General features: G+C 37.8%; 1 pseudogene across 1 annotated transcript; it reads right to left on the reverse strand.

Annotated features, from left to right (window-relative positions):
- Positions 1–26,805: 26,805 nt before the first annotated feature.
- Positions 26,806–27,414, reverse strand: LOC311187544 (high mobility group protein B1-like; annotated as a pseudogene). The gene has a single exon. The product of its transcript is annotated as a high mobility group protein B1-like (transcript).
- Positions 27,415–72,089: the final 44,675 nt, after the last annotated feature.

Raw genomic sequence — 72,089 nt, forward strand, 5'->3', positions numbered from 1 at the left:
ATTTAAAACAAAATAGTCCAAGCAAACCCAGAAATAGATGTCCCAAATGCTTTAAAGGATTCCATTGGGTCAATGAATATTACTCCAAATATGATGCTGAAAGAAACCTGATTTCAGGGAATGAGCAGGGGGGGCAACAGCTCCCACACCCTGTCAAAATAAGAGTGGATCATACAAGGTTAGAATCCCAACTTGGAAACCACAGAGACCCAGGTCCTTCCCTGCAAGTGCATCTCAGAATTAAAAGCTTCTATTCCAGGCAGAGCAGGGCTGGACTTGCAAATTTCACAAGATTTAATTTTAGATGAAGCAGGACAGGTAAAAATCATCCCCACTGACACATTTGGACCTTTGCCCAAGGGCTATGCTGGTTTGATTTGAGGAAGATCCAGTTTTTCAGCTCAAGGAATTCAAGTGCTACTTGGAACCACTGACTCATGTTTTACTGGACAGATCAAGTTAATAATAACCCGTTCTGGATATCACGTTATTCCCTCTGGAACCTGCCATTCTCAATTAGTGTTAATTCCTTTTTTCTCTCCTGGGCATTATGATCATGTGTGAGGTTCTGGTTTTTTTTGTAGCTCTAATGCCTATTGGGCAACAAAAAATTTTTCTAGTAGACCCTTTATGACTTTAAACATTGATAACCACCACATTACTAGGTTAATTGATTCCAGAGCTGATATCACCCCTATAGCCTCCAAAGATTGGCTACCTAAATTGGCAAACTTGTTCCTCTTGCTTTTCAGTTTCAGGATTAGGTGGAACTCAAATTCCTTGCCAGAGCAAAAAACCTTTAAAATGTGTTGGCACTGAGGGACAAAAGGCTGTAATATCACCCTTTGTCCTATATCTCCCAGTTACTCTATGGGGGAGAGATCTTCTAACCCAATGAAATTTTTTTAAAGATTTATTTATTTATTTATTTATTTATTTATTTATTTATTTATGTATTTATGCAAGAACTGGGGTACAGGCCAGATGTGCAGGAGGGTGACAGGATTCGCCAGAGACAGAGCAGGGAACAGAACAGGCAGACTGACGAAATACACTGCTGAGGGGAGCAGCAGGTGAAACAGGAGAGGTCTGCCTCGCCATGTGGGACCCTTGTCAGCAGGCTGGCGGGGATCGAACCTGTGCTGCAGAGGCTGGGGACAGCTTCACAGCGTGGTGCTGAACAGCCTGCACCACCAGGGGAGGCTCACAATGGAATTTTTACATAGGAACCTACCCTCCAAATTTATCTTGAAGGACACTGCTTTGCTCCCACTACTCTGGCTATGGTGGACTCCAGGGCCACCGATCTGGGTGGAACAATGGCCTTTAAAAGGGGAGAAATTACATCAGGCAAAATTACTATTGCAGGAACAATTAGAAGCTGGCCATACAGGGCCTTCCAACAGCCCATGGAACACTCCCATCTTTTGTATACCTAAAAATTCAGGTAAATGGAGGTTATTGCATGATCTCATACAAGTTAATGCTAATATCATCTCAATAGGGGCTCTACAGACAGGTCTCCCTAACCCAGTCCTTATTCCACAAGGTCATCATCTCTTTATTATAGACTTGAAAGATTTTTCTTTTACTATCCCATTACATGAGGAAGATAAAGAAAATTTTGCTTTTCTTTACCTAGCATTAATGCAGGGGCTCCTCTAAAATGCTGTCAGTAGAAGGTCTTGCCTCAGGGAATGATAAACAGTCCTAGCATTTATCAAACTTATGTAGATCAGGCCTTAAAACCCACCCAAGAGGCATTCCCTAATGCCCTTATTTATCATTACATGGATGATATTCTTTTGGCCCATCCTAATGCCAATACCTTGTCTATATTATACAGCCATTCATTGGATAATACTTCCTGGGCTGGTCTACAAATAGCACCTGATAAAGTTCCAAGGACTGAACCCTGGGGACATCTTGGTTACACTATTACACAAAGGAGTAGTTGCACAGAGAGTTTCTCTTAATATTCCTGAAAAGTTAACACTTAATTTACAAAAATTACTGGGCAATATAAACTAGCTTCGTTCCTCCATGGGAATCCCTACCTGTCGGTTAAAACACTTATTCAATATGCTTAAAGGAGATCCCAATCCTTACCACAGCAGAATGACATTTTATCCCAGCAGCAATCAGGCCCTAGGCCATTGGTCTTATATTGCCTTCCCTTGCAAGGAGCAACTTGGCTGGGGCCTGTAGAACTATTAACATGGGGGAAGAATATGCTTCTGTTTTGTTTCCAGCAGGTCCTCTTTGGGGACCAGAAAAAGCAGTATGCCCCTATAATGAGCTCACATCAGAACTCATTATTCCAGAACTCAAGCAGTTACCATTCAGCTGCCAGCCAAGAGGCCACATATATGAGTCAAAAAGAGAAGAGAATCCCCTCCCATCAACGATGAAGTCCTTCCAACCAACCTGGGGCGAATTAAAGAAAAAACAAAACAAAACAAAACAAAACGAAACAACCAACCATGGGCAAAAGTACTTTAAAATGATGGGATCACCTGAAACCCCAGAAAAAATATGTTTTTAGCAATGCCATCCAATGTCACCATAAACTCCAAATGGCATAAGTTTTAAAAATCCTGTGCCACCTGTTCCAAAGAACTCTTTATTCTGATTTTCCTACTACTCTCCCAATATCAGCCTTTACCTGCCTCTAAAAGGGGAGAAATTACATCAGGCAAAATTACTATTGCCTCTCCACCAGATTTCTACCCAGAGTTCTAGCTTAAATAACAAGAAAGGGGGAGATGTGAATTCCTTAGCCCCCTTTGTTCTGGGGATTTTGCTTGGTGCCCAAAGTTGCTGCTGATCAAGATAAAATGTAGAGGCAGGCAGGGCGCCAGCTCACCGGGACAAGTTTTGGTATGAGGATATCTGCTGAAAACAGCAGGCAGACATTATGGCCAGATTAGCATAATCAGCTAGACCACCTTAACAGGAAGTTAAGTGTAAACAAGGGCTAGAGAAAGGATGTTTTGACCAGCAGCCCCTATTCACTCTCTTCTAGCTTGTGCCAGACTATAATGCACTCCCAATCCACATCCCCACCATGCACATTCCTCCACATATTTCTCCACATATTCGCCAACCTTCCTTGAATTTGATACAAATAAATGTGAGGATGGCCAGGGGGAAGGCATTACATCTCCAGAGATGTAAGACCCTCTACCTGTGTGTGTCTCTCTCTCTCACTACTTGGGCTTTGAGATATCTTCACTCTTTCCCCTGCCACTCCAAATGCTGTCTCTGTATGAATTAACAAGATTGTTGAACTTGTTTGCATCTAAATGTTCATAGTGGGCCTCCCCATTGGCACAGTGGTTGAGTGCTGGGTTGCGAAGCTGCCCACAGCCTCTGCAGCACTGGTTCTGTTATAGGACAGGAAGAGGGGCAGCCCAAACCCCGCAAACCTGCCTATTTTAAATGGGTTCTGCCATCCGCCGCATCAACACAAAACATGAGAGTTTTTAATGGGAAGGAACTTTAATACATCTAAGAAACAAAACAGGTAAGGCAAAGAGTCTAGTTTCTAAATAAAGCACCCAAAGTTACCCATCCCCTCGTGGGTAAAACTCCATCCATATGGGATCGGCCCAGAACAAGGCCCCAAAGCCTGCCACAAGTCTAAAGCATCTTCCAGTGGGGACCCACAGAAAAGGGTCAGAAACAACCAGACAAGCCCGGAAGGAAAAGAGCAAAATCAACATCAAGATAAAAGCTGCCATTGTCACCTCCCCACGGGTCTCACCCACATCTGTGTCACCCAGTCCATGACCAAAAGACAAGCGCAGTTTCTTCACGTGTCTCTAGGCTCCATGTGCCTCCTCCAGGTCTCCTGGCTCCATCCTGCTTCCTTCCTCAGTCTCTTCTCCAGCTTCTTCTCTTCCTGCTCAGTTCCACCTTCCCTTGGGTGGGGCAGGGAACCTCCCCCTTTCCTGGGGACCACCCTGTTACAGTTCCAAGATCCCTGGCCTGGCGAGGGTCCCACATGGTGTGCAGAGACTGCTCCTGCCGCCAGCTGCTCCCCTTGTTATAGGGCAACCCCGATATTGAACCGGTTCCTGGCTGTGGGTCTTCACCCGCACACTTAAAAGGGACTTATTAATACTCCACTACAGGCATACACAAAAGGTTAATAAAAGGTTTATTTACAAGGGAAAAGGAAATAAGGAAAATGTACAACTCAGGGAGAAAATAGGGAAATAAAGTAAGTCTTCAACGCGTCCTACCCGATCCACTGACCTGGAAACCCAAAAAGCACTCTCAGAGCTGGCCAGAACCTGCGAGCTGGCAGAGAGCCAAAATGGGGGAACCCCTCCAACACCCACGTGTCTGGTTTTATACCAACCTGGCTGCTTAACCCCATCCTCAGGTCCCAGCCACCTTCCCTTTGGTGGTGATGGGATTTGGAGTTCCCAGTGTCTTTGGCTTTGGCCTGGGGTGGGGGTGGAGTCCACAAAGCCTGTATGGAATTAGCTTTAAGACATCCTTTTCCCTCTAACACCCTCAGCAGTGTATTTCGTCAGTCTGCCTATTCTGCTCTCCGCTCTGGCTCTGGTGAATTCTCTCACTCTCCCACGCTTCTGACTGTACCCCAATGCTTGTATAAATAAATAAATAAATCTTAAAAAAAAAGACTCTTATAATAAAAAAAATTAAAAAATAAATGTTCATAGTAATCTACAATTGTTCTACTGATTTCTACAGAGACTGTTGTAATTTCTCCTCTTTTGTTTATGATCCTATTTATTTGTGTTTTCCCCCATTTTTAATTCATGAGCCTGACTAGATAATTTTGTTTGATTTTTTGAAGAACCAACTTTTGTTTTGTTTTTGTTTTTTTAATATTTTGCATTTTTTAAATGTTTATTTCATTTATTTCTGATTTGATTTTTATTATTTCCTTTATTCCACTGGTTTTTGGTTTTGTTGCTGTTCTTTTTCCATTTTTTTTTTTGAGATGGGAGATTAGTTTGTTTCTTTGAGTTCTTTCTTCTTTCTTGATGTGAGCCTGTGTTGCTATATATTTTCCTTGTTACTGCTTTTGCTATGCCCCATCCATTCTGGGAAGTTGTGTCCTCATTGTCATTCATCTTGAAGTACTTTGTAACTTCTTCTTTGATCACCTCTTTAATCCAATGGTCTTCCAGTCATGCAGGGTTCAATCTCCATGAAATGGGAGGGTTCTGTGTTTCTTTTCATGATTTATTTCTAATTTGATGCCTTTATTATCAGAGAAGATAGTTGGTATAATTTTGATTTTGATTTTAATGTATCTGTTGATGTTTCTCTTGTGACCCAATATGTGATCAATCCTGGAGAATGATCTCTGCACACTTGAGAAAAATGTGTACTTGGATTTTTTTGGAGTGTAGTATCCTAAAGATGCCTGTTAAGCCCATGAGGTCTAGGTCTTTACTTAGGACCCTAATGTCCTTGTTTATTTTTTGTCTTGTTGATCTCTTCATTGGTCAGAGTGGGGTGTTGAAGTTTCCTGTTACATGTGTATTTTCTCTAATGTCTGTTTTCAGAGATAATTATCTGATATATTTAGTGCTCCTTCATTTGATGAATATATGTTGATGAGTGTTATATCCTCCTGAAGTATTGTTCCCTTAATCCTAATGTAATAATCATCTATGTCTCTTTTTACCTTTTTTACTTTGAAGTCTATTTCATCTGATGTAAGTATAGCTGTCCTTGTCTTCTTTTTTGCTCCATTTGCTTGTAGGATTTCTTTCAGTCTAGGATTACTTTGAGTCTGTGTGTTTCCTGGAGACAGCAGAGGGCTGGAATTTTTTTTTCTTGATCCAGCCTGCTATTCTGTGCCTTTTTATTCACAAGTTTAGTCCATTTACATTCAGTGTTACTATTGATACTGTGGCATCTATATTTGCTATTTTGTTTGTCTTTATGCAATCTTATCCCTTATGTTATTCTGTTCTTCTTATTCATTCCTCTGTTGTTTTGGCTTTAGAGCTTCTTGTAAAATTTTTTTGGAGTGGAGGTTAAGTAGTAATGAATTTCTGGAGATTCTGTTTGTCTGAGAAGGTCCTTATATTCTCCATATAGAGGAAGGAGAAATTTGTGGGGTAAAGTGTTCTTGGTTGGCATTTGTTGACTTGGAGATTGTTGAATATGCCACTCCATTCTCTTCTTGCCCATAGTGTTCCTTTGGAGAAGTCGGATGTCAGCCTGATTGGTTTTCCTTCACAAGTTATCTGTTTCCTCCACCTTTTCATCTTCATTATTTTTTCCTGTCTTGAACTCTTGAAAATTTTACTATTATGTCTCTTGCTGTAGTTTTCCTTTCCTTGTGGTAATTTGGTGTTCTCACTTATTGTGTGTCTATTTTTATCATTTTCTTTATGCTTACAAATTTCCCTTTGATTATTTCCCTGAATTCCTGTTTCTCTCCTCTTATATTTCCTTTCATCATGGTGTCAGACATTCCTTTTTTTAATTTTTATTTATTTATTTATTTTAAAGGTTAACAAAAGGTTTATTTACAAGGGAAAGGGAATGAGGAAATGTACAACTCAGGGAGAAAAGAGGGAGATAAATTCTTTAATGTGTCCTACCCGTTCCACCCACCTGAAATCCCAAATGACCTGCCGAGACCAAATCTGCCTGGCCAAGAACATGAGCCAAGTGTGACCGACCCTACTAACCTGGCTAGTTTTTATTTACAAACAGAGAAAATGGCTGCTTAACTTCACCCTTAGTTCCTTGCAACTTCCCTTTGGGTATTCTGGGATTTGTAGTTCCTGGTGTCTTGATGGAGTGGGGGTGGCATCCACAAATCCTGTATGGAATTAGCTTAGGACATCCTTTCCCCTTAACAATTCCCCCCTTTCGCTTTTAGCCACATTTCCATGGTGTTGAAGATCAAATACATAGGATGCTGGGGGACAGTCTCAGATGGAAATATTTCTCAGGGTTCCCACTGGAAAGCAAACTAGTCTCTCCAGGTATTGTCCACTGTGGAAAGCAAAAGTCCTCCATTCCTGGGAAATAGCTTATCAGTCCAAGCCAAAAAAAAAAAAAAAAACAAAACAAACCTGGAGGCATTAGCCAAAACAAAACAGCAAAGATATCAAATCGCAGGAAAAATAATAAAATTGATTCAACAGCATAACAAAAGTTTGCAAAACAAATCTACTTTTAAACCATATTACCTATTTTTGCATAAAATCACTGGGCAGAATAACTAAGCAGCGATTTTAGCTGGCTTTGTTGGAATACTCCATAAAGGATCAGAGCGAACTCTTGACATCTGGTCCATGGTTGTCCATAGGTTCCAGAGACCTCCAAGGGAAGTGAGGAAGCTGCCTCCATGGGCAAGACTGGATAACCCAGGAAAAGAAAAAGCCGTGGTACCCTCAAGGAGAGGAAGCCCAGGTGGAAGCTGGTGTCAGACAGTTCTTGAAGTATTTCTTCATTCTTTTTCGTTTGCATTTATCTTTCCCTTCCTTTTTTGGTTCTTTTAATATCTGTATCTTCGAGAGTACTCATTCATTCTTCCATTTCATCAATTCTGTTTTCATTGCTTTGTCCAGAGTTCTTTAGCTCCTCCATTAATCTTTTAATGTCCTGTAATCCCTTAATTCCCTTCCTTAAAGACTCATTTTCATTCTTCAGTTCATTAGTTATATTTTTTATATCATTCTTTTCATTTTCATCCTCTTCATGTTTTTTTTTTTTTTTTTAATTATGGTGATTCTCAAGTATCTACCTGTAAGGCAGAGAAGTTATCCCATGTCATTTTTGTTGAGTTCAGGGGCCTTTCTTTTTTTATTGCTATTTTTCTTGCCTAATTGTTAATTTTTGGATAGTATTTGATTTAACTCCTCAGGTTTCCTTGTAGTTCTCCCACCACCATAGTCCCTTGTGCTTTTTCCTCCCATTTTGACCCTTTCTTCAACCCTCCACTCCTGTACACCTCAGTTCTAAGGTTGCCTTGCAAGTTGTCTTTGTTCCTAGCCATTTTTTCTCTATATTCCACACATAACTAAAACCATTTGCTATTTATATTTTTTCTTCTGAATAAATTTTGTTTAGCATAATCCTCTCCAGCTCCATTCATGTTGCTGCAAATGACATGGGTTTACCTTTTTTTTGATTCCTGAGCAGTATTCTATTGTGTATATATACTACATCTTCGTGTCCTAGTCATCTGTTTTGGGGAATTTAGGTTGTTTCCATATCTTGGCTATTGTAAATATTGCTGCAGTCAGTATAGGGATGCAGGCTTCCTTTTAGTTTAGTGATTTTGTGTCCTGTGGGTAGAGTCCTAGGAGAGGAATAGCTAGATTATATGGTGGATCTATTTTTAGTGTTTTGAGGATCCTACAGACAGCTTTTTATACTGGCTGGATCAGTTTACATTCCCACCAGCAGTGAAGAGGTTGTTATTGTCTCCACATTTTTGCCAGCACTTAAAAAATAATATGGAGTAGAAAAGAGGGAGGGCATCAACATTGAGGTGACTGTGAGTCCCAGGAAAGTGCAGGCCTGCCATTGGGGTTGTTGGAAGCCAGAAGCCATGCAATCACTTTCTGAAACTGAGTAAAGACAGAGGAGAGGCTCAGCAAGCAAAGGTTAAAGCAGGCATGTAGGGGAAGAGTCCAGCTACATACAGAGAACTTGGTGATCTTCAGGGACAGTGCACATCAACCCATCCACAGCTTCACTATCTTTGTAGAGTCTAGTGTAACAGTGCTGGACATGGTCTGGCCACCAATTCCCAATGGTCCAGAAGGAGCATCCCAAAGAGATGCCAATCAGTACCAGTGGCAAAGTGGCCAATGCATACAACAAATTAGAAAACAAACAGGGAAAGAGAAAAATACAAAAAAAAAAAGCAAAACAAAACAAAAAAAAACTAGCAAGCCCTCTGGAGAAGGACACCACAAAATGAAAATCAGGCCCCGGAACTCAACAAAAATGACATGGGATAACTTCTCTGCCTTACAGGTAGACACTTGAGAATCACCATAATTAAAAAAAACATAAAGAGGATGAAAATGAAAAGAATGATATGAAAAATATAACTAATGAACAGACTGGAAGAAATAGAGGAAAACTTCCCACACCTTGGGAAGGAATTAAATATACCAGTCCATGAAGGTAAAAGACACCTGGTTACATAAACACAATGAGATATACACCAAGATACATAGTGAATCTAGCAAGGGTTCAAGACAAAGAAATCTTATTGAAAATGGCTAAGGAGGAAAAGCAGGTAACACAAGTATTTCCATCATGCTTATATAAGACTTCTCAGCAGAAATGCTACAGGCAAGGAAGATATAATACAGAATGGAATGATGTATTCAAAATATACAAAGGTTAAAACTGTCAGACAAGAATAATGCTATATCCTGAAAGAAAATCAGATATAAGGGGTAAATAAAGGACTTTCTTTATAAAGATAGATTAATGGAGTATGCAAATATTAACCTCCCATACAAGAAATGCTGAAAGGAACATCTCTATCTAAATGAAAGTTAAGAAAGCATGCAGGGCCACCCCTGGTGGCTCAGCGGATTAGTGCTGTTTTACTCTTCTGACCATCCCAATGCACCACCAAAGTACAAATTAAAGACAAGTTGCAAATTTCAAGCTAATATTTTTTTTAACTTAAAACATTAAATATCAAGTAAACACCATGACAAACTCAGAGAGAGAAAGATTGATCATGGCTAAAGAGTAAACAATGTATACTTAACTAAATTTACCAGAACTTTTCCTCTACATTTTAAATATTTATTAAGATCACATTAGTTTACTATATTGCATATGGCTTAGAGGAAGAGCAAACTTGAGAAGCAAACTTGAGAAGGATGAAAAGAGAAAGAAAGAGCAATCCTGGAGGGAGTATTCTTTTGGATATGTAGATTCTTATATTGCAAGTGAGGGTGCATAGCCTCAAAGTTGCTAGGGAGGACCTACCTCCAACATAGGGGCATGGACCTCTGTTCATGCTAGTTAGCTGCAGACTTTCCCTTCATGCTACCTGCCAGAGTACCAACACGCTACACAATGAAAGGTGGCAGACACTGAGGAAGTTGAGCAAGACATCTGACCATTTACACTAGTTCAACCTACAATAGATAGCAACCTCCAAGGGTTTGAACTTCCCAAAAAGGTCATGTTAGGTGGCTGGATCAAGGATGGGCAAAAATGCTTGTCCAAGCTGAGATGCAACCACTGGTCAACCTCTCACCAGAGATACTATGAGGAAAACAGTCAGGGATAGAGATTGCACCAATACACCTAACTCTAAATTCCATGTACCATCGTAGTGCCAGGAAGGCCCAGAGCAGGTTTTCTAAGATCCTATGCAGACCAGTCAGGTAAAGGAGAGTGGCTGGAACCCTCGGTGGCTTTCTCAGGCTTTTATTGAGCTTTTACATGTAATGCAGGTACAAGGTAGGCAACAGTGCCGGGGGGCCAGGATGCCAGCAGGCCTCCAAGCCCCCAGCAAATTCTTCACTCTGGGCTTCTCTAGTGGCCTTTCTCCCCTTCTTTCTCTTGCCTCTCTCCTGCCTCTGCTTCCCTAGGCGAATATCTCAATACTTAGCCATGGCCCACAGAAGTAAGTAACACATCTTATAACAATGTAACAAATAAAGGTATCCCATCAGGCAGGGCAATCCTAATGGTGGGAGGGCAGAAAAGCCTGAAAATCATTTACCCTATAATTCACCCCCTCAGGGTTTTTTTCTATACAGTCTTCTTATAAGGTATATACAATTTTCACTTAGCAAACATAAACACTGCAGCCATGGCCCACAAAAGAAAATAGAATACAACTGAATAATGAAACAGTACAAGAGAGCACAAATAAGTCCAGGCAGGGCACCAACCTGTGGCAAAAGGCAATCATTGGCACCAGCAGATGATCCACCACTTCTGCTGCTGAAGGCACTGCTCATATGAGGGGGGAATCTTGCGGCTGTGGTCTCGGCCACAAGCCACACACCACATCCATCCCCAGAATGCAGAATGCACTCACTCTTGGATTGGCAATCCTGTGCTTTTTGGGGGAAATCACTTAATCCTCAGGGTTTTCTGTCTGCGGTCACTCCAACACTCAGCTTTCATAGCCACCAATGAGACACGTAGACCCCTGCACTCAGCCAACCCATTGCACAAGCACATGGGTGGAGGATCTATGGATACAAGCTCCACATGTAGCCTCTCTTGGGTCCCCTCTTTGAGGGTGGGCTTCACCACAAGGCACATTCCTCACCCGTTCGCCAAGGACGGGCTCCTCACCTCCTTGCCCTCACCCAACAATGAGCAGGGCATCACACACAGGTGATTTTAAGAGACTCACTGGCCTTCTTCAACATACTTAGGCTGCTTAACAGCCACTAAGGGCTTCCCAATCTCAACAACAGCTTTTGCCTTTCTAAGTTGGTTTTTCCTCTGCCTGGCTGCAAATAATTTGGTGAGGGCTTCCTTCCTCAGTGTCTTGGACTATTTTCATGCCTACCCCTTCCTCTACTATGGCCATTGCCTCTCTGGTTTGTAGCCCTAGGATTGCTGGGCAGTACAAAGGACAATTTTAAACACCAAGACCCACTGGCCACGCCCAGATTCCCATCTCCTGGGGTGTACAAACAATGCCATCCTTCCCCAGGGTCCCCAAAACATAACATTACCCAGCCAAAGTTCCTCTGCCTTCTGGCATCCAAGTCCAACCGTTGTTCCTTGTGTCAGCACCGGCTAGTTCTGAATCATGGACCTTTCTTTCCCAATGATTCTGCTGCCTCAGGGGTCATGGGCTGGTCCGTGCAGGCCATCTCCTCCTCCATTTGAGGTCTTGTCCTGCAGCTCCCAGAGCTTGTCCACCTCCTGTGCTCCTGCAGCGTCTCTAGCTCTCCCCACAGCTCCTGGACTTTGGTCACCACCTGTGCTGCCATGGCGCCTCCAGCATTGTCACAGGCTCATAGTCTGCTACTTCTCAGTCCCTCCTGAGGTCTTCAGAGAGCTCCACACACATCTGCATTGAATCCTCCTGCTGACTATGCCAATTGTAGTGCCAGGAAGGCCCAGTGCAAGTTTTCTAAGATCCTATGCAGACCAGATGAGTAAAGGAGAGTCCTGGAACCCTCAGTGGCTTTCTCAGGCTTTTATTGAGCTTTTACATGTAGTGCAGGTAAATGGCAGGCAAGGGTGCTGGCGGCAGGGTTGGGGGGGCTGGAGGCTCGCAGGCTCCAAGCCCCCGGCAAGTCTTCACTCTGGGCTTCTCTAGTGTTCTCTCTCCCCTTCTTTCTCCTGCCTCTCTCCTGCCTCTGCTTCCCTTGGAGAATATCTCAATACTGAGCCATGGCCCACAGAAGTAAACAACACAACTTATAACAATGTAATAAATGCAGGTGTCCACAATCAGGCATGTGATCCCTATGGTGGGAGGGCAGAAAAGCCTGGAAAATCATCTACCTTACATTCATGCATACCCAAAACCAATGTTCTCTGAAAGCAGGTCACCAGTGAAGGCTGAAAGCAGGTCACCAAAGAAGGTAGAGAGTGTCATTAGTAACCTGTAGGTGACAGAGAGGGGAGGACAAATGGGGACCTGAGTCATGAGTAATCGACCAAGAGCCTATCCTAGGGAGACAGAAGATGAAAGATAGGTACTGGATGGTTTAACTTTTCTCTGCAATATAAATAACCGAAGACCATATACTGGCAAAAACACACACAGCAAAAACAATTCTCAGACTTTTTGAAAAATATACAGGGAACCAGAGGTAATGGAAAGTGAAAGGAAGGAATAGGTAAAATAAGGGGATACGGCATTGGTAAAGGAGGTTTGTTGGAGAATAAGTGAAATGTGTGCACATATGGAGGAGTAATAGTGTAAATCAATATTATATAGACATATAAGTGACTGCCAAATTAATTTAAAAAATGAAAGAACAAAGCAAGCAAACGAAACAAAAACAATAGCTTAGTCTTGGACAGAAAAGTGGCTATTACCAGAGGGGAAAGGGTGAGGTAGTGGATGGTATTAGCAGAAGGGGTAAATTGGATGGTGGTGGGATTGGTAACGAGATCTTTGGTGGTAAGTTGGTATATATACCATACCACACCTACCACTACAGTTCCAAAGAGCTATAATAAAGCATGATTCTTATAGATAGTAAAACTGTGTCATATATTACTAAAAGGACAGATCTTATGTTAAGTGTACTTACCACAAACAAAAATTAAATGGTAATAATAAGAGGAGTGAGAAGAAACTTTGAGAAATGATAGATATGGCCATGTCCTTGATGTTGCTGTTAATTTCATGGGTATGGATTTATCTCCAAACTGATTTAATTGTCTAATATATATATTAGATGCCAATCATACCTCAATAAATTGGCTTAAAAATAAAATTCACCATCGTTGGCAAAAAATAATAAATAACCATATTCATATTAGCTGCTATTTATTGAATATCTGCAATGGACCACGTAATACCATCAAAACTTTGAGACCCAAAGGCTTTCCTCTGGCTTTCCTCTAGCTTTACTCTTCCCCACAGAATGAAGAATCCACAAGATCAAAGGGATATACCCACCAACATCACTTTTTTTCAAACCACATTCCAGGGGCTTACACATGCATATGCAAGGCCCTTCTCAGTATAGAGCATAGTCAGTTATGGGAAGAAAACAGAAATGAACTGAAGGCTAAGTGATAACTCCCCTATATGCCTGCACATTTTGGCATGGAAGTCTCAGAATTCCAAGAATACTACACTCAGTTCTCAACATTGTTATAAGATATAGTTTGTTGATGTACACGTGTAACATTTTATTTCACATTTAGTCAGTTTGATTAATAACATAAATATTTAGACAAATGAAGTGTAAGTTTCCATTTTTACTCTTGTTCCAGGCTCTGAAAGTTTTAAAGGCACAGAATGAGTGCTATCAGAGCCTGTATATTATTTCATTTAAGCCTCATAACTTACCATCCCATGTGGCTAAGAGCTACTAGCCTATTTTTTAAAAATATTTATTTATTTACACAAGCTCTGGGTACAGTCAGAAGCACGGGAGGGTGAGAGAATTCACCAGAGCCAAAATGGGAAACAGAATAGGCAGACTGACGAAATGCACTGCTGAGGGGAGCAGCCGGCACAGCAGGAGAGGTCTGTGTGCCATATGAGATTCTCGCCGGCAGCCTGGGATCGAACCCGCACTGCAGAGGCTGCGGGCATCTTCACAGCCCAGTGCTCAACCTCTGCACCACCAGGGGAGACCTGAGCTACTAACCTATTTTACATTTTATAAGTGAAGGGACTCTGAAGGACCAGGGTTATCAACATTGTCAAATACTGCAAATGGATTCAAGAAAAAAAAGGATCAATGAAGAACACATCATCACTTGGGAAGAAGTCTTTAAAAACAAACGTCAAAATTTAAGTTTTATTAGATTAATGAAAGTTGAGGCTAGATTGTATAATAGGGAGAACATAAGTGATGAGAAATAAAAGCTCAAGTTGGGATTTCTCTTTAAAACTGGGTAATAAAAGGGATAAGTATATATGACCCTTATAGAGGAGACACAATCACATATCAAGTCAAAGGATCAAGAGACATTCTAAAGGTACAAATTTCCAAAATCACTAGAGAAAACTGGGCCTCCCTGGTGGCTCAGAGTTTAAAGTCTCAGCACTATCAAATTATCGCCAGTCACTGCAACCTGAGTTCAATCCCAAGCCAAGGAGCTGACCCTCATGACACAGCAGACCTCTCCTGTCTGCCTGCTGCTCCCCTCAGCAGAATATTTCAGTCAATCCACCTGTTCTCCTCCCCACTCTATCTGTCTCTGGTGAATCCTCTCACCCCCCACCTATGGCCTACACCTCAGTTGTATATGCATAAATAAATTAAATAAAATATTTAAAAAAACACTAGAGAAAACAGATGAATGTTAGGAGAATATATATATATATATATATATATTTGCATTCATCTGTTTTCATTAGTGTTTTTAAAATATTATATATATATATATATATCATATCTCCCAGTGTGTGATAAGTGTTCAATAAACACTAAATTCTGTATCTGCTCCAAAGCATAAAGCCTCTTGAGATGTGCATGTACACAACCTGATCCTAGATCTTAAGGAGAATGTAAAGTACACACATTGAGTGGGGAAATTGCCAAGTAAATAGATAACCACAGTATAGGTAAATGATTGTTTTAATGGGGGGAAGCAGGAACAAGAGGTGAGTGAATTGGCACAGGTGGCATCACAGATTTCACTAGGCCACTCCAACAAGGCATTGCTATTTAGTGGAAAAGCAACATGTCTAACATTTTGCTGCAGAGTTGGAAAGTTGAGGAAACAACAATAGTATTGAAGTAAATTATTAAGTATCCAAATTTGCCAAGTTCTTATGTCTCAAATTGTGCCAGTGCAGATTGTATTCTACAAAACACAAGTAGCAGGTTAAATTTCAATATTTTTTATAATGCTTATGCATGTCTTCAACAAATATTTACTGAGTTACATCCTGTCTGAGGGTTTATACTTCACTGGAGGTAAGGCAGGCTAGGAAACAGATGAGAAGCAAATTGTATAATCAATGTCCTAAAAGTGGGAAACACATCAGGAATCTTAGGGATTTGTTGATTCCTGGTACTTGAATCTCTCTTCATTTGCATATGTTTCCATTACCTACCCCAGGAAAAGTTAGCAGGTTGTTCTCCCAGCTCAACCCTTTAATCCTTGAAAGATGACAAACGCGGGTACTTGAGAGTATTTTCTGACTTGGTCCCTTGATGATGGTTACTAGGCTGCCACCCATGGATGGACAGCTGCAACATCCTGGAGAGCTGCAACAATTGGAAAATGAATTGACTGCCTCTTAGGAAGTAGTAGTCCAAAAACAGCTGACCTTGACAGAGTTCCTATACTCAGAATCAGTTATTGTATTTTTCAGAGTAATATATAACAGAAACTGATATCCTAAATCCAATAGAAATACAAACACTTACATCCAAAATCTATTGCACTCTTGAGTAGCTATTTGCACAATTTCTCAAAGATTAGTCACTTGGAAATTTTCATTTTTAAAATTGCAGTGAAATTTTACATTACAAGATGTACTCTATTGTTAGTCTGCAATTTGCTTATGAGTGTGATTTATGAATAGTTTTGCAATGAGTTAATACTATCTTTCATCCTTATTTTTATAAAGATTCATTTTAATTCATTTCTATTCAGTTATATTTCCCTTAAAATAATAGAACCAGAGAAAGAGCCTGAAATTATAATAGTGAAAAGATATAGAATTATAATATCTCAGACTTGGATCTAGTAGTACAATGGAATCACTAAATCATTATCCATGAGAGACAGTTCATCTAGTCTTTACTCACCTCTGGTGATGAATAGTTTACTATCTCAAAAAAAAAAGAACAAAAACAAAAACAGTTTATTCCACCCATGGAAAGCTCTCCTTCTATTGCTGAGATTAGCTTCCCTATGACTTTCACCCATAAGTCCCATCTTTACCTCCGGGAGCAAAACAGTCCCCATCTTCTCTGTCTTCTCTGGAACAGCTCTACAGAATGCTTAAAACAAATATTACATCCCTGATTCTTCTTCCAGGCCAGTCAGTTCTACTTCCCCAACTACTTTTTATAGAACCTGAATTCAGCTCCCTCTCCAGCCAATTCATGCAGCCACTGAAGTTGGTATGTTTCTCATTTACGCTGTGAAACTAGGGCCTCCCCTTGTGGCACAGGGGCTTGAACACCACACTGTGAAGCGTCCGCAGTCTCTGCAGCACAGGTTCGATCCTGGCCTGCGAGAATCACACATGGCACAGCAGACATTTCCTGTCTCGCCCGCTGGTCCCCTCAGCAGTGTATTTCGTTATTCTGCCTGTTCTGTTCCCAACTCTGTCTCTGGTGAATCCTCTCACCCTCCCGCACATCTGGCCTGTATCCCGGTTCTTGTATGCATTAATAAATAAATCTTAAAAAAAAATGAAACCAACTGTGAAACAAAAGTACAAGAGAATAGGATTAACACACCCTTCCTCCATCCATTTTGGCTGAGGACTCTGAGGTATAATGCTGACTCTTCATAGAACATGTTTTTACTTTCCCCCCTCATCACCCATCAAGTTACATTTACTAGACTCTCTTGCTACTATGTATGACAACATAATTTAATTATAGCAAATGAAATAAAGGTAAAATTAATGTGCACTACATCTAGTCCTGGTACAGATGTGTTTTCACACTTTTCCTTCACCTGCTGGTAATTTGAGCCTCAGGAATTTCTTGAAAATTATACTTTGAGGTTGGCAAAACCTTTATCAGCATGAGTCCCTCAATAACTACATGGAAATAAGTACCTATTTCACCATTTATTAACTTCCATTAGTGAGGGAATTTCATTGTGTTGAGTGATTGATGTTTTAGGGATTACCAACAGCAGCTTTGCTGAAATATCTCCTTTCTTACCCATGTAAGGACATGCCAGGATTTCCCATCCTGTGCCTATGCAATTTTTTTTTTTATTTTTTTAAGATTTTTATTTATTTATTTATTTATTTATTTATTTATACAAGAACCGGGGTACAGGCCAGGTGTGTGGGAAGGTGAGAGGATTCACCAGAGACAGAGCAGGGAACAGAACAGACAGACTGATGAAATGCACTGCTGAGGGGAGCAGTGGGCGAGACAGGAGAGGTCTGCTGCATCATGTGGGACCCTCCCCGGCTGGCTGGGATCGAACCGGTGCTGCAGAGGCTGCAGACAGCTTCACAGCACAGGGCTCAACCACCTGCGCTGCCAGTGGAGGCCCGTGCCTATGCAATTTTTAAGACCAAATTGAGGCTTCATGTAAATTTTTCTTTAATTCCATCTGGCTGTATGCAGCCTATCATCATGGCTTTTGCTCATCTGAGATTTTTACTTTATCTCCTAATTCATTCATTTTCCCTTCTCCACTCCAGCTTCCAGTCATCTGAATTTATGATGAACTGTTATGTTATTCATCAAAACTACTAAAAATGTTGACTGTGTCAGAGCTAAGGGCAAACATCTGTATCACACCATAGAGAACACCTAGGTTGACCCAGTTGACTCCCCGCTTGGTTTATAAGGCTTGAGTCATTCATAAATCAACTATATCTTCACTTCTCAATCATATACACAGGAATATCCTTAAATACTTAGTCAATCTCTAGGGCATATTTTGGATACCTTCTAGTAAAAGATTATATTACACTTGATCTTAGCCAAAGACTGAGAAGTGATGTGAAGGATTAAACTTTCAGTCTGGCAATCCCAGTAATAAGAAACAAAACCATTTATGTCAAGCCTGACATGCTCAGAGAGTCTACATTGGCTCTTAGTGTTGTTCACTTCTTAAACTTGCAAAACTGTCGTATCTCTGTATCTCTCTCTCATATCTCTCTCTCTGTATGTGTATGTGTATATATATATAGCTCTTAGAGATGCTGGGTGTAAGCCAATGACAGACGGCTCTTTAACAGACCCTGAGCATAAGCCAGTGGTGCCAGTCAGCAGGCAATATCAGAGGTAGGGCCAGAGACAGGAGTAGCAGTGAGAGAAACATATATAAAGAGAGAAAAGTTCTGTGTGTGTGTGTGTGTGTGTGTGTGTGTGTGTGTGTGTGTGTGTGTGTGTGGAGAGAGAGAGAGAAAGAGAGAGAGAGACAAAAATAGAGAGGATTAAGCTCTACTTGTTGTCACTATTTTTGTTAATATCATCTAACTGTGATTATGAAGAAGTCATTTCACCTCTGCACCCTCAAACTAAAAAATGTGCTGAATAGAATACATAATTTATAAGGTCTCTTTCTACTTTGGGCCTGCTTTGAATCCATCAATTTAGTATACATATATAGTACCAATTTATTTTTTAAATTAAAAATTTTACCTGTCGTGGCATCCCCTGGTGGCACAGGCAGTTGAGCGCAGTGCTGTGAAGCTGTCCACAGCCTCTGCAGTGCCGGTTCGATCCCAGCCTGCCTGTGAGTTTCCCACATGGCACAGCAGACCTCTCCTGTCTCACCCTCTGCTCCTCTCAACAGTGTATTTCGTCGGTATGCCTGTTCTGTTCCCTGCTCTGTCTCTGGTGAATCCTCTCACCCTCCCTTGCATCTGGCCTGTGCCCCGGTTTTTGTATAAATAACTAAAATCTTTAAAAAATAAAATGAAAATTGTACCTGCCGGGCCTCCCTGGTGGCGCAAGGGGTTGAGTGCAGCACTGTAAAGCTGTTCTCAGCCTCTGCAGAGCGAGTTCGATCCCCAGCCAGGGAGCTACCCACATGGTGCAGCAGACTTTTCCTGACACGCCCATTGCTCCCCTCAGTAGTGTACTTTAGTCTATCTGCCCGTTCTGTTCCTGCTCTGTCTCTGGTGAATCCTCTCACCTCCCACACCCCTGGCCTATACCTTAGTTCTTGTAATCATAAATAAATAAATCTTAAAATAAATAAAACAATTACCTGTCAATGGTATATTTCCATACAATTTTTTTGCTTTATGAGCTTTTTCATGTAGAGTCTAAGGCAGGTAACCATGAACTTGGGTTTAAAAAATACATTGTATTTTTGTTACCTTTTAACTAAAATGTAGCTTTTCCTTCAATTATAAATATAAAGGAGACCATAATAATTTTGACAGTACCTGGGTCTTGTAGCCAGTAGAAATCACAAAAGAACACTCATCATTATTTTAGATATTTTAAAATATCATTTATATTCATTCTTACTTGAAATCACAGTAGTCATTAAACCTTCCATCAGATCTTGTCATTGTCTTGGCGGTGGGTGTGAAGTGGTAATGTACATCTGAAATGTGTAAAGCTATATTTCTAAATCATATATAGTGTTGTGAGTCAAAATTACCTCAATAAAAAGGCACATGTATTTCTATATTACAAATGTATTTTAATATAATTAGTTCTCATGTAATCCTTGATTTGTGTGAATCTAAAGTATTATTCTAGGAGAGATAAATAGGGTTCACCAGCATGTTGAAAGTGTCTATTGCACAAAATAACTAGAGAATTTACTTACTAGTTTGTTGTTCATATAAGGAGAACAAAACCAATGCTGAAGGGGAATGGCAGAATATAAAATTGGTGGATGTTAAAATTGTTTTTGGCTCATCTTCCAAACTGTCTCTTTTCTTCACCAATGCCTAATTGCTTTCATGATGCCCACAAAAGTCCTCACCCAGACAGGGTGATGGATCACTTTGGCTGGGGTGGAATGGGGTGGAAAGCAAAAATAAACAAACAAAAATGACATTTATTGAACACTTGTTGAAATCATGCAAAGGTAGAAGCCAAATATTACAGCTGAGAGTTCCTCACTCATACACATACAACTAACTACAAGGCATGACTCAGACTCAGGGTGCAACAACAACAGGGCTTATTTACAAAAGGGTGAGATGTAAGCAAATTGGGAGGAAGGAAAGAGTTTCTAAGGCCACAAATGCCCAGCTGTTTTACCCCAGAAAGCATCTATAACATCCAGTAGTCCAATCCACAGGCTGCTCATGCAAGATGGCATTGTCCTTTCAACAAGAGCCTGGAGCTGGTGGCAGGCTGGTAAGTGGTTTACCAGGATCCAATTAAGACTGGTGGCTGGAAGTGATCACAGGTAGTGCTGCCGAGGGGACATTACAGCAGCCAGTAATACCTATCCAGATGCCAGGCTGGGCAAAGCTGGATACTGGACTGGACAGTACTGGGGGTAATAGCACCAGAAGGTGATGCCAGATGATCAGAATTGGTGAATAGCTATTATAAATGACTGATGACATGTCAGGAGTGCTGATCAGCACTAGTCAGCACATGGTGGTGTCAGAGGCACCAGTCACCACTGTTCTAGCTCTTAGAGATGTTGGGCATAAGCCAATGACAGACGGCTCTTTAACAGACACTGAGCATAAGCTAGTGGTGCCAGTCAGCAGGCAATGTCAGAGGTAGGGCCAGAGGCAGGAGCAGCAGTCAGGCTGCAGTTTGCAGCAAAGATAAGATGCAACAGTCACAGAGATCTATAGTGGTCTACAGAGGTCTGCAAAATCTCTGCATGAGTGTGTCTGAAGCTGGCTGAAGACTTGCTAATATCCTCTTCAGGGTATCCATCTTTCAAGCCTGATTAGTCCGTTTACAATTCCAAGACTTGATTGGTTCTGGTCGAGCTTGAACTTGATTGGTTTGTTGGGAGCTTGAACCTGATTGGTCTGTTCTCAATTCTGGCATAGTATCCAAAAGTGAAACTCTGGCCAGTGGATACAAAGGTGTTCTACAGTGGGCTTGAGCAGTCTCATGGACGGTGCACTCAGGGGAGCTTCACTGTGGCTGGATGTGGTGGTTTGTTCAGGGACCCTGAAGCAGAATGGGGCATGGGTCTGCAAGACTGGAGCACAAGTCACTGTTCAGATCACACTAGGCTGGCTAAGCACACTGCTGGCCTCTCTCCCTATGGCTTGTGTTGGGGTTGGGAAAGTTCTGCATCACCTCTCTCCCATGAGAGCTGAAAGGGTGGTGGCAGGCTGAAAAACCACAGACTTGCTCTCTCCAGAACAGGGCAAGTACTGCCGTTACAGGAGCCACAAGGCTAGACCTCAAACCCAGTTTGCACTGGAGCCATGGTGGGCACAAGGAAGCCCCACAGAGCAGAGTTAAGTAAGCATGCTCTAGTTACATCCTCAAAACAGGAGCTTTGAAGGCAGCTTCTCATACACACTTATGTGTCAAATACTTTCACAGATACTATATCAATTAATCCTTTCAACATCTCTGAGGTTAAGTAAGATTTCCCCATTTTACAATTGAAAAAATTTAGGCTGAGAAATGCTGTGTATTGTGTGTAAGTCATACAGCTACAAAGTGACTGGGCTGAGATTAGAAGCTAATATTTTTAAATCTAAAGCCTCCTTACATATGTTCAGCATGCCCTGCATTTCTAAAAATAATTATTTGACCATTTCCAAAGCATGCTAAAAGCCATTTTCTCACTGAACATTACAACATCTCTAAAAGGTCAAAATTGTCTCCATTTTACACATGCAGAAACTGGGAGATGATTTGTCATGTACTTAGTAGAGCAAGGATTTGAATCTTGATTTAAAGCATCTTCCCCAGTTCCCACAGTCAGATATGTATTCTGGCTAGCAGAAGAGGTACCAACTAAGCTACTTAGGTCATTTCTGTTCATCTCTCTTTGTCATATTAGTCACATAGCCACACCTGCATCCAAGGAAGCCTGGAAAATCTAGAACTTAGCTGAATGACAATGTGCCCAGTAAAATTTCTACTAATATATAATCAGAGAAGATATGAGGGTCAATTACCAGTTTCTGCCACAAGTCAATAACATTAGTATATTTTATAGATATAGAAACTGAATTCCAGAAGCAACTGGCCCAATGTCTCTTCACTAATGAGTGTCTAAGCTGGTATTCTAAATCTAGTCTGAATGGTACTAAAGATTGTCTTTCAATACTACTCCATACAAACAGGAGCACAAATCAGAGGGAATGACTGCATCACCAGGAAATATGAGCATAAAAGGTTTGGATTGGATTGACAAGACTGAAATGTGGGGTCTGAACCTGAGCTTAGGCCTGACTATGGACATATGGATGTGGAGGTCTTCATCCTTTGATGACTTCCCCTTACTTGTTGAGAGTATAATTGTAAACCCAGAGAACAAAAAGACTAATGTGGAGCCAGGACAATGTTTTCAAACTCATGAAAGGCTGTCAAAGAGCAGAGCAGCAAATAAGTTTTGTGTGATACTACCAGTGGGTAGAAGTCACAGGAAAAAAAAAATCAGGCTAGAGTAAAGAATTTCTGAAGAGTCAGCTCTCCTTATAAAATAAAAGTCATCTCATGAAGAAGCCATTTTGGAAACCAAGGGTAGATTATCACCTGGAAGTGGTGAGTAGAAAGGATTCAATCTTCAAATAAGGGTAGGTTCCTCACAAACTTAAAACATTTGAAAAGACAAGCACCCCATTTCTTTTTGCATGTATATTATCTGTCACTCTCACTTGGTCCAGTTCCATCTAAAATTTTATAATAAAATTTAAACAGATTATGAACAAGTTTAGGTGGATGTGAGAGTGGAGTCTGTCAATGTTGAAAAAGTAAGTGAACAAGACAAGGATGTCCACTCACACCACTGTTTTTCAATATAATACTGGAAGTCCTAGCCAGAGCAATAAGACAAGAGAAAGACATACAAGGAATCCAAATAGGAAAAGAAGAAGTCAAACTATCACTATTTGCAGATGATAGGATAACATACATAGAGAACCCCAAAAACTCCACAGAAAAACTAATTCAACTCATCAATCAGTTCAGTAAAGTGGCAGGATACAAAATCACCACGCAAAAGTCAGTAGCCTTCCTATACACAAACAATAAATCTGAAGAAGAAGAAATCAAAAACACCATCCCTTTTATTATCGAAGCAAAAAAAAAATCAAATACTTGGGAATAAATCTAACAAAAGAGGTAAAGGACCTATACAAAGAAAACTATAAAACACTGTTAAAAGAAACAGAAGAAGACACAAAGAAATGGAAAGACATACCCTGCTCATGGATTGGAAGAATAAACATTATTAAAACGGCCATTCTACCTAAAGCAATATACAAATTCAATGCTATTCCAATAAAAATTTCACGATCTTTCTTCAAAGAAATAGAACAATTATTGATGAAATTCATATGGAATCACCAAAAACCCCGAATAGCCAAAGCTCTCCTGAAAAAAAAAAAAAAAGAAGGGAATGGAGGCATCACAGCATCACACTCCCAGACTTCAAACTATACTACAAAGCCATAATTATCAAAACTGCATGGTATTGGAACAAGAACAGACACACAGACCAATGGAATCGAATAGAAAATCCAGAAATAAACCCACAGATTTATGGTCAACTAATCTTTGACAAAGGAGCAAAGAATATGCATTGGAGCAAAGAAAGTCTGTTCAATAAATGGTGCTGGGAAAACTGGGCCGCTACATGCAAAAGAATGAAGCTTGACTACTACCTCACACCATACACAAAAACCAACTCAAAATGGATTAAAGAACTAGATATAAGACCTGAAACCATAAAATACATAGAAGGAAATATAGGCGAAACACTGTGTGATTTGCACATCAAAGACATCTTTACAGACACATCACCCAAAGCAGTGATAGTGAAGGCAAAGATAAACAGCTGGGACTACATCAAATTAAAGAGCTTCTGCACAGCAAAAGAGAGAGTAACCAAAACAAAGAGAAACCCCACCAACTGGGAGAACATTTTTGCACACAACACTAATGATAAGGATTGATCACACAAATCTGCAAAGAGCTGATTAGACTCAACAACAACAAAGAAAATAATCCAGTCAAAAAATGGGCAGAAGAGCTAAAAAGAAACTTCTCTGAAGAGGAAATGCAAATGGCCAACAGGCATATGAAAAAATGTTCAACATCACTTGTAATCAGGGAAATGCAAATCAAAACTACCATGAGATACCATCTTACACCAGTGAGAATGGCCCATATTAAAAAAAAAAAAAAACAAAACTAGCAACAACAAATATTGGCGAGGGTGTGGAGAAAAAGGAACTCTCCTGCACTGTTGGTGGGAGTGCAAACTGGTCCAACCACTATGGTGAGCTGTGTGGAGATTTCTGGACCTACTAAACATAGAGCTTCCATATGATCCAGCAATTCCACTCCTAAGTATTTACCCAAAGGACACAGAAACATCAATTCCAAAGAACACCTGCTCCCCTATGTTTATAGCAGCACTATTTACAATAGCTAAGCTTAGGAAACAGCCCAAATGCCCAAAAATAGATGACTGGATCAAGAAGATGTGGTACATATATACCATGGAATATTACTCAGCATTCAAAAAAGATAGACACATGCAATTTGCAGCAACATGGATGGCTCTGGAAGGGATCATGCTCAGCGAAATAAGCCAGAAAGAAAAAGAAAAATACCAGATGGTCTCACTCATAGCAGGAATCTAGAAAACTTAAATAAGGGATCAGGAAAATGAATAACTACAAGAAAGTGAAAATCAAAATCAACAAAAATCTATGAACCAGAGACACTTTTGGGGGGGTGGGTGGAGGGAGGGGAGGGATTGGGGTCAAAATGGGGTGGTGGTGCAGGTGGTTGAGTGCCTCCGTGCTGTGAAGCTGTCCACGGCCTCTGCACCACGGGTATGATGCCCGCCGGCCGGCAGCTGCACAGGTCCCACATGGCGCGGCAGGCCTCTCCTTTCTCACCTGCTGCTCCCCTCAGCAGTGTATTTCATCAGTCTGCCTGTTCGGGTCCCTCTCTGTCTCTGGTGAATCTTCTCACCCTCCCTGGCCTGTACCCCGGTTCTTGTATAAAATAAATAAATCTTATATATATATATATATATATATATATATATATATATATAAAGTAAACACCTTTCACTTCAAAGCAAAAATGTTGTCAACAGTCTTGCTTTCCCAATCTTCTTAGTAATTGCCATGCTACTTCCTAGGAGACATCAATTATAAATATGGAAGTTGAACTGGTAAAGGGGTGAAACTGAACTGCATTATAAACTCTGTCATCTGACAAACAGCTTGCAACTGGAAATGGATTATAAAATAAGTCACTGCATAAAAGCTTTAAATTGACTTCTATATGATTTTGAAATAATTTTTATCTGTAAGCATATTCTTTTTAACTTGACTTGAAATATCCAAGACTTTATGACACAATTCTAGTAGGAATTATTATGTAAAACAAACAAAAAAAAAGTATTTTAGAGAGTGGTTTCAGGAGAAGAGACTAGAAAACTCCAGAAAAAATGATAATGATAATAATACTAATAATAAAAATTTGAAGAATTGTGAAACTATACTTCAAAGACTTATACAGTGTTGTAAAATAATGTTACTTCAATAAAAAATTAAGGAAAGAGGGAGATAATTGTATCCACAGTAACATTACTAACTCTAAGCTGCCTCTGAGTTTTCAGTAATAGACATAATAAGGATAATATTAAGATGATAAAACAAGAATTATATAAACCAAATTTTAATTAAAAAATGTACTTACTGAGAAGCATTCAAAATGTAAAAAGAAAAAAAAAATTTGCAATGACAGAGTGGTATTCAGTTAACAGAACAATTATTTTGTATAAGTTGCATCAGAGACAACTGAGGGTAAAAAAAAATACCATCCCCATATATATTGAATTTGTGCTGTGCACCAATAAGAACCTGTTTTAAATTTACATGCTGATCTACAACCACCATACTATACCAGGAAAGATTAATAGCTATTGAAAATACCAACAGGACAGAGTTTTCTAAAGACACATGCAGTAGTGTGTAAACTGTACAAAAAAAAAAGATACTGTACAGTTCAAAATAAAATCTTCTACAGCCTTACAATTCAATTTGAATTTTTTTTTTTTGCTTTATAGAAAAAAAATTCTGGGCCTCCCCTGGTGGCACAGTGGTTGAGCGCTGGGCTGTGAAGTTGCCTGCAGCCTCTGCAGCCTCTGCAGCACCAGTTTGAACCCCTGGCACTGGCGAGGGTCCCACATGGCATGCAGACCTCTCTTGCCATACCCGTTGCTCCCCTCAGTAGTGTAATTTGTCAGCCTTTTCTGTTCCCCACTCTGGCTCTGGTGAATTCTCTCACACTCCCACCCTTCTGACTGTTCCTGGTGCCTATATAAATGAATGAATGAATGAATGAATGAATGAATGAATAAATAAATCTTTAAAAAATTCTGCATTATAACCAACTTATTCATCATCATCATCCTCTTCTCCATCTTATTCTTCCTCTTCCTTCTTTTTCTTTTTTTTTTCTACCTTGTTGACCCCTGTTTTGGCCACATCATTCTTTCCTTAACTCAATAGGCAACAATATCTTTTTGTATTTTTCCTTCAATTTAGCAGCAGTGTTTTTAAAAGGTTGTTTTTCATGTACAGCAGTGTTATTCCACATCTCTCCCAGTTTCTTTACAACATCACCAATGGATAGACCATGATGTTCTCCTTTGATTTTTGGGCAGTACTCAGGAAACAAGAAAAAGGAGGACTGTGGGGTGCCTTGAAATCCCCAACTTCTATTTTGTTTCCTTATTAAAGGGGGTATAAGTTTTAATTTCTCTTTTATAACAGGCCTTATCTGCCTTTGTCACTTCTTTAAACTTTCCTTTCTGTTTAGCAGATATGGTCTTCCACCTCTCTGAGTACTTCTTAGAAATATCTGAGCAGTTAACTGAAGCATCTGGGTGTTTCTTCTTGTCCTCCTCCTGGCAAGTTGGCACTCTCAGCTTCTTAGACTCTCCTTTTTCCATGTTTAATTATTTTTCCTCAGTAAGGCACTGAGTTGCCAAGTGCCTTCGGGCTCTCACTTGCCCCTGCACTGCCTCTATGGAGCTCTGTGTACTGTAATGACTGTGAGAGCAGGAGCCAGATGCAGCCTCCTCTCCTCTCTGTAACCCTAAACCATTTTTTGAGAACTGTGTAATACTATCAAAAGTTTTATAACAACCAAGCAAGAACATGTCATTCTCAAACCAGTAGGGGAGTTTTTTGGCTTTTTAATACACTCGTGCCCCATACCCTCCTAAGCTTGGTGAAAATCTTGATTTAGAGCAGCAGCATCCTTGTTTCCAGTTCCCTTCCAAAACTCAGAGGAAAAAAAAAACAGGCATATTTTTCAAATTATTGTGTACTGTCATACCTTCTGTGGGTGATAACAGACATTTTGCTCTCTCTCTTTCACAACTCAAACATGGGTGGAAACTTATGGACACTGTAAAAGCTGTAAAAGATCTGCAAATTCACTAATACCTGGGTTGTGGAACTACGGGTGATGACATAACACTGAATATCTGAGACCCAGAGGAGAAATTAGGATGAGTTTCTTTGGAGATTCAAAACATTCAAAATTAGTGATGAAGAGGTTTAGAAATCTGTGTATGACCAGATAAGTGTTCAATATACACCTGAGGAAAACTTAGTCTTTCACCTCACCTCAGACTGATCCCTGGCCTCAGAGTAAGTCTAGCTAGTTGGTTAAAAGCTGCCTTAGCACAGAACCAGTCTGGAACAGTAAAGAGTTTTCTTTCTGTTTATTTAATTTTGGGGTATTTTTATTTGTTTTATTTCTTCATTAGAGCTCCTAGCAGTCAAGGAAATCTCTGTCAAAATACTAACCAAACATGAGATAAAAGACAGAGATATTGATTAGCACACATTACTAGGAATAATTTTTTTACAAAAATCATTTGATAAAGTCTAAAAATAAATGGAATACTACAGCCTCAAACAATAAAACAACATTCAATAATGGGGAGGGAATCTAATTTTCAATTACTTCACTATAATAATCAAATGTCTGATTTTCAACAAAAAATTGCAAGATATAAAAAGAAACAAGGAAAATATGGTATATTCAAAGGAACAAAGTAAAGGCATAAAAATAATCTAGAAGGTAGTCTAGATGATGGACTTAATAAACAAAAACTTCAAAACAATTATATCAAATATAATTGAGTTAAATATAATTAAATAAAAACTAAAAGAAACCCATAAAATAATAAATTAACAAAATGGTAATATCAATATAATGATAAAAATTAAAAGGAGGAACCTTTATTATGTTGAAAATTGTAATGACTGAAATAAAATAAATCAAAGGAGTTCAACAGAAAATTTGAGTGGGGGCCTTCTCGGTGGCGCAGTAGTTGAGCACTGGGCTACAAAGCTGCCCGCAGCCTCTGCAGTGCCGGTTCAATCCCTGGCCACCAGTGAGGGTCCCACATGGCGCACAGAACTCTCCTGTTTTCTGCTGCTCCCCTCAGCAGTGTATTTTGTCAGTCTGCCTGTTCTGTTACCTGCACTGGCTCTAGTGAATTCTCTCACCCTCTCGCACTTCTGACTGTATCCAGTGCTTATATAAATAAACAAATAATTCTTAAAAAAAAAAAAGAAAATTTGAGTGGGAAGGAAAAAGAATCAGTGAACCTGAAGAAAGGACAACTGAAATGATCAAATCAGAAGAAGAAAGAATAAAAAAAAGAGGGACACCATCAATCCAACCAAAGTATATATTATGGCTGCCACAGAAGAACAGAGAAAGGAAAAGGAAAATAAATTATTCACAGAAAGACATATACCAGATGATGTCATCTAAATATGGATTATAGAAAAAAACAAAATAAAGGGTTTAATAAAACTAAAAACAAGTATCATCCTTAAAAATCTGACTTTCAGTGGCTTGGTCATGGGTGTGGCATGGTAGTATACAACTGAATGGTGCAATCTTATACCTCTAAATCATATACAATGCTGTAAACCAATGTCACCTCAATACAAAAAGAAATATTTATTAAAAACTACCAAAATATACAAATATACCAGTTCAATATACTAAAAAAAAATTCCAAATACAATAAACTAAAGACAAACACACAAAGATATATTACCAACAAATTGTTCCTAAGCAAACACAAACAGAGAATCTTGAAAACAAGAGAGGGGGCCTCCCTGGTGGTGCAGGGGTTAAAGATAGTGCTATCAAGTTATCACCAGCCACTGCAGCACAATTTCAATCCCCGGCTGGCCATGGAACAGCCCAAATGGTGCAGCAGACCTCTCTTGACTTGTCCGCTGCTCCCCTCAGAAGTGTGTTTCAATAGATCTGCCTGTTCTGCTCCCCAGCTCTCTGGTGAATCCTCTCACTGCCCACACCTTTGGCTTACACCCCAGTTCTTGTGTGAATAAATAAATAAATCCTAAAAAAAAAAGAAAACAACAAGAGAGAAGTGACTCATCACATACAAGGAATTCTCAATAAGATTATCAGTAAATTTATCATCAGAAATCTTGAAGACAGAAGTTAAAGGGATGATATATATTAAGTGCTGAAAGTGGGAAAGAAACTGTCAACTTAAAATAATACATCTGACAAAATTGTCCTTCAATTACATGTAATGTCAGGATGTTATATGTGATCTCCAATGTAACCAGAGTGAAATACATATAGACTATGAACAAAATTAAATGAGAAGGGGATCAAACTCTGTCACCACAGAAAATCACATGATTCAATATAAATGAATCTTGTAGGTGCTATACTAAAGAAAATAAGTGAGTCACACACACACACACATGCACACACACACACACACAAAAAAAAAACACCTGCATATGATTCTGCTTATATTAGTTATCTTAGAATGATGAAATTCATGAAGCTGTAAAGTGGAAAGGTGGCTATCAGGAAGTGGTGGTGGGGAGAGAATATAGAATTTCTGCTTAATAAAAATAGAATTTCAATATAAGAAGATGGAAATTGTCTAGAACTGGATGATTATGATGTGGGGAGTGAAAAAAAGGGGTGGACATACAATGAAACACAGTGTTGCGTTATTGGAGTTTTGATTATTGATGTGTGGTAATAAACATCTAAAGAGGTGCAGAATTATACCTCCCAATCATAGATAGTATTGTAAAACAACATTACCTCACTTAAAAAATCATTAAAATTAAAAAAATGGTAAATTTCATGCTTTGTATATCTTATTTTTTCCTCTTAACACTTTTATTTATTTATTTTTTTTATTTTTTAAATGATATTTGCTCCCACCCTCCCCATCAGATTGAGTCCCATGGAATTTCCTTCCACAAGGCACCTGTGCACCAATACCACATTCCCCTGTGCCCCTCCCTCACACCCTCTGATCCCTCTCCTTCCTCCTCCCCTGCAGTATGCCTCTGATTTATAATTGTCTGTTTTTGCTTTGTTGTGTTTTGTACTTTTATTATTTTTTACACTGATGTCTTATTTGGTTTACCTATATTCCTGTTATAAGTGAAAAAATCTTTGCACTAGATTCAACTGATAAGGGACTGATCACAATGATATACAAAGAACTCACATGGCTCAACAAAAACAAAATAAACAATCCAGTCAAGAAATGGGCAGAAGAACTTCAAAGACATTTCTCCAAAGAGGAAATGCAAATTGCCAACAGGCATATGAAAAAATGTCCAACATCTCTTATAATCAGGGAAATACAAAATAAAATCACAGTGAGATACCACCTTACACCATTAAGAATGGCACATATCAAAAAAACAAGCAACAGCACATGTTGGCGAGGATATGGTGAAAAAGGTTCTCTCCTACATTGCTGGTGGGAGTGTAAACTTGTCCAAACAATATGGAAAGCTACCTGGAGGTTCCTCAGTCTACTAAAAATGGAGCTAACATATGACCTGGCAATTCCACTACTAGGGATCTACACAAAGGACACAAAAACATTGTTTCAAAAGAACACCGGTACACCTACGTTTATTGCAGCACTATTTACAATAGGTAAAACCTGGAAACAACCCAAATGCCCAAATTGGATGACCGGATCAAGAAGATGTGGCATATATACACAATGGAATATTATTCAGCAATCAAAAAGATAAACTCATGACATTTACAGCAACGTGGATGGAGCTAGAAGGAATTATGCTCAGTGAAATAAGCCAGAAGGAAAAAGCTATGTATATTTTATCACAATGTTTTAAAGGGGAGAAATTGAAATATTAAGAGATAGGCAAAAAATAAAAAGCTGAATGATGTCATTACCAGTAAACAGACCTCACAACAATGCTAATGTCGGTTCTTCATGATGAGATGAAAATATGGTAGAAAATCAAATACATATAAAGATAGAAACTTCTCCAGTAAAAATATATAGGCAAATATAAAAGCATAATTTTATTCTTGATTGCAAACTACACTTTTTAGTTTCTACAGGATTTCAAACACATGCACAAAAATATATTGGAGGAAGGGGCAAAATGGTGGCAAAGTGGAGTTGAACGACTCATCTCCACACAAATACACAGCTAGGTTGCAACAGAACAAGGCCAAAAAATACCTTAATGAAAACCATATGACTGCAACACATCCTAGGAATAATATCAAAAGGAAAGAGACCCAGGTGTGCAACAGAAAAATAAACAAGCAAACAAATAAACAAACAAAATCAAACAGTCTGGCTAGACAAGTAGTATGAGTTCTGATAGCAAGGTGGGTCCAGAGAAGAGCAAAGTAGGCGAGGCCCAGCCTTGCACAAGAAAAAACTTTCACAGACATAAACAGGCTCCATGGTGGGAACGAGGGACAAATATTGGCAGACACTAACATAGCTCACCTGGCACCCCTGATTGGGAACATTTGAGGAGCCAACCCAATGAACACATCACTGACATTGGCAGGGTCTTGGTGGGATCCACAATGAGGCACAAATGATGAACCACCCCAGTAAACATCTCACCAACAAAAGTGTGGCCCCAGCAGTATCCATGAGCAGGTGTGAAGAAGGGACCAATCTCCACTAGCACCCTTCCTGAAGCAGAGAAATGGAAGAAAACAAAGAACACACAGAAAAGCTTATCCAAGATATATAAGAAATCTCAGAAAAACAGAATTTCCAGAGAAATTAAATCAACAAACAGATAATCACAATTGAGGCTTTAAATAAGAAAATAACTGAGAAAAATTTTGTTAAAAGATCAATTTATGAGACAAAAATTCTGGAGGAATTCCTTTCCCTGAATAAAGGAAATAAAAGTATAATGAATATCTAAAGAGAGAGTAGACAGAAAAGGGAAGAGAGAGTGTGTTTCAAGAAATAATAGAAACAAATTCTCTGAACCTGGAGAAGGAACTAAATCTATATGTCTATGCAGCTGAAAGAACACCACGGTATATAAGCAGAATGGAGACTACACTAAGATACATAGAAGTGAATCTTCTGAGAGTTTAAAAAAGATAGAAGACAGAATATTGATGATGCTAGGGGGGGATAAGCAGAAAATTATAAAGGAAACCCGATCAGAATCACATCAGATATCTCTGAAGAAACACTACAGATAAGGACATAATGAAAAGATGCGATAAAATACCTAAAAATTATAAATCAGAATTAATTAATGTATTCAGGAAAACTCAACTTCAGATATAAAGGAGAAAGAAAGGCATTTTCAGAGAAACAGAAGTTGAAAGAGCATGTAAATACTAGACACCCTACTTCTAAAAATGGAAGTTTTATATCTAAAGTGAAGACAAAAATGTACATAAAGAGAAAACAGACATCAGAGAAAACACATATGTAGTAGGAGACTTCAACACATCACTATCAACAATGGATAGATCAATGAGATGAAAAATAAGTAAGGACACTAAATCTCTAAATAAGGATCTAGAGCTCATGTGCTTAACAGACATCTATAGAACACAGCACCCAAAAAAATCTGAGTACACATTTTTCTCAAGTACACACAGATAATTCTCCAGGATCATTTGCATACTGGGACAAAAGAAAAACATCAACAAACAACCAAGATTGAAATCATATCAAATATATTATCTCGCCATGAAGGCTTCAAACTAGAAATAAACCATAAAAAGAAGGAAAGGATATCTCCTAACTCATGGAGATTGAAACCCACACTACTGAAAGAGAACTGGACTAATGAGGAGATCAAAGAAGAAATTAAAAAATACTTTGAGTTGAATGACAAGGAGGAAAACAATTTCCTAAATGTATGTGATGCACCAAAAACAGTAAAAAGAGGGAAATATATTGCAATAGAGGCTCACATCAAGAAACAAGAAAGAACTCAAAGAAACAACCTAATCTCAGAGCTCAAAGAACTAGAAAAAGAACAACAAAAAACCCCCAAAACCAGTAGAAGAAAAGAAATAATAAAAATCAAAGCAGAATTAAAAGAAATCGAAACTAAAAAAAAAAAAAAAATCCAAAAGATCAATGAAACAGAAAGCTGGTTCTTCTAAAAAATAAATAAAATAGACAAACCACTAACCAGGCTCACGAAGGAAAAACGGGAGAAAGCACAAATAAATAGGATCACAAATGACAGAGGAGAAATCACAATAGACACAGCAGAAATCAAAAGAATAATCAGAAACTGCTATGAACAGTTATATGCAAACAAGTTCAAAAATCTAGAAGAGATGGACACATTCCTACAATTCTACAATCACCCAAAGCTAGACAAAGAAGTAATAGAACACCTAAACAAACCAATTTCAAGCAGTGAAATTGAAATGGTAATCAAAAACCTCCCCAAAAACAAAAGCCCAGGACCTGACGGATTTACAAATGAATTCAACCAAACCTTCAGAAACGAACTAGTGCCTATCCTTCACAAACTCAAAAACTTTAGAAGGAAGGGATAATACCAAACATGATCTATGAAGCCAACATTTCACTAATACCAAAACCGAACAAGGACAACACAAAAAAAGAAAACCACAGGCAAATCTCTCTAATGTACACGGATGTAAAAATCCTCAATAAAAATTCAGCTATCATAATCCAACACTGTATCCTCAAGATAATTCACCACGACCAAGTGGGATTTATTCCAGGGACACAAGGATGGTTCAATATCCGAAAATCAATCAATGGTATCCAACACATGCACAACAAGCAATATAAAAACCATATGATAAATCAATAGATGATGAGAGAGCTTTCTACAAAGTACAACATGCATTTATGCTAAAGGCCCTTGAAATTCTCAGGATACAAGGAACATACCTCAACATCATAAAAGCCATATATGACAAGGCCATAGCCAGAATCATTCTCAATGGCAAAAACCTGAAAGCATTTCCATTAAGATCTGAAACAAGACAAGGATGTCCACTCTCACCACTGCTTTTCAATATAATACTGGAAGTCCTAGCCAGAGCAATAAGACAAGAGAAAGACATACAAGGAATCCAAATATCCAGATAGAGAAGGAAGAATTTAAACTATCACTATTCGCAGATGATATGATAATAAACATAGAGAACCCCAAATACTCCACAGAAAAACTAATTCAACTAATATATCAGTTTAGTAAAGTGGCAGGATACAAAATCAACATGCAAAATTAGTAGCCTTCCTATACACAAACAATAAATTGAAGAAGAAGAAATTAAAAAAAAGATCCCTTTTTTTATTGAAACAAAAAAACCACAAATATTTGGGGATAAATGTAACAAAAGAGCTCAAGGACCTATACAAAGAAAACTATACAACACTATTAAAAGAAATAGAAGAAGACAGAAAGAAGTGGAAAGACATTCCCCTGTTTATGAATGGGAAGAATTAACATGATCAAAATGGACATCTTACCAAAAGCAATTTATAGATTCAATGCTCAATGACATTCTTCAAATATATACAACAATTATTGATGAAATTAATATGGAATCACCAAAAACCCTGAATAACCAAATATCTCCTAAAAAAAAAAGAGAAGGGAATGGAGGCATCATGCTGCAGACTTCAAACTGTACTACAAGTCCATAATCATCAAAACTGCATGGCTTTGGAACAAGAATAGACACACTGACCAACAGAACTGAATAGAAAATCTAGAAATAAACCCACAGATTTATGGTCAACTAATCTTTGACAAAGGAGCAAAGAATATGCACTGGAGCAAAGAAAGTTTGTTCAATAAATGGTGCTGGGAAATTTGGGTCACTGCAAAAGAATGAAACTTGACTACTCCCTCACATCATGCACAAAAAACAACTCAAAATGTATTAAAGAACTAGACATAAGACCTGAAACCATAAAATATATAGAGGAGAATATAGGCGAAACACTACATGACATGCAACTCAAGACATCTTTGTAGACACATCACGCAAAACAGTGATAATGAAGGTAAAGAGAAACAGCTGAGACTATATTAAATTAAAGAGCTTCTGCACAGCAAAAGAGACAATAACCAAAACAAAGAGAAACCCGACCGACTGGGAGAAAATTTTTGCACACACTAATGATAAAGGACTGATCTCAAAAATCTGCAAAGAGCTGATGAGACTCAACAAAAACAAAGAAAATAATCCATTCAAAAATGGGCAGAAGAGCTAAAAAGAAACTTCTCCAAGAAGAAATGCAAATGGCCAACAGGCATATGTAAAATGTTCAACATCACTTGTAATCAGGGAAATGCAAATCAAAACTACAATTAGATACCATCTTACACCAGTGAGAATGGCCCATATTAAAAAAAAAAAAAAAACTAGCAACAACAGATTTTGGCAAGGTTGTGGAGAAAAAGGAACTCTCCTGCACTGCTGGTGGGAGTGCAAACTGGTCCAGCCACTATGGAGAGCTGTGTGGAGATTTTTTGACCTATTAAATATAGAACTTCCATATGATCCAGCAATTCCTCTCCTAGGTATTTACCCAAAGGCCACAGAAACAGTAATTCCAAAGGGCTTGTGCACCCCTAGGTTTATAGCAGTACTATTTACAATAGCTAAGCTATGGAAGAAACCCAAATGCCCAAAAATAGATGACTGGATCAAGAAGATGTGGTACATATACACAATGGAATATTACTCAGCAATCAAAAGAGATACACACTTGCAGTTTTCAGCAACACTGATGGAGATAGAAGGAATCATGCTCAGCAAAATACATCAGATAGAAAAAGAAAAATACCGGATGGTCTTACTCATAGCAAGAATTTAGAAAACCTAAATAAGGGACCAGGAAAAAGACTAATGCAAAGTAAATATCAAAATCAACAAGCAACTATAAACCAGAGACACACTATAGGGCGGTGTTGGGGAGAGGAAAGATTAGTGTCAAAATAAGGGGTGTGCAATTGTATTGGGAATATAACCCAAATGAAAATGCATACATTGTGCAAAAATTTAAAATGATGTAAGAATTATATAACATAAAATATTAAAAAATGTTCATGAAGAACTGAACAAGGAAATAGAAACAGAAAATTAAGGAAATTGCAACTTTCTTGTATCAATTATTATTCTGAATGTGAAAGGACTGAACTCACAAAGACACAGTTTTTGGTTGGATTACAGAAGAAAATTCAAATTTATGCTGTCTGCAGGAAGTGTACCTGAACTCCAAAGTTAAACACAGGATCAGAACATAAGTTTGTATAACAATCCTTGCAGTTAAAGGTACCAAAGCAATGTAAGGATGGCCATACTATATCAGATAAAATAAATTTGCAAGTATAAAACATTAATGAGACAAAGATGGATACTACATAATGATTAAGGACACGGTATATCATGAAGATTAAGGGCACAGTATATCATAAAACTCATTAATGTATACTCACCAAACTAAGGAACAAGAAAATATATAAAGCAATTATCATCAAATCTGAAAGCTGACATGAAATAAACATATTCATAGTGGGGCCATGATCAACCAGCTGGACAGAGCAATCAGATATACAGATCAATGAGACAGAAAATAAATATGGACAAAATAAACTTAAAGTATCACATGGCATGGAGTATGTGTGTGTGTGTACACATACACACACACACAAACACACACTTATATTATATTATGTATAATATTATTATATTATATGTGATAATAATATTGTTATTTTATATATTATATATTACATATGCAATATGATATTATAAAATATAATAACATATAATATATGTCTCCTAGATTGACCAAATATTGGGTCACAAGACATGCATCAACAAATTCATGAAGACTGAAATTTTACCAAGCACCTTCTCTGACATTTAAGGTATGAAACTAGAAGTTAACCTCAAAGGTAAATGACAAAACACCTAATATATGGAAACTGAACAACACATTGCTATATAAGGAAGTCAAAGAATAAATTAAAATAAAATAAAATAATATAAATCCTTGAGACAAATCACAATGAGGACACAATCTTCCAGAACTTATTGGACATGGCAAAAGTAGTACTAAGAAGGAATTGCATAACAATACAGGTCCACACATCAAGAAACAAGAAAGAGCTTACTGGGGCCTCCGTGATGGCACAGTGGGTTGAACGCCATGCTGTGAAGGTGTCTTCACCCTCTGCAACAAAGGTTCAATTCCAGGCCGGCCAGGGAGAAATCCACATGGCGCGGCAGACCTCTCCTGCCTCAACTGCTGCTCCCCTTAGCAATGTTTTCTGTCCATTTGCCTGTTCTGCTCCCCACTCTGTCTCTGGTGAATTCTCTCACCCTCCCATGCCCCTGACTGTACTCCAGTTCTTATATAAATAAATAAATCTTAGGAAAAAAAGGAAAAGCTTACCTATTACCTCAAGAACTAGAAAAAGAAGAATAAACAAAAGTCAATAGATATAAACAAAAAATAGCGCAGAAATAAATGAAATGAAAATGAAAGACATTCCAAATGATTAATGGAACCAAATGCTGGTTCACCTAAAAAATTAAAAATAAACAAACTTCTAGAATGGTTCACAAATAAAATAGGGAAAACAATCAAGATCAGAAATGATAGAAATGAAGTTACAAAAGACATAAAAATTCAGAGAATACTAATAATATTTATATGCTAGTAAGTGCAGTAACTTAGAAAAGACAAATAAATTATTAGAATTATACAACATCCAAGCATGAATGCAAAAGAAATAGAAAATCTAAATAGTTAAATCACAAAGAAATTGAAACAGTAATCAAAACTCTTTCCAAAAATAAAAGTCCAGATAGATGGCTTCACAAGTGGCTTCTACCAAATCTTCAAAGACAAATGAATACCAATCCTGCTCACACTCTATCAAAAAACTGAGTAGGAAAGAATAAATTCACATTTTATGAGCCAACATCATGCTAATGCCAGAACCAAACAAAGACAACACAAGGAAAGAAAACTACAGATGAAACTTTAACAAACACTGAAGCAAAAATCCTAAAAGAAATATTAGCAAACTGAATCCAACAATGCTAAAGGGATTATGCACGATGATAAATGAGATTTATACCAGGGACACAAGGATGTTTGTACATACCAAAATCAATCAACATAATTCACCACATCAATACAAGGAAACATAAAAATATATTATCATATTGAAAATGGTAAGAAATCTTTTGATACAATGCAATATCCATTTATTATGAAAAACCTGAAACTATTAGGTATAAATGGAATTTATCTCAATGTATTAAAATTAAAACTAATATGTTATACATGAATAGGATGTCCACTTTCACCACTATTATTCAACATACTATTGGAAGACCTAGCAATAACAATTAGGAAAGAGAAGTATCTAATGGCAATCAAAAGAGGCAAAGAAGTATAAATATCATTTATTCCAGATGATATGATATATATAGAGAACCCTGAAGACTCCACTAACAATTAAAACAATAAATCAGTTCAGCAAAGTGGCATGTTACAACAGCAATACACAAAACTCAGTAGCCTACTTATAAGCAATGTTCTAGAAGAGGAAGAAATTAAGAAAGCAGTCCTATTTATAGTTACATCAAAGAAAATTAAATTCCAAAAGGAATCATAACAAAGGAAGTGAAGGACCTATACAAGAAAACTATAAGATACTGTTAAAAGAAATAGAAGACACAAAGAAATGAAAAGATATTCCCTGCTCATGGATTGGAAGAGTTAACATTATCAAAATGGCCACCCTACCCACAGCTATATACAGATTCAATGCAATCCTTATCAAAGTTTCAATGGTATTCTTCACTGAAATCAAACAAACACTAAAGAACTGCAAAAGAAACTGAATAACAAAGCAGTTCTGACAACAAAAGAGAAATAATGGAGGCATAACACTTTCAGACATCAATCTATACTACACTGGTAATAATCAAATTAATAAGGTCTAGAACAAAAGCAAACAGACTAATGAAACATAATTTGGAGTCCAGAAATAAACCCACATCTGTATAGTCAGGTAATCTATGACAAAATTGATAAGAACATACAATATATTAAGGAAAACATGTTCAATAAGTGATTCTGAGAAAACCGGAGAGCCACATGTCAAAGGGAAAAAAAAATTAGACCACTCTCTCATACCATACACAAAACTGAATTCAAAGTGGATAAAAGACTTGTATGTAAGACCTAACACCATGAAATATGTAAAAACTAAGCAAAGGCAAAACACTCCACACATAGGCTGCAGAAATGTCTTTGGGGATTTGTCTTCAGCAGAATAGAAAAAAAAAAATGAGAGGGAGAGAATATAAACAGTTTAGACTATATTAATAACAATTTTTCTGCACAACAAAGAGTCACTAAAACAAAGTCACCTTACTAAATGGGACAAAATATTTGCACACTAATCACTAAACAAGGAATTGAAATCAAAGATCCCCCCCAAAAATACAATTCAACAAAAATAAAACAAAGAACCAAATCAAAAATTGGACAGAAATGCTAAAGAAGTACTTCTCCAAGGAAGACATACAAATAATTGATAAGCACATGAAAAAATGGTCATCACTTATCATCAGAGAAATGCAAATCAAAACCACAATGAGATTCCACATGATACCTGTGAAAATGGTTCATATCAAATATCAAAAAGACCAAAATCAACAAGTGGTTGGTGAGAATGTGGAGAAAAAGGAATGCTTGCACTTTTGGTGGGAATGTAGACTGGTCCAGCCCCTATGGAAATCAGTATGGAGGTTTCTCAAATCATTAATATACACAAAACTATACACATAATTTACACAAAAGGAAATGGGAAAGGCATCAAGATATGTCATTGCAAAAAAATTCAATCTGTGACACAATGGTGTGAGAGATAACAAGTTTTATGACACAGGAAAAATAGTAAAATGCAAAAGGAAATTCTTCTCTATCAGTAATTTACTTGTAGGTGGATGCAATTATCCCATCAAAAGCCTATATTGGCAGAACAGAATTTTAAACCACATGATCCAACTATATTATACACAACAGTCTTGTACTGATGTAGAAAGTAAAGATTGAAAGTGAATGGATGAAAAAGACGTTTCATGTGAAATTGAACCAAAGGAGAGCTGGGATGACCATGCTAATATCAGACAGAATAGAATTCATGCCAATATTTGTCACAAGACAAAGAAAGGCATTGTATATCAATAAAATGGTCAATTAACCAAGAAGATACAACATATCTAAGCATATATATATGCAATAAAATATGTACAACAAAATGTATAAACTGAAAATTTTGAAAGGAGAAATAGACAGTTCTGCAATAAATGTGGGATACTTCCATGCATTATTTTCAGTAGTGGATAGAAAAACACACAGAAGACCAATAAGAAAATAAAGGACTTGGACAATATCAAAAACCAATTAGACTTCAAATATATATATATATATATATATATATATATATATGACTTTATATACATATACATATACATATATATATATATATATATCCACCACCAGCAGCAAAATACAATATTTTAGGACAGAAAACAAGTCTCGATCAATTTTAAAAGAAGGAAATTATATAAATTATGATCTCTAATCATGTTTTGAAGCTAACCTGAGTAACAGAAGGAAAACTATGAAATTCACAAATATTTGGAAATTAAAGACTTACATGTTAAGTCAAAGAAAAAAATCAACAAATACCATGAGAGGTTGGAGGCCTGCAACCCCACACCCCCATTGGAACTGAATAAAGGCAGATGGAGGGCTCCAAAATAAAGGTGAACAGTGGGCCCCAGGAAAGCACAGCCCAGAATATTTGAGGCTGAAACCCAGGGGCCCTATTGCGGAACTGTGTGAAAGCAGAGGTAGGGGTCTGAAACTAAGGTTAAAAATTGCACATGGGGGCCTCCCTGGTGGCACAAGGGATTAAGCACCGCACTGTGACGCAGTCAGCAGCCTCTGCAGTGCAAGTTCAATCCCTGGCCAGCCAGAGAGAGAACCAAATGATGCGGCAGAACTCTTCTATCTCCCCGCTGCTCCCCTCAGCAGTGTGTTTCAGTCAGTCTGCCTGTTCTGTTCCCCACACTGTCTCTGGTGAATCCTCTCACCCCCCCACACCTCTGCCCTGTACCCCAGCTTTGGTATGGACAAATAAATAAATCTTTTAAAAAATTGCATATAGGGGAAATACCAGCAGCAAATAGAGACTCGGTGATCTTCAGGGATCAGGCCCATCAATGTATTCGTAGCATCACTGTCCTTGTGGAGTCTGGTTTGACAGCACCAAACTCGATCTTGCCAGTAGTCTCCAACATTCCAGTAGGCACCCTGAAGAGATGCCTGCTAGTAAGAGTGGCCCAGTGGCCCAGCACTTAGAACAGATTCAGGAAAAAAAAAAAAAAAACAGGGAGAAGGAAAAATACAAATAATCAAGCAATATCTCAATATCTCTGGGGAAGGGCACACAACAAAAGAAAATCAGCACCCAGAATTCAAGAACAATAGTATGGAAGAACTTCTCTGCCTGAGATAGAGAATTTGGAGTTACCATGATTAAAAAACATAAAGAAGATGAAAAGGAACAGAATGACATGAGAAATATAATTAATGTGCCAAAGAATGAAATGGCGTCTTTAAAGAAGGAAATGAAGGAAACACAGGATATTAAAAGATTAATGAATTAGCTAAGGGACTCTAAGGAAGAATAAAAAAAAATCATAACTTATGAAATGGAAGAATGAATCCACACTCTCAAACAAACGGATATGAAAATAACCAAAAAAGACAAGTACAAAGGAAAAAGTGTGAAGAAACACTTTGAGAACTACCTGACACCATGAGGAAAGGAAATATAAGAGTTATAGGAATCCCAAAAGGTAAGGAGAGAGTAAAAGGAACCAAGAAACTATTCAAATAGATAATCAAAGAGAACTTACCAAGCATGAAGGAGATAAATATAGAAATACAGGAAGCTAGAAGAACACTAAAGGACAATGAAAGGAAAACTACAGCAAGACACATCATAGTAAAGGTTCCAAGAGTCCAAGACAAGGGAAAATAATGAAGATGATGAGAGGGAAGAAACAGATAACTTTTAAAGGAAAACCAATCAGGCTAACATCAGACTTCTCCAAAGAAAGACTATGGACAAGAAGAGAATGGAGGGACATATTTAACAAACTCCAAGTTAACAAATGCCAACCAATAATAATTTACCCCGCAATGCTCTCCTTCCTCTATGAAGGAAAAATAAGGAAGTTCTCAGACAAACAGAATGTCCAGATATTCATTACTGCTAAACACTAACTCAAAAAAATATTACTAGAAGCCCTAAAGCTAAAACCAAGAAAGGAATGAACGGGAGGAAGAGAAGAAGTTAAGGAATATTATCACTAAAAGACTAACAAAATGACAAATACAGAGGTCAACATATAAATGTTAACTCTAATGTAAATGGACTAAACTCATCAGTAAAAAGACACAGAGTAGCAAACTGGCTTCAGAAACAAAATACAACCTGTTTGCTGTCTCCAGGAAACACATTTAACTACACAAGATAAACATAGACTGTAAGTAAAAATTGGGAAAAAATTCATACAAGCAAATGGATAAAAAAACAGCTATACTTATATCAGATAAAATAGGCTTCAAAGCAAAAAGAGATATAGACACTCACTCCATAATGATTGAGGGGAAAATAGATCACAAAAACATAACACTCATCAACATATACTCACCAAATGAAGGAGCATCAGAATATAGAGAAAAAAATATTATCATAATGGAAAACAGACATCAGAGAAAACACATATGTAGTAGGAGCCTTCAACACCACTCTCAACAATTGATAGATCAATGAGTCAAAAAATAAGTAAGGTACTAATGTTGTAAATAAGGATCTAGACCTCATGGATTTAACAGATATCAATAGAACACTGCACACCAAAAAATCTGAACACATTTTTCTCAAGCACACATGGATCATTCTCCAGGATCGATCACATATTTGGACACAAGACAAACATCAAAAGATACACTAAGATTGAAATCCTACCAACTATCTTCTCTGAACATGAAGGCATCAAACTAGAAATGAACCACAAAAAGAAGGCAAGAAAATCCCCTACCTCATGGAGAATGAAACCCACACTACTGGAAGACCACTGGATTAATGAGGAGATGAAACAAAACATTAAAACATACTTTGAGTTGAATGACAATGAAGACACAAATTTCCAGAATGTATGTGATGCAGCAAAAACAATAAGAGGAAAATACATAGCAATACAAGCTCACACCAAGAAACAAGAAAGAACTCAAAGAAACAACCTAATCTCACACCTCAAAGAATAGAAAAATAACAACAAAAACCCCTAAAACCAGTAGAGGAAAGGAAATGATAAAAAATCAGCAGAAACAAATGAAATAGATATTTAAAAAACAATCAAAAAATTAATAAAACCAAAATTGGTTCTTCAAAAAATAAACAAAATAGACAAACCCCAAGCCAGGCTCACAAAGAAAAAAAAAAAGGAGAAAGCACAAATAAATAGGATCAGATCACAAATGACAGAGGAGAAATCACAACGGACACAGCAGAAATCAAAAGAATAATCAGAAACTGCTATGAGTAGTTATACGCAAAGAAGTTGAACAATCTAGAAGGGATGGACAAATTCCTACAATTTTATAAACACCCAATGCTAGACAAAGAGGAAATATAAGATCTAAATAGATAAATTACAAGCAGTGAAATTGAAATGGTAATCAAAACCTTCCCCAAAAACAAAAACCCAGGACCAGATGGATTTACAAATGAATCCTACCAAAGATTCAGAAATGAACTAGTGCTTATCCTACACAAATACTTTCAAAAAATTGAGAAGGAAGGGATAATACCAAACACGTTCTATATAGCCAACATACACTAATATCTAAACCGAACAAGGAAAACACAAAAACGAAAACTATAGTCCAATCTTTCTAATGAACACTGATGCAAAAATCCTCAATAAAATTTTAGCTAACAGAATCCAACAGTGTATCCATAGGATAATTCACCATGACCAAGTTGGATTTATTCCAGGGACACAATGATGGTTCAACATCGGAAAATCAATCCATGTAATCCAACATCAACAAAAAGAGATGTAAAAACCATGTCATTATATTAATTGATGCTGAGAAAGATTTTGACAAAGTACAACATCCATCTAAGTTAAAGGCCCTTGAAATTCTTGGGATACAAGGGATAAATCTCAACATCATAAAGGCCATATATGAAAATCCCATAGCCAATATCATTCTCAATGGTGAAAAATTTAAAGCATTTCCATTAAGATCTGGAACAAGACAAGGATGTCCACTCTCACCACTGCTTTTCTATACAGTACTGAATGTCCTAGCCAGAGCAATAAGGCAAGAGAAAGACATATGAGGAATACAAATATGGAAGGAAGAAGTCAAGCTATCACTATTCGCAGATGATATGATAACATACATAGAGAATCCTCAAAACTCCACAAAAATCTAATCAAATTAATCAACCAGTTTAGTAAAGTAGCAGGGTACAAAATTAACACACAAAAATTAGTAGCCTTCCTACATACAAACAACAAATCTGAAGAAGAAGAAATAAAGAAAACCATCACTTTTATTATTGAAACAAAAAAAAAAATCAAATACTTGGGAATAAACATAACAAAAGAGGTAAAGGACCTAAACCAAGAAAACCATAAAATAATTTAAAAGAAATGAAGGAAGACACAAAGAAATGGGAAGCCATCCCCTTCTCATAGATTGGAAGAATTAACAATATTGGGCCTCCCTGGTGGTGCAGGGGTTAAGTCACAACTTATGGAGCAATCTGCAGCCACTGCAGCATGAGTTTGATCCCCAGCCAGGGAGCAACCCACCTGGCTCAACAGACCTCTCCTGACTCACCTGCTGCTCCCCTCATCAGTGTATTTCAGTTAATCTACCTTTTCTGTTCCCCGCTCTGTCTCTGATGAATCCTCTCACCTGTCCATATCTCTAGCCTATACCCCCAGGTCTTGCATGCATAAATAAATAAATCTTTAAAAAAAGAATTAATAGTATCAAAATGACCATCTTACCAAAAGCAATTTACAGATTCAATGTTATTCCAATAAAACTTTCAATGACATTCTTCAAAGAAATAGAACAAATATTGATGAAATTTATATTGAGCCACCAAAAACCCTGAATAGCCAAAGCTCTCCAGAGAAAAAGAGGGAATGGAGGTATTCCATGCCCAGAGTTCAAACTATACTACAAAACAATAATAACCAAAACTGCAAGGCATTGCAACAAGAACACACACAAACCAATGGAACCAAATAGAAAATCTGGAAATATATCCACTAATTTACATTGAACTAATCTTGGGCAAAGGAGTAAAGCATATGCAATGGAGAAAAGAAAGTCTGTTCAATAAATGGGGCTGGAAAAACTGGGCTGCTAAATGCAAAAGAACGAAGCTTGACCACGACCTCACACCATGTAAAAGAAATAACTCAAAATTGATTAAAGAACTAGACATAAGAACTGAAATCATAAAATATATGGAAGAAAACATAGGCTAAAAGCTACATCACGTATAACTTGGCAACATCTTTAAAGACACATTATCCAAAGCAGTGATAGTGAAAGAAAAGGATAAACAGCTGGAACTACATCAAATTAAAGAGCTGCTTTACAGCAAAACATATATTAACCAAAACAAAGAGACAACCCACTGATTACAGAAAATAATTTGCACACTATAGTAATGATAGGGGCTGATCACAAAAATCTACAAAATGATGATGAGACTCAACAAAAACAAAGTAAATAACCCAGTCAAAAAATGGGCAGAAGGGCCTCCCCGGTGGCGCAGCGGTTGAGCGCTGGGTTGCGAAGCTGCCCGCAGCCTCTGCAGCGCCGGTTCGATTCCTGGCTGCTCCCCGGCCACCAGAGGAGGGTCCCACATGGCGCGCAGACCTCTCCTGCCGCCCGCTGCTCCCCTCAGCAGTGTACTTCGGTCCTTCTGCCTGCTCTGCTCCCTGCTCTGGCTCTGGTGAATTCTCTCACCCTCCCGCGCTTCTGACTGTACCCAGTGCATGTATAAACAAAACAAACGAACAAACAAATAAATAAATAAATAAAACATGCCTCTATTAAAAAAAAAAAAAAAAAAAAATGGGCAGAAGACCTAAAAAGAAACATCTTCCAAAGAGGAAACTTAAATGTCCAACAGGCATATGAAAAAATGGTCAACATCACTTGAAATCCGGGAGATGCAAATCAAAACCATAATGAGATACCATCTTACACCTGTGAGAATGGCACATTTTAACAAAACTAGCAACAACAAATGTTGGTGAGGATGTGGAGAAAAAGGAACTCTACTACACTGCATGTTGGAGTGCAAACAGGTGCAACCACTATGGAAAGCTGTGTGGAGGTTCCTCAATATGCTGAAAATGGAGCTTCCATATGATCCAGCAATTCCCCTCTTAGGTATCTACCCAAAGGACACAAAAGCACTGATTTAAAAGGACAACTGCACCTCAATGTTTCTTGCAGCACTATTTACAGAAGAAAAGCTATGGAAGCAACTCAAATACCCAAAAATAGATGACTGGATCAAAAAATATGGTACATATACCCATGTAATATTACTCAGCAATCAAAAAAGATAAACTCATGCCATTTGCTGCAACATGGATGGAGGTGCAAGGGATCATCCTCAGTGAAATAATCCAGAAAGAAAAAGAAAAATACCATATGGACTCACTTATTGCAAGAATGTAGAGGATCCAAATAAGGATCAGGAAAAAAATAATTATAATATAGTAAAAATTAAAATCATCAGGCAACTGTAAATCAGAGACATACTTGGGGGGGAGAATCAAACCAAGGGTTGGACGAGCACAAGGGACCATGGTGGTACTTCATGGGTGAATAGGTGGTGGGAATTTTATGGGGACTTGAACCAAGATGAAAATGCATACATTGTACAAAAATGACAAATTATGTATATATACATATAATGATTTTTAAAAATTCTGTCATAAAAATAGATAGAACTCATATAAATACAGTAAAAATGAAAGAGAATTTATTATAAAGTATGCCTCAAAAAGAAAGGATGGAATGTTACTGTTATGGACAATTATATGTGAATAAATTGGATAACCTGGAAGAAATAAATTCCTAGAAGCATTCAACCTACCAGTATTGAATCAGAAAAATAATAGAAAGCCTGAATAGACAAAAAATAAACAACAAATGAAGAGAATGAAGTAGTAATCAAAAATAGTCCGACAAATAAATATTCAGGATCAGATGCCATCATGGCCAAAATCCAACAAACATCAAAACAAAAACTAAAACCAATCCTCTCAAACTGTTCCAATAAATAGAAGTAGAGAGAATATGTCCAACTCATTTTATTAAGCCAGCATCAACTTAGAACAAAGGCCAGACAATGACATTAAAAGAAAACTAAAGGCCAGTATTTCTAATGCACATAGATGCAAAAATCCCATATAAAATACTAGTAAACCAAATCAAGAGCTTGTCAAAAGGTTATGTACCATGACAAAGTGGGATTTATCACTGAGATGTATGGTTGATCTAACATATGCAAATCAATCAAAATTATATATTTACTATATTAACAAAATTAAACATAAAACCCACATGATCCTATCAATAGATGTAGAAAAACCATTTAACCAAAATTCAGCATTCATTCATGATAAATTTTTTTAGCAAAATATGTAGAAAAGGCTGGTTTCTCAACATAATAAAGATCATTTGTGAAAAGATGAGAGTTACCATGATCAATGGGGGAAAACAGAAATTTTCTTTTAACATCTGATACAAAACACTATTTTTATTCAACGTAAAACATAAGTAATAGAAAGAACAATCAGACAAAAAAAATAAATAGGGCCTCCCCGGTGGCGCAGCGGTTGAGCGCTGGGTTGCAAAGCTGGCTGCAGCCTCTGTAGCTCTGGTTCTATCCCAGGCAGCCTCTATCCCAGGCCAGTGGGCGAGGTTCCCACATGGCGTGCAGACCTCTCCTGCCACCCACTGCTCCCCTCAGCACTGTACTTCGTCAGTCAGCCTGCTCTGCTCTCAGCTCTGTCGCTGGTGAATTCCCTCCCGCACTTCTGAATGTACCCAGTGCTTGTATAAATAAATAAATAAATATTTTTAAAAAAAGAAAAGAAAAATAAATAAAATTTTAGTCAGAGAGTAATTTGTAAAATTAGTTGTTTGCAGATGATGAAATCATGTATGCAGGTAAACCTGGAGTCTACACACACACACACACACACACACACACACACAAATACCAAAACTAATGAATCAATTCAACAAGTTGAATAATACAAAATCTAGAAAAAATCACTTTTCTTTACACCAAAAATAACCTATCCAAAAGTGAAATCAAGCAAAAACTCATATTTAGAATATGATTTAAAATAATAAAATACATAGGGTTGATCTTAGCCAAATAGATAAAATATATGTACACTGAAAACTATAAAACATTGATTAAGGTGATGGCACAATAAATGAAGAAACAGCAGATTTTCATGGATTAAAAGAACCTCATTAAAATGTCCATACATCTCATAGCAGTCCATAGCCTCAATACAATCATTTTCTAAATGCCAATGGCATTTTTTCACAGAAATGCAAACATAGTAATTCTAAAATTTGGGTTATTTCTAAAAATTAACCCAAATAGTGAAAGAAATCCAGAAAAAAAGAAATATGGAAGAATCACATTTCCTGATCTTTAAGTTATATCACAAAACTATAGCAATCAAAATAGCCTTGTTCTGGCACAAAAACATACAGCAATCAAAGGAACAGAACAGAAATTATAGAGATAAGTCAAATCATACACAATTAATTAAAATTTGAAAAGGGTGCCAATAATACATATTGGAGAAAAGCTAGTTCTTCAAAATGTGGTGTTGGGAATGGAAAATTATGAAATTGGCCCATTTATTTATACCACACACAAAAATCAACTCAAAATGCATTAAGGACTTAAACATAATAGGGATCTTCCTGGTGGTGCAAGGGGTTAAGATGCATTGCAATTCCATCCCTGGCCTGTTAGGGAGCTACTCACATGGCTTAGAAGACCTCTCCTTACTTGCCAACTGCTCCCCTCAGCAGTGTATTTCAGTCAATCTACCTGTTCTGTTCCCCGCTCTGTCTCTGGTGAATACTTTCACCCCCACCCCCACACCTCTGGCCTGTATCCTAATTCTTGTATGGATAAATAAATAAATATTTTTAAAAAAGACTTAAACCTAAGATCTGAAACAGTAAAACTCAATAAACAACATACAGGATAAACTCCTTGATATTGGCCTTAGCAATGATTTTTTTTATGTGACACAAAAAAATCTTAAACAACAAAAGCAAAAATAAACAAGTGGAATTACATCAAATTAACACAAAAATCTTAAACAACAAAAACAAAAATAAACAAGTAGAATTACATCATATTAACAAGACTCCAACTTACAATCACATAATCAAAAAACAAACTATGGATTGGGAGAAAATATTTGCTAATCCTGTTTGATAAAGGTTTAATAGTTTAATATCAAGTATATATATATATATATATACACTTTATTGTCTGTGGGTGTGTGTGTGTATACACACACACACACACACACACACACACACACACACATATATATATATATATATATATATATATATACTCATACTCCTGAATAGTAAAATATTTTTAAAAACCTGATATAATTTTTAAAAACCTGATTTTTACAATGGGCAAATCACTTAAATAGATATTTTCCCTGGGAAGGCACATTAACAACCAATGGGTATATGAAAAGTTGCTCAACATCACTAATCATTAGGAAAATAGAAATCAAAACTATAATGTGAGATCACCTCATACCTGTTAGATTACTACTGTCACAAAAAAAGATAACAAGTGTTGCTGAGAATGTGGGAGAATAGGAACTCTTGTGCATTGCTGGTGGCAACATAAATTGGTAAACAAATATGGAAAGTAGTATTGCGATTTCTCAAAAAAAACCCTAAAACTAGAATTATCATATGATCTGGCAATTATTTTTCTGGTTATATAGCCAAAGACATTGAAATCAGTAGCTTAAAAATATATCTATACTCCACACACATTGCCAAGATATGTAACAGCCTGAGAATGTGTGGTACAGATAGATATGGAATTTGTGGTATATAATATGTGCAGTGGAATATTACTTAATCAAAAAAAGTATGAGATTCCGTCATTTGGAAAATCATGGATGACTTTATAACTCATTGTTCTAAGTGAAATATTTCAGACACAGGAAAGAAAACAAAACTTTATGATCTCAATTACATATGGAATGCTGAAAAGTCAAACACATGGAAGCAGAACGTAGAAAGAAAGCACAAAATTGCAGTTACTGCATGATGATGACACTTAATACATTTTTTTAAATAATAAATTTTATTTTTATATTCCCCATACAATTGCACAATTGCAACCCCCTTATTTCGACCCCAATCCCTCCCCTCCCTCACCTCCCGCCCTCTACCCCCCCATAGAGTGTCTCTGGTTCCTAATTTTTTGTTGATTTTGATTTTTGCTTTCTTATAGTTAATCATTTTCCTGGTCCCTTATTTAAGTTTGCTAGATTCCTGCTATGAGTGAGACCATCCGGTATATTTCTTTTTCTTTCTGGCTTGTTTCGCTGAGCATGATCCCTTCCAGCGCCATCCATGTTGCTGCAAATTGCATGTGTTTATCTTTTTTGAATGCTGAGTAATATTCCATGGTGTATATGTACCACATCTTCTTGATCCAGTCATCTATTTTTGGGAATTTGGGTTCTTTCCAAAGCTTAGCTATTGTAAATAGTGCTGCTATAAACATAGGGGTGCAGGTGCTCTTTGGGATTGATGTTTCTGTGTCCTTTGAGTAAATACCTAGGAGTGGAATTGCTGGATCATATGGAAGATCTATGTTTAGTAGGTCCAGAAATCTCCACACAGCTCTCCATAGTGGTTGGACCATTTTGCACTCCCACCAACAGTGCAGGAGAGTTCCTTTTTCTCCACACCCTCGCCAACATTTGTTGTTGATAGTTTTTTTAATATGTGCCATTCTCACTGGTGTAAGATGGTATCTCATGGTAATTTTGATTTGCATTTCCCTGATTACAAGTGATGTTGAGCATTTTTTCATATGCCTGTTGGCCATTTGCATTTCTTCTTTAGAGAAGTTTCTTTTTCGCTCTTCTGACCATTTTTTGACTGGATTATTTTCTTTGTTGTTGTTGAGTCTCATCAGCTCTTTTCAGATTGTTGTGATCAGTCCTTTATCATTAGTGTTGTGTGCAAAAATGTTCTCCCAGTTGGTGGGGTTTCTCTTTGTTTTGGTTATTGTCTCTTTTGCTGTGCAGGAGCTCTTTAATTTGATGTAGTCCCAGCTGTTTATCTTTGCCTTCACTATCACTGCTTTGGGTGATGTGTCTGTAAAGATGTCTTTGATGTGAATATCACATAGTGTTCGCCTATATTTCCTTCTATGTATTTTATGGTTTCAGGTCTTATGTCTACTTCTTTGATCCATTTTGAGTTGATTTTTGTGTATGGTGTGAGGTAGTGGTCAAGCTTCATTCTTTTGCATGTAGCGACCCAGTTTTCCCAGCACCATTTATTGAACATTCTTTGCTCCAATGCATAGTCTTTGCTCCTTTGTCAAAGATTAGTTGACCATAAATCTGTGGATTTATTTCTGGATTTTCTATTCGATTCCATTGGTCTGTATGTCTGTTCTTGTTCCAATACCATGCAGTTTTGATAATTATGGCTTTGTAGTAGAGTTTGAAGTCTGGGAGTGTAATGCCTCCTGTCCCTTCTTTTTTTTTTTTTCAGGAGAGCTTTAGCTATTTGGGGTTTTTTGTGATTCCATATGAATTTCATCAATAATTGTTCTATTTCTTTGAAGAATGCCATTGAAATTTTGATTGGAATAGCATTGAATCTGTAGAATGCTTTTGGTAGGATGGCCATTTTAATAATGTTTATTCTTCCAATCCATGAGCAGGGGATGTCTTTCCATTTCTTTGTGTCTTCTATTTCTTTTAACAGTGTTTGATAGTTTTCTTTGTATAGGTCCTTTACCTCTTTTGTTAGATTTATTCCCAAGTATTTGATTTTTTTTTTGCTTCGATAATAAAAGGGATGGTGTTTTTGATTTCTTCTTCTTCAGATTTATTGTTTGTGTATAGGAAGGCTATTGACTTTTGCGTGTTGATTTTGTATCCTGCCACTTTACTGATGATTGATTAGTTGAATTAGTTTTTCTGTGGAGTTTTTGGGCTTCTCTATGTATATTATCATATCGTCTGCAAATAGTGATAGTTTGACTCCTTCTTTTCTTATTTGGATTCCTTGTATGTCTTTCTCTTGTCTGATTTGCTCTGGCTAGGACTTCCAGCATTATATTGAAAAAACAGTGGTGAGAGTGGACATCCTTGTCTTGTTCCCGATCTTAATGGAATTGCTTTCAGCTTTTCGCCATTGAGAATGATACTGGCTGTTGGCTTGTCATAGATGGCCTTTATGATGTTGAGGTATGTTCCTTGTATCCCAAGAATTTCAAGAGCTTTTATCACGAATGTGTGTTGCACTTTGTCCAAAGCTTTCTCAGCATCTATTGATATAATCATATCATTTTTATATTACTTTTTTTTGAAGTGTTGGATAATGTTGATTGATTTTCGGATGTTGAACCATCCTTGTGTCCCTGGAATGAATCCTACTTGGTCGTGGTGAATTATCTTATGGATACATTGTTGGATTCTGATAGCAAAATTTTATTGAGGATTTTTGCATCAGTGTTCATTAGGGAGATTGGCCTGTAGTTTTCCTTTTTTGTGTTGTCCTTGTTCGGTTTTGGTATTAGTGTAATGTTGGCTTCATATAACGTGTTCTGTATTGACCCTTCCTACTCAATTTTTTGGAAGATTTTGTGAAGGATAGGCTCTAATTCATCTCTGAATGTTTGGTAGAATTCATTTGTAAATCCATCAAGTTCTGGGCTTTTGTTTTTGGGGAGGATTTGATTACCATTTCAATTTCGCTGCTTGTAATTGGTCTGTTTAGGTGTTCTATTTCTTCTTTATCTAGCTTTGGGTGATTGTAGAGTTGTAGGAATTTGTCCATCTCCTCTAGATTGTTGAACTTGCTTCCATATAACTGTTCATAGTAGTTACTGATTATTCTTTTGATTTCTGCTGTGTCCGTTGTGATTTCTCCTCTTTCATTAATAATCCTTTTTATTTGTGCTTTCTCCCTTTTATCCTTTGTGAGTCTGGTTTGTATATTTTATTTATTTTTTCGAAGAACCAGCTCTTGGTTTCATTGATCTTTTGGATAGTTTTTTTAGTTTCAATTTCATTTATTTCTGCTTTGGTTTTTATTATTTCTTTTCTTCTACTGGTTTTGGGTTTATTTTGTTGTTCTTTTTCTAGATCTTTGAGCTTCGATATAGGTTGTTTCTTTGAGTTCTTTCTTGTTTCTTGATGTGAGCTTCTATTGCTATATATTTTCCTCTTATTACTGCTTTTGCTGCATCCCATACATTTAGGATATTGGTGTCCTCCTTGTCATTCAATTCAAAGAATTTTTTAGTTTCTTCTTTGATCTCCTCATTAGTCCAGTGGTCTTCCAGTAGTGTGGTTTTTAATCTCCATGAGGTAGGAGAGTTCCTTGCCTACTTTTTATGGTTTATTTCTAGCTTGATGCCTTCATGGTCAGAAAAGATGGTTGGTATGATTTCAATCTTGGTGTATCTGTTGATGTTTGTCTTGTGCCCCAGTATGTGATCGATCCTGGAGAATAATTCGTGTGCGCTTGAGAAAAATGTGTACTCCGATTTTTTGGGGTTTAGTGTTCTATAGGTGTCTGTTAAGCCCAAATGCTCTAGGTCCTTATTTAAAGCTTTGGTTTCTTTACTTATTTTTTGTCTTGTTGATCTATCCATTGTTGATAGTGGTGTGTTGAAGTCTCCCACTATGTATGTGTTTTCTCTGATGTCTGTTTTCAGAGAGGACAACAGTTGTCTGATATATTTTGGTGCTCCTTCGTTTGGTGAGTATATGTTAATGAGTGTTATTTCTTCTTGAATTATTGTCCCCTTGATCATAATGTAGTGACCATTGGGGTCTCTTTTTATCTTTTTGTGTTTGAAATCTGTTTTATCTTATATAAGTATAGCTGTTCCTGCTTTTTTTTTTTTTTTGGTCCATTTGCTTGTAGGATTGTTTTCCATCCTTTAACTTTGAGTCTATTTTTATCTTTTGTACCTAAATGTGTTTCCTGGAGACAGCAAAAGGTTGGGTTTTGTTTCTTAATCCAGGCTGCAACTCTGTGTCTTTTTATTGAAGAGTTTAGTTCATTTACATTTAGAGTTAATATTGATATGTTAGCATCTGTATTTGCCATTGTGTTTGTCTTTCCTTTGATTTTATATATTTATTCTTTTAATAACTTTTATTTTTTGGCCTTCTTTCGTTGTTATTCGTCCCTCTGAGGTTCTGGCTTTAGGACTCCTTGTAGTCATTTTTGGAGTGGAGGTTTAGTTGTAATGAAATTCCGGAGTTTCTGTTTGTCTGGGAAGGTCCTTAATCTTTCTTCATAGTGGAAGGAGAGCTTTGCAGGATAGAGTATTCTTGGTTGGCATCTGTTTTCTTGGAGTCTGTTGACTATGTCCTTCCACTCTCTCCTTGCCCATATTGTTTCTTTAAAGAAGTCTGATGTCAGCCTGATTGGCTTTCCTTTGAATGTTATCTGTTTCTTCCCTCTTATCAGCTTCATTATTTTTTTCCTTGTCCTGGATTCTCGGGAGCTTTACTATTATGTGTCTTGCTGTGTTTTTCCTTTCGTCGTGGAAGTTTGGTGTTCTTCTTGCTTCTTGTATATCAATTTTCAGCTCCTTCTTCGCATTTGGGAAGTTCTCTTCAATTATCTCTTTGAATATTTTCTCTGTTCCTACATCTCTCTCCTCTCCTTCTGGTATTCCTATAACTCTTATATTTCCTTTCCTCATGGAGTCAGATAGTTCCCGAAGTCTTTCTTCGTTCTTTTTCCTTCGTACTTCTCTTTCCTTTTCTGTTTTTGTTCTTTTTATTTCTGTGTCTTCAGGAGAACTTATCCGTTCTTCCATTTCATCTATTCTGCTTTCATTGCTTTTCCCAGAATTCTTTAGTGCCTCCATTAATTCTTTGATCTCCTGCATTTCTTTTACTTCCCTCTTTAGGGACTCAATTTCATTCTTCTGATCGTTGATTATTTTTCCCCTATCATTGTTTTCCTTTATGACTTCTGTCAGTTTTTTAATCATGGCAATTTTAAATTCTCTTTCTGGAAGGCTTAGAAGTTCTTCCAAGTTACTGTCGTTGCAGTCTGGGGGCTGGTTTTCTTTTTGTGGTGGGCTTTTTTCCTGAGGAGTTGCTAGGTTGTGTGTGGTTCTTCTACTCCCTACTGTCTGTTTTCTAATTTGCCGTATGCATTGGGACACTGTGTTGCTGGGACTGGCCGGCCTCTTGGGTGAACTTCTCTGCTCCCCTCTAGCTCCTCCAGGAGCCATCTGTCAGTTTCAAGCAGTCTTTACTGAAGAAAGGTCCCTGTTCTAAAATGCCGATGTGGGGACTCACTCCCCTGTGCGCCTGGTCTGCCCCGGCGGTGGGTTCCTGCTCCCCCTCTGAGCTTGGACTGCAGGCCAGAAGGGGTCTGGCGTGGGTGTTCTTCCCCCCCTCACATCTGGCTCCTGAGGGAGCCTTCTGCAGGCAGTCTTTACTGACGAAATGTCCCTGTTCTAAAATGGCGATGCAGGACACACTCCCTGCACGTCTGGTCTCAGGCACACTCTTCTGCGTGCCTGGTCTGCCCTGGCTGTGGGTGCTCGCTCTCCCTGTGGGCTCATACTACTGGTCGGAAGGGGCCCGGCGTGGTCTAACTTCCCAGCTGGCCACTGGCTCCTCCAGGAGACTCTGCTGGTTTCAAGTCGCTAGGTGGTGCCAGAGATCTCTCCTAGAGCCCTTGGGTAGCTGGATTTTTTTTCACCCAGTGGGACAGGGAACAGAACGGGAATGGAAGGGCAAACCTCAACGGCTTTGGGGTGCTGTGTCTGCCTTGTGCCCCACCGTTGTGGAGAACCCATGCCCCGAATTTCGTGCCCCAGGTCTCAGTTCCAAAGCCCTCAGGTCCAGGACGCGGGCTGTAGCCCAGTTCAGTATCCACAGAATGGCTTCTTTTGCACCCCGCTCCTGTGCCTGGGTGCCTGGTTCCTGGTTACTCAGTGAGGGACTTTCACCTCAGTGAGGTTCTTCGCGTGCGTCTCCCCGCACGCCTGCCTAGGTCACAGGTGCAGGGAACTGGGCAGCCGAGATCCTGATCCGCATTTGCTTTTCAACAGCGCTGCTTTTCTGCACTTTTCCAGCGAGCTGCTTTTCTGAGCAATCTTACCGGGCGGCCAGGGGCTGTGTGCTGGTGCTGGTCTCCTCCTGGGGGTGGAGGTCTCTGTTTAATGGCGCCCGGAGCTCACCTCCGCAGTGAATCCTGCAGGGTTCTCCACAGCTCCAGTTCGCGGGCGGGGTGTGGTGGCTGAAATAGTTCCTTTCCACTCACAGTCCAGCTTGCTGCGTAGTTTGTTCTTGTTGGTTGTTTTAGTTTGTTTTTTCCCTCCTCTCTGTTGATCGGAGAGTGCCGACTTTGTGGGTGGGGGAGGGGAGCAGAGTTCTGCGCTTTCCTCCCTTCTGGTCCTCTTTTATGGCAACTTTCTTCTTCGGGTAGTTTGCTGGAGTCGTCCGTTTATCTTTCGTGTCCCAGTTCTCACTGGGACCTGCCGCTTTTCTTCCCTATTAACTTTTTTTTAATGGGAGATCTTAATCGCAGCGGCTCCTCGCTGCCATGTTGCTCCGCCCTCTTTAATACATTTTTGAATACTGGAAATCTGCTGAAAGTAGACCTGAAGTGAACTTGTCACATATTAAAAAAGATAACTGTGAAGAGAAATTATGTTAATTCTCCTAGCTATAATAATCATTCACTGTATACCTATACAGTCGGCCCTCAGTATCCAGATACCAAAATTGCTTGAGTCATATGCATATACATATCATATATATGTATGTATTGTTTGTCTACTTCCTATAGGTTATCCAATTTTTCATATATTTGATATGTATATATATATATCATGATGATTAAATTGTGATAAAAATATGTATGTACATATATTAGTATATATTTGCATGCAACCTACATACATCTTTCCTTATACTTTAAATAATCCCTAGATTACTTCTAATGCTGAATACAATATAATGATATGCAAATAGTTGTTATCTTGTATTATGTTTAGTACAGATGAGTCAGTATAAGCCTAATTATCTAGTATGTATTTCCAATAAGTTATTGGTTGAATTTGCAGATGTGGAATCTACAAATACAGAGGATGAACTGTATATCAAATCATCAAATTGTACACCTTAAATGCACACATTTTTTAATTTTAACAATTAAACCCTTAAATATACACTGAAAAAGAAAATGAAGTATCTCTGGAACAGATGGTAGGTGCTTCCTGCACTTGTTGGCAGTTCCTGCCTGGATTGAAGTATTCAGCACTCATAGTAGAAATAATTGAGGAATGCATTAAAGATAGACTCCTCGAATTAGAAAAGCTGGAGGCATTGGCCTGTTCAGTCATGCAGAGACTAAATCTTTCATTTAGAAGGCTAGAATATAAAAGATACATTGAATATAAAAGATACATTGAAGAGCTCTTTTTAATGAAGGCTTTATCAATTACGTTCAATGTGAAATTAATCTTTTGGAACTGATCCAGAGAAGAACTCACATTGAATATTTATTTAGGAAGGAGGAGATTGAAAATTCTATTGTATATTGCATACAAGTTTTCTTCCAATGTGCTGCAGCAAAATGGAAAGATGATATTCAAATTTGGCTACCTCAGATAGTATTTTGTGAGAAATGGGCTATCAAAACTCAACTTAGCAAGGAATAAACTACTATGTTGGCCATTGATTCAAATTAGTTGACTTTTTAGATTATGACAGCCAAATGAGAAATGGAAGATGCTTATCTTAAGAAAATTCAAGTCAAATCTTTCTTCATGCCATGTGCTTTCATCTGTAGTGGCCAAATCGTTATCAAGAATCAATTAGGATGGAGTTGAATCATGCTGAGAAAGTGAGGAAGGCAAGCAAGAATTTGAAAAATCCCAGATGGATGTGGTGAATCTTGGTTATCCCAAGGAAATATTTAAGGGCAAGTTGTCATGGATCAAACACAAAAATTCTGTAAGAAAAACTAAAGTTTCAGAATTTCATATGCCACGGCTTTAAATGGCACAGCCAATTGACTTTGCCAAAGATTTGCAAAGAGAAATTTATGATCACCTTAAGACTCTACACACAGTGCCTCCCCTGGTGGTGCCACAGTTGAGCGCTGGGCTGCAAAGCTGGCCGCAGCCTCTGCAGTGCCAATTAGATCCCCTGCCCCCTGCAAGGGTCCCACATGGTGCACAGACCTCTCCTGCCGCCCGCTGTTCCCCTCAGCAGTGTGTTTCAGTCAGTCTGCCTGTTCTGCTCCCCACTGTGGCTCTGGTGAATTCTCGCATCCTCCTGTGCTTCTGACTGTACCAGTGCTTGTATAAATAAATAAATAAATCTAAAAAAAAAAAAAAAAAAACAGACTCTACACAGAGATATTTCCCTCACTTGTGGTTATGTGGCACAGAGGAATTAGAGATTAAGGCATATCCATGACAAGAACAGCCTACAATGATGCAAACCAAAGCAATGGAGATGGGTCACAGGAAGGAGAGATGCTGTGTTGTATATGAATAGGCAGTAAAGACTCTCCCTATAGAAGTCTCTCCCTTCAGAGAGAAGAGACTAGAAAGAACGATGGCTGCATTCAGGAAAGCTCAAACTTCTATGAGAATTTCAATACAAGCAAGGGATTCAGCTGTTACTGCACCATGACTTCTTTTTTGATATTTTATTTTATATAATTCTTACATCATTTTTTTTCATTTTTGCACAATGTATGCATTTTCATTTTGGCTATATTCCCCAAACAATTGCCCTCCCCCCCTTATTTTGACCCTAATCCTTCCTCTCCCCACCCCTCCCCTCCCCCTAGTGTATCTCTGGTTTATATTTGCTTATTGATTTTGATTTTTACTTTGTATTGATTAGTCTTTTTCCTGGTCCCTTATTTAGGTTTTCTAAATTCCTGCTATGAGTGAGACCATCTGTTATTTGCACCATGACTTCTTAAAGGAAGCTCTGGAGTTGGCAATAGCTGAGACAGAAACTGTAATGATGCGGCAGATGAAGGAAAGACATTCATTCTCAGTTGAATTTTTCAGGAAAATAATACAGTTTGAAAAAGAGCAAGAAACCTGTAAGAGAAAGATGGAAAAGACCCTAATATGTGGATACTAAACAACATACTGCTGAATGACTATATAGTTAACTAGGAAATCAACAAATTAAAAAGAACCCGGAGACAATCAAAATTGAAGACTGGAGATACCAGAACCCATGGGATACAGAAAAATCAGTACAAGGAAAGAAGAAGAATTACAAGATAGCAACACAGGCCCACACCAATAAAAAAAGCTTTCAAATAAAGTCTACTCTTATACTTTAAGGAACTTAAACAAAATCCAAAACCAAAAGCAGGCAGGAAGAAGGAAAAAAAAATAGAGCAGAAATAAATGAAATAGAGATTTTTAAGTATAGTACAAAATATCTGTAGAAACAAATACTAGTTCTTTTAAAAATAAACAAAATAGACAAAATTCTAGCTAGACTCAGTAAGAAAAAAGGAAGAAAACTTTAATAAGTAGAATAAGAAATAAAAGATAACTTAGAGCCAACATTTCAGAAATACAAAAGATCCATGTGAACATATTTAATGCCCATAAATGGAAAAATCATAAATTTATACAACCTTCTGAGATTAAAAAAAGAAGAAAAATAAGGGCCTCCCCTGGTGGCACAGGTGGTTGAGCGCAGTGCCTTGAAGCTATCCGAAGCCTCTGCAGTGCTGGTTCGATCCCTGCCAGCCTGTGAGGGCCCCACATGGTGCAGCAGACCTCTCCTGTCTCACCAACTGCTCCCCTCAGCAGTGTATTTCATCAGTCTGCCTGTTCTGTTTCCCACTCTGTCTCTGGTGAATCCTCTCACCCCACTTACCTCCGGACTATAAACAAATCTTTTAAAAAAAAGAAAAAAGAAATGAAGCTGTCACTATTTGAAGATGACATCATAACATACATAGAAAACCATAAAATGTTTACTAAAAATTGTAAGAAACAATTAATCAGTACAATAAATTGGCAAACTACAAAATCAATATACAAAAATCAGTTGTGTTGCTATACAGTAACAACATTTGATAGAAGAGAAAGAAATAAAGAAAACAATACCATTTACAACAGCATCAAAAAGTAGTAAATTGTATTGTTGCTTGATTTGTATTTCCTGGTAAGTGATGATGAACATTTTTTCATGTCCATTGGCCATCCATATGTATTTTTTGAGAAGTGCCAATTTAGCTTTTCTGTCCATTTTTTATTAGGTTGATTTCTTTTTGTTGAGTGCTATAATCTCTTTGTAGATCTTTGATAACAATCCCTTATTAGATGTATAGTGTGCAAATATTCTCTTATACTCAGTAAGGTGTCTCTTTTTTTAAAGATTCATTTATTTATGCATATAAAAGCTGGTTTGTAGGCCAGAGGGGCACAGTGAGAGGAGTCAGCAGAGATAGAATGGGGAGCAAAACAGGCAGACCTACTGAAATACACTGCTGAGGGGAGCAGCCATTGAGACAGGAGAGGTTCTGCTGCGCCATAAGGTATAGATTCCTGGCCAGGGATCAAACTCCTGCTGCAGTGGCTGCAGGTAGCCTCATAGTGCTGAGACTTAACCACTTGTGCCTCCAGGGAGTCCCTTCAGTAGGGTGTCTCTTTGTTTTTGTCACTGCCTCTTTGTTGTCCGGAAGACTTTTTGTTTGATATAGTTCTAGTTGTTTATTTCCTCCTTTGTTTTCCTTGGTGCTGGAGATGAGTCCACAAAGATATTAATGAGATTAATGTCATGGAGTGTTTTTCCTATGTTTTCTTCTGTGTATTGTATGGTTTCAGTCTTACATTTAAGTCTTATTCATTTCTAGTTGATTTTTGTGTATCTTGTGAGATAATGGTCTAGTATCATTCTGTTACATGTGGCAGTACAATAATCCTAGCACAATTTATTTAAGAGACTTTATTTGTTCCTGTGTATATAATTAGATCCTTTGTTATATATTAATTTTCCACAAGTATGTGGTTTTATTTTTGGGCTTTCAATTCTATTCCACCTTACACTTGTGAGGACAGCCTGTACCAAGAGAAAAAAAAGTGCTGGTGGGGCTATAGAGAAAAACTTTTTTTTTCATTTTTTACCATTTGCCATAGCATTTTAATGCATTTTTTTATTTCTTTTACATCATTGTTCATTTTTAAACAATATTTGTTTCCCCCCATCCCCTCAGGTGTAGTCCCCATAGAGTTTCCTTCACCAATGCACTCCATGCACCATCACCTCAGTCCCCTGTGCTCCTGCCTCCCTACCTCTGATCTCTCTCCTGCCTCCTTGCCTGCAATATGTCTCTGATTTATAATTGTCTGTTTTTGCTTTGTTGTGCTTTGTGCTGCTATTATTCTTTTTTACACTGATGTCTTTTTTGGTTCCCCTATATCCCTGCTATAAGAGAAAACAACGTTATTTTTCTTTTTCCTTCTGGCTTATTTCACTGAGCATAATTCCTTCTAGTTTTATCCACATTGCTGCAAATGGCATGAGATTATCTTTTTGGATAGCTGAATAATATTCAATTGTGTATATAAGTCACATCTATTTTTGGGCATTTGTGTTGTTTCCAGGTTTTACCTACTGTAAATAGTGCAGCAATAAACATAGGTATACAGGCGTTCTTTTGAATCAATGTTTTTGAGTCATTTGGTTAGATCCTTAGTAGCAGAATTGCCGGTTTGGATGGTAGCTCCATCTTTAGTAGACTGAGGAACCTCCAGGTAGCTTTCCATAGTGGTTGGACCAGTTTGCACTCCCACCAGAAATGTAGTAGAGCTCCTTTTTCACCACATCCTCGCCAACTTTTGTTGTTGCTTGTTTTTTTTTTTTTTTGACATGTGCCATTCTTAATGGTGTAAGGTGGTATCTCATTGTGATTTTAATTTGCATTTCCCTGATTATAAAGGGTGTTGAACATTTTTTCATATGCCTGTTGACCATTTGCATTTTCTCTTTGGAAAAATGTCTTTTAAGTTCTTCTGCCCATTTCTTGACTGGATTGTTTATTATGTTTTTGTTGAGTTATGTCAGTTTTTTGTATATCTTTGTGATCAGTACCTTATCAGTTGACTGAGGGGCAAAAATTTTTCCCCAATCAGTGGGGTGTCTCTCTGTTTTGGTTAATGTCTCTTTTGCTGTGCAGAAGCTTTTCAGTTTAATGTAATTCCGGGTGTTTATCTTGTCCTTGACTTTCTTTGCTTTGGGTGATGAGTCTTTGAAGATGTTATCACGATGTATATCTTGTAGTGTTTTACCTATATTTTCTTCTATATATTTTATGGTTTCAGGTTTCATGTCCAGTTATTTTATCCATTTTTATTTGATTTTTGTGTATGGTAAAAGGTAGTGGTCTAGTTTCATATTTTTGCATGTGGTGGTCCAGTTTTCCTGCACCATTTATTGAACAAACAGTACGTGTTCCATTGCATATCCTTTGCTCCTTTGTCAAAGATCAGTTGTCAATATATGTGTGATTTTTTTTCTGGGCTCTCTACTCAGTTCCATTGGTCTGGGTATCTGTTTTTGTTCCAATACCAAACTGTTTTAATTATTATGGCTTTGTAGTATAGCTTGAAGTTTGGAAGTGTGATACCTTTTTTCTCCTTTGTGTTCATCAGGGCTTTAGCTATTCGTGGATTTTCTGGGTTTCATATGAATTTCATCAGTATTTGTTCTATTTCTTTGAAGAATGTCATTGAGATTTTAATTGGAATAGCATCAAATCTCTAAATTGCTTTTGGTAGGATGGACACTATAATAATTTTAATTCTTCAGATCCATGAGCATGGGATGTCTTTCCATTTCTTTGTGTCTCATATTTAATTTAACAGTGTTTTATAATTTTCTTTGTATAGGTCTTTCACCTCTTTTGTTAGGTTTATTCCCAAGTGCTTGCTTTTTTTTGTTGTTGTTGTTTCAATTGTAAAAGTGATGGTTTTCTTGATTTCTTCTTCTTCAGATTGATTGTGTATAGAAAGGCTGCTTATTTTTATGTGGTATTTTGTATTCTGCTACTTTACTGAAATTGTTGATTACTTTGAGTTGTTTTTCTGTGGAGTTTTTAGGGTTCTCTTTTTATATTATTGTATCATCTGCAAATACTGATAGTTTTTCTTCTTCTTTCCCTATCTGGATCCCTCATAAGTCTTTCTCTTGTCTTATTTCCCTGGCTAGAACCTACAGTATTATACTGAAGAGCAGTGATGAGAGAGGACATCTTTGTCTTGTCCTGATCTTAAAGGAAATGCCTTCAGTTGTTCGCCATTGAGAATAATGTTAGTGTTGGGTTTGTCGTATATGGCTTTTGTTATGTAAGGTATGTCCCTTCTATCCCAAGAGTTCAAGGGCCTTCATCAAAACTGGATGTTGGACTTTGTCAAATGTTTCTCAGCATCTATTGATATGATCATATGGTTTATATTTTTCTTTGTGTTGATGTGTTGGATTACACTGATCGATTTTTCGTATGTTGAACCATCCTTGTGCACCTGGAATGAATCCCACTTGACCGTGGTGTATTATCCATTTGATGCATTATTGGATTCTGTTGGCAAGGATTTTGTTGAGGGTTTTTGCATCAGTGTTCATTAGGGAGATAGGCCTGTAATTTTATTTTTCTGTGCTGTCTTTGTTTGGTTTCGGTATTAGTGTAATGTTGGCTTTGTAGAAGATATTTGGTAGTATTCCTTCTTTTTTCAATTATTTTGAAAGAGTTTGTGTAGGATAAGCACTAATTCACTGCTTACTTTTTGGTAGAATTCATTTGTGAAGCCATCAGGCCCTGGGCTTTTATTTTTGGGGAGAGCTTTGATTACTGCCTCAATTTTGCTGCTTATAATTTATCTGTTTAGGTTTTCTGTTTCTTCTTTGTTCAGCTTTGGATGATTATATCATTCTAGGAATTTGTCCATCTCTTCTAGATTGTTGAATTTGTTTGCATATAAGTGTTCATAGTAATCTCTGATTATTCTTTTGAGTTCTACTGATTCTGTTGTGAGTTCTCCAAGAAACAGTAGAACTTTCACATTTTTGGTGAGAATGTAGACTGGTTCATCCATTTTGGAATGTAGAGTGGAGATTCCTCAAACGCCTAAAAATGAAATCAAACATTGTACAAAATTGATCGATGATGTAAAAAATATATGTAATTAAATATATTTAAAAGCCTGAAAATGGATCTACCATATGACTTAGAAATTCCACTCCTGAGTATCTACCCAAAGAACACAAAAACACTAATTCAAATGAAAACCTGATCTCCTATTTTTATAGCAGCACTATTTTCAATAGCAAATATATGCAGACAACCTACTTAGCCTAGAAATAATGAGTGGATATAGAAGATGCCGTACATATACACAATAGAAAACTACACAGTGATCAAAAATGATAAACTCATGCTATTTTATGGCAATGCGGATGGAACTGGAAGGGATTATTCTAAGAAAAGTGAGCAAGAAGGTGAAAGATAAATACCAGGTGGTTTCTCGTATATGTGGAATCTAGAGAAACCAAACAAAGGATCAGACAAGAGAAACTGTAAGACAGACACTTGAAAGCATCTTCTAGATCTAAGATATTCAGGAGGAAAGAAGAAGGGAAAGAAGAAGGTGAAAGAAGAGAACAGAGGTGGGAAGAGAGCACAGTGGAACGTGGTGGAGGACTTTGATCATGGGAAACCTGAGGGGGCCGGGAATCCTGTACTGTGAAAAATTAAACAAGGATGTTTAAATATTTTCTTTTTTTAAAGATTTATTTATTTATTTATTTATTTATTTATTTATTTATTTATTTATTTATTTGTGTTTTATGTGTTTATTTGTTTATTTATTTGTTTATGCAAGAACTGGGGTACAGGCCAGATGCCCGGGAGGGTGAGAGGATTCACCAGAGACAGAGCAGGGAACAGAACAGGCAGACTGATGAAATACACTGCTGAGGGGAGCAGCAGCAGCTCTTGCAGACAAGAGAGGTGTGCAGTGCCATGTTGGACCCTTGCAGACCAACCGGGATCAAATTGGCCCTGCAGAGACTGTGGACAGCTTCACAGCGCTGTGCTCAATCGCCTACGCCACCAGAGGAGACCCTGTTTAAATGTTTTTATACAGATTTGGGTATTGAGGGGTAAAATTAGTAAATTCCTAGGATTATACTTTACAAAGGAGGTACAAACCTATGAAATTATAGCTAAAAGGCACTGTAAAAAGGAATAAAAGGAAATACACCAAAGGAAAAAAAAATGAAAGACATGCCCTTTTCATCCATAGAGAGAATTAACTTGTGAAAAAGACAATCTAAGCTCTGTTGTTAATATTTTTAAAATATTAAGTCATTCAATCCTGAAAATATCTCTGCAGTAAATGTTTAAAGATTTATTTTTTAATTCATGCATGGAAGAACTGGTATGTAGGCCTGAGGTGCGGGGGTGAGAGGGTTCACCAGAGATAGAGTGGGGAGCAGAACAGGTGGATCTACTGAAGTGCACTGCTGAGGGGAGCATTGGCAAGACAGAAGATGTCTGCTGTGCCATATGTGGTTGATCTCCCTGGCCAGGGATCGAACTCAGGTCACAGTGGTGCTAACCTGATAGTACTGAGACTTAACCCCTATGCCCCTGGGGAGGCCCTTAAATATTATTATTGTTGATAGGTTTTAGCAAATATATTATATTATTATACATGCAAAGTTCCCAGCATTTATGGACAATGAAAGGTTGCTTCTTTGTTGCTTACTCATCAGTCTTACTTAGATCCACCAAAACTGGGACTATGGTATAACTCAGGACACTGAAATTCTATTCTTAACTCTGTGACGAAATCATAGTGTGATGTTAGAAAGGATAGCTCACCAATTGTTCCTCAATGTGAAATGAAGGGTGAAAACCAAATGGTTCAGAGGGTCTGAAAACAACATGTTTTAGGATTACCAGTACAAAGTATACAAAACTTTTTCTTTATCTACCCCATGCTGGGAACACATTTCTATTGGCTAGCAAAGAACAAGTAATTGTTTACAACACTGTATTATATTAGGTTAAAACAAAGCAGGTTTCCCTGCCTGAATCCAAATGTCCTGGGAACAAATAATGACTTGGTGTATGCTCTAACACAGAAAATGCTCTTTGAAAATCTTCCTCACTCATGAATAGGTTCTACATTGTAATTTAGATATGGGCATTGACTAATGTTGGCACTGCCCTGTTTATCCCTACCATCAAAATGAACTGGAATTTCTAAATCTTGTGGATCTGCAAACCTCCATATCCATCTATTCCAGGATTTCAGGGCAGTCACCACATGAAATTCAATGTAAATGTCTGGCATTAATAACGAATGATAAGAAGACTGAGAGCAATTGTTAAAGAACAAGAATACAATAATAGGGCCTTCCCGGTGGCGCAGCGGTTGAGCGCTGGGTTGCGAAGCTGCTTGCAGCCTCTACAGCGCCGGTTCAATCCCCGGCTGCTCCCCCTCCACCAGAGGAGGGTCCCATATGGCGCGCAGACCTCTCCTGCCGCCCGCTGCTCCCCTCAGCAGTGTACTTCAGTCCTTCTGCCTGCTCTGCTCCCCGCTCTGGCTCTGGTGAATTCTCTCACCCTCCCGCGCTTCTGACTGTGCCCAGTGCTTGTATAAATAAAAATTAAAAAAAATAAATCTTAAAAAGAAAAGAATACAATAATAAACTTTCCATAAAAAAGCAAGTAACAGAAGTGCCCTTAGTACATAGATTGGATTTTATGCTACTGTTAAAGCCATGTCTATCATATCAGAAGTTAAATGTCATAGTGCAAAGGGAAATATTTGCCATGTAAACAAGAATACAGGATTTGGGCCTGCCTGGTGGCGCAGCAGGTTGAGTGCAGTGCTGTGAAGCTGTCTGTAGCCTCTGCAGCGCGGATTCAATTCCCGGACGGCCAGCGAGATACCCACATGGCAAGGCAATACCCTCCTGTAATGTCTGCTGCTCCCTTCAGCAGTGTATTTCAGTTGATCTGCCTGTTCTATTCCCCACTCTGTCTTTGGTGTATCCTCTCACCCCAGCTCTTGTATAAATAAAATATAAATCTTAAAAAAAATTACAGGATTCTCCTATATATGAAGTGCATTGAATATTGTTTTTTCCCCAGGCTCCCCTTTACACTTCCCTGCATCTTCTGGGATAACATGAAGACTTCATCTTCACACTTTCTCATCCCTTGATATTGTATAAAACAGAGGAAGTGAAGCCTAGTGGAAAGAAACTAATATTTAAAATAAATATGTCTTCATTTTGTGACTTTATCACTATGTGACCCATGGCACATCTCTTGACCTTTCTAGGCTTCAATGTCCTCATCTCTACAGAAAATGATGCCAATAAACAATAAGTAAAAAGGCAAGAAAATTCTACTACTACAATTCTTTGCTGAAATGTTCTTCAGCCATTAATATTATAATATGAAAGCTACGTATCAAATGGCAAAAACAAATGTTGAGTTTTTTAAAAGTAGAACTCAAAATAGTATATGATTGAAATTGTGTGAAAATATTCAGAGGAAAAAAAGGCTGGGAAAATACATATTTATACTAATAGTAACAAAATTAGGTAAGTGATGGAATTGGCCTCTTTCTGTGATGTTCTTATCAAAGCATATATTGTTAATAGCTATGTCTGAAGAATATATAAATATCTCCAAAAGAATGCAGCAGCAGTAAAATAGTTTTCATTAGTTTAGAATTAGCCATAGTAAATGTTCCTGAGATACATATCTTGTTCCAAAAATAGTAATAACGGGGCCTCCCCGGTGGCGCAGCAGTTGAGCGCTGGATTGCAAAGCTGCCCACAGCCTCTGCAGCATCAGTTCAATCCCCAGCTGCTCCCCGGCCACTGGAGGAGGGTCCCACATGGCGCGCAAACCTCTCCTGCCGCCCGCTGCTCCCCTCAGCAGTGTGCTTCAGTCCTTCTGCCTGCTCTGCTCCCCATTCTGGCTCTGGTGAATTCTCTCACCCTCCCGCGCTTCAACTGTACCCAGTGCTTGTACAAATAAATAAATAAATAAAATAAATAATAAATAAATGGATAAATAAATCTATAAAAAATAAAAAAATAGTAATAACAAGAAAAATATTTCTGAAGAAATAAAATGGCCATGATTAGCTTTACCTTGTAGAACTAGAGGATTAAATTTGGCAATGTATATGAACAAAATCTTCTTCTATATTAACCTATTCATATCCTTACCGCTCTCCTCCACTTGGGCCCCAGATTCTGGTACAATAACATGTGATCCCCCAACTGCTGGATGTCAGTTTGATACAAGACAGAAAGGGGCACTAAAACTGTTCACGGACACTGCCCAAATAGTTTACTGGTCACCATCTGAGTTCTTCAACCACATGCACAATTGCAAGACTATTTAGGTTCAGAGCACAATAATAATGGATTTATTTAACAAACCAGGGAAAAACAAAGAGTTACTGATACCAAAATGACCGTTTACCTCATCTGAAGCAATGTTCAGTGTTTTAAAGTCCCAAACACAAACACTCCTAAGATGGCATCATCCAGCCACTGTGGACCTGGAACACAAGGCAGCCAGAATATAGGCCAGGACCTAACTCACAAAGACAGTAGAGGACACAACAGGAGATGCTCATGGAGCTACCAAGATGTCCCAGTGCAGCACCAGATAATCAACGCTCAAAACAGCAGCTACAATGGCCAAACAACCCAACAAAAGGCCCACACTCATGCAACTCAGAGAGGCACCTGCTCTGGGTCTTTGCATCTGCTACCAGGGTGTAAACAGCAACAAAACAGTTTCAGTTTTTCAGCTACTTGCAAAGCCTCCAAACGCTTCCTCTCTGAGGTTGGCTGGTGGAAGCCTCTTCATGTTCTTCAGAGGCCTGCGACAGCCTTCTGGAAAATTGACATGGTGGGGGCAGAAATCGCTGACCCCAGAATCCCTGAAGATCCAAAAATGCTGAAATCCTGAATGGTGGATCCAAGCACTGAATGTTGGAGGCCACTTCTGCAGTATCTCCCACTGATACTTTGTTCACATTTTCACTGGGGCTATCCTTCCTCACCAGAACTCCATTCACAGGGCACCACCTGTAACACTCTTTGGCTTCAGCGCCAGTTGCAAGTTCTTTCTATACCAAAGTCCAAGTCCCCTCTAATGAGAAGAGTCATGGGTAGAAATAAATACAGTCATAGAATTTCAGAATTGAGCTCATTTGTTCATTCCCTATGCATCTTGGTTATAACTTTGCAAAGTGATTTAATATCCATTTTCTTATTTGTGCTTTCCAAGAATACTCAGGCAAACTGAGGCACAGATAGCTAAATGAAGTAGCTAATGCAAGATTCAATATTCAAATTAACTCCTTCTTACTCTAAATTCTATGTTCTTTCCCCGACACTGTAGGGTCAATCTTGAATGTTCTTTCCCCTACATTATAGTCTCAAACTTGAATTTACTCAACAATTACTTTACCACGTGGTTGATTTTTCCATCATCATTAAAATGACACCACAGATGGAGTGTCCATTTTCACAATTATAATCATCAGCTTCTTCTTAATAATGGCAAGTTACATCTAGTGAATACTGAAAATTCGGCAAGTACTGTGCTTTAAATGCATTATTTCATTTAATCTTCACAATAACCATCTGAATTAAGCAATCTATTAATGACATTTTACAGATGAGAATATTAAGTTCCAGAAATGGAGAAATTTATTCAAGGCTACTCGTGAAGGATAAGAGACAGAGCTGTAATTTTTTTTAATTTTATTTTTATATTCCCTATACAATTGCAGCCCCCTTATTTTGACCCCAATCCCTCCCCTCCTGCCCCCTACAGAGCTGTAATTCTAACCGGAAACAGATTAGTCCAAAGATTCTGTTCTCAAAACAAACAAACAAACAAAAATGTTACATCATGCTTACACCTAGACAACAAAGTCTCTGAAGAAGGTACCCCTCTATTTTGCTAGGTTAGTAATAAACTATCTTGATAATTCTCTTTAATACTAACATTTTTATATTTACTTTTAATTTTTTTAGAATGGATGACGGCAGTGCTCAGAACAATTTAGAAGAAAGTTGCTAGGATGTTCTGGTAAAATACAAAACCTGCCAGTATTAATATTCCTCTCTCACCATAAATTCACCTGAATTTTAAAACCTGGTACAAATATTGTTTCTGCTTCTGCTTGCTGACTCTGGTTCTGCATCAATAATATAAATGATTTTGCCTTCCTTAGAGTCATCATTGGAGGCTGAGAACAGTTATCTTCCTTTCTCACCTAAGTTAAGGTTGAATATCAAGCATGCTGAAGGATCCCAAACTGTTTTTTTAGTTAATGTTCTTCAAGCATTTGGTGTTTGTGGCACATGTCTAAAAATAATAGAATTTTGAGTCATATACATGAAAGACTTCAAGAATGAACATGAGTTTGACAAAAACAAATTTTAGAAAATTTAAAAAAGCCTTTAATATATCATGGCATAAAAATATATAAATTGTACATATATATGTATACATGGCATTGGTAATCTAATTTTAATTATAATAGCAACATGTAATACAAGCAACTATAAACCAGAGACACACTATGGGGGTTGTTGGGGTAGGGGAGGAGGGATTAGGGTCAAAATGAAGGAGGTGGGAATTGTGTGGGGAATATAACAAAGATGAAAATGCATACATTGTGCAAAAATGAAAAAATGATGTAAAAGTATATAAAAATAAAAACAATTAAAAATAAAATGAAGATTATT

The sequence above is a fragment of the Talpa europaea genome (genome assembly GCF_964194135.1).
Source record: "Talpa europaea genome assembly, chromosome: X".
Taxonomy (NCBI): Eukaryota; Metazoa; Chordata; class Mammalia; order Eulipotyphla; family Talpidae; genus Talpa; species Talpa europaea.